A 72,089-nucleotide genomic window follows, 5' to 3' on the forward strand; every position below is an offset into this window, starting at 1 on the left:
TTTGATTTTTTAGATACATTCATGAAACCCAAAATGGTACCCATACAAGGGACGGATTCTGTTTTCCTTGTAAATGATTATTTCAAATCTAAATATATAAGTATCCATTTTATTAGTCTTACTAGTATTTTTTAATCCTAATAATAGGATAAAATATACTTTATGTTTCTAAATTTTAAAAATATTTTTAATGTTTAATTTGTTTAAATTTTATTATTAATATTTTTGATAAATTTTAATTTTATTTTTAACGTTAATTTTTCTATATGATTAATCATTAGTCAACTTTTTTTTTTTAATTTTACTCCTAAAATCAATTCTTTATCGTCATCGTCATTTTTCTCTTTCCTATTTCTCTTTCTCTTCCACATAACCTCCTCTTAAATTTCATATTGACACACAATACCGACACTACTACCAACATTTTTCAAATTGTAAAAACGTGTTACAACCAATTAGGTCTCCTGAATATTAAAATGACAATAATTCATCCCCAAAAGATTAACATGCTCACAATTAGTCCCAAAAGAACTAAACAAAATAACAAATACTGTATATTTAATTTGACAAATTACCCCAAACAAAATGCATCTTTCAATTTCGGAAACTAAATTCATACTTTACAATCCAATAATCTAGCCCCATTCGACTAGCCTCCCACGCCAATAAAAAATAAAATAAAATAAAAATATCTCTAAATAGATTGAATCTCTAAAAGGAGAAACATATTCAACTAAAACATCTCTAAATAGATTGAATCTAAACTTGATGGAAAAAAACTCTATTTAAATCATTTAATACTAGTATCATAAATTCGAACACAACAAAAAAAAAAGAAAAGCTAAACTTAAAATATCCACAAAAATTGAAAAATAGGGGGGAGAAACAAAAAATGAAAGAAAAAAAAGGTGAGACCAGAGGCAGGGCCACCAGACCAGATGTCTACTATTGCAGCGAAGTTCAATGATAAAAAAAAAAAACCCTTTTGCACTGAAATCTAATGCCTCTGTGTGTTTTTTTTTTTTTTTTTTGGGGGGTCATAAATGCCTATAAACTTGGAACAACCAGAAAAAACATCTAAGTTGGAAGAAAAAGGAGGAAAAGAAGCATGTATTGTGAGAGATACTGAAGACGAAAGTAGAGTGTTCATCTAAGTTTAGGAGATGACGGAGGTGATAGTGGTGTTGTGTGACAATGAAGGTTTGGGAAAAAGATATTTAAAAGAGAGAGAGGAATAGTTCAGAAAAGATCACAAGAATGATGATGATGAATGGATTGTGAGGATAAAATTGAAAAGAAAAGTTGACTAACTGTTAGATCATAGAAAAATTAATGGTAACAATCAAATTAAAACTTATGAAAAATATTATGAATAAAATTAAAATGAATTAAACATTAAGAATATTTTTGAATTTTTTCAAAAACGTTAGGAAAAAAAATATATTTTATTTGTAATAATATTACGAAATTATAACTTTTCCAAATAAACTGCATGTCCATATTTAATTTTTATTATAGAATACACAATTTAATGATATCCAATATCTTTTAAATAAACATTAAAATTTTTATTAATTTTTATTAATTTTAAAAAATATATAATATTGTTAATAGTATCAACCTTATGTGTGGGAGTGTTTAAATTTAAACTGGTTTAAATTGAATCGTTCGTCCAATCCAATCTATATAAAAAATCGATTAAAACCATATTAATTTAGATTTGATTGAATTTTATTTTTGACAAATCGCATGAATTGAATCGGATTTCGAATCTACTTATTTAAATCAATCCAATTCAAACTGTACAATGTGATATATTATTATTTTATTATTATATTTAAATTTTAATTATAATATGTTCAATTTGTTATACATTTTTATGTTATTCATATATTATTTTTATTTAGTAAACATTTTATAAATTCAAAATGAGATTTACTTATTTACTTATTTTAACTAACCTATAATTTTATTGCTATTGTTATGTTATTGTTAGTTTTTTAAGATATTATTGAGACTCGTTATATCATTATTGGTCATTTAAAATTTGATGTTGATATTTGTTATGTATATTTAATTTTTTTAATTTACAAAATCACAAATTCAATTCATCTTGAAATTGGATCGAATTCTCTAAAAAAAAATATCCAATGCAAACCGCACCACAAGTAAATTTAGTATTCGAATCAGATGAGTTTTTGACTCAAAACCGATCCAAACCCTAAACCCCTACTTACATGGACTTAGTCATAACTAGGGATAGCAAAACGGGCCAAACTCAATGCGCCGGCCCACACTATCAAAAGGTTGCTTGCCAAGCCCGCACTATCAAACTTGCAGGTTTTGAGGAGATAGGATGGGTTGGCCTACCAGGCCAAGATTTTTTTTTAATAAAAGAATGATTAATTCTACAAAAATTAATAAATATACTATTTTTAAATACACTTCTTTTATTTTTTACTTTTCTATTCTTTTTTTATTATTTATTTTATTTTATACTCTCATATATGTGTTTAAATTATGTGACTTATTTTTTAAAATAAAGATAATTCTATTTATGCATACTATTGTAAACAATTTCATTGAAGGTGAAAATTTAGAAAAAGATAATGAAAATTTGTATTGTAATTTTGGCTATTTTTTATTTTTATTTTATTTTTAATTATGTTTTTTTAGATTAATTTTAATTAATCTTATTAATTTTGTTTTACAGAAATTTTGGCAGGCTAACTTGTTGGTCTGCTAACTCACAAGGCCAAGGGATCACACAATAAGGTCGTGGAACCAAAATACTCAGTGAACAAAGGAAACCAGGGCAAAAATCTCTCATGGCTCAAGGGAGTCATCCATGATCGGATGACAGGGATGGACATTGACAATCAACTTTCATAGTTTGAGGTTGTCTAAGCAGTCAACCAGGGTTTTGGTGGGTTAGGTCACCAAGTGTTGTTCGATGATAAAAAAATTGTTACAATGACGAGGCCAGTGGTAGATCAATTGTCTATGTTGGTCGTTAGTTAGTAGTAGATCGACGTAGGCCAGTGGGGTTGTTCGACAAGCAGTCATCCAAGGTAGATTGTTGGTCAGAGCAAGTAAGTGGTCGGTAAGTTGAAATAGGTCACAAGGTAGTTTCTTTGTCTATCAATCTTTGGTCGATTGGCCAGTTGGTTGATTACTTGGGGTTGTTGGTGGTCGATTGGGATAAATTGCCGAAGTATCACTTGGTCAATAAGTTCGAGTCTTTTGGCGATTGACCAATCAGTTAGATAGCTAGCTCAAGTCACAGGGTGTCAATTGGTAGGTTGGCAAGTTGACAGTCAATTGGTAGGTCAAGGTGGGTCAGATCGGACGCTGGAGTATCCATCAGTCATTTAAAGTAGGTTGGTGCACTACAAGAAAAATGCTGAGTACCGTTAGAATTACTATCAGCTTTAGTGTCAAGATTTACCGGCAGATTTATTGCCAGATTTTCCGACAGAAAGGAAGAGAAATTTGTTGCCAGAAAAGGTTACCATCGGAATGTACTCGTAAAAACCGATGGTAATTGTTGGCACAAAAATAAGACTCAATGGCTCCAATGTTACCGTTGGATTTTCCAACAGTATAATCCGCTGGTATAACAGTTTAATGAAACGTATCGTTTTGGTGATTTACCGTCGGAAATATCCGATAGCAAGTATGGCTTAAAATTCAAACGCGGAACCCTTCCCCTTCACTTGTCTGAACCCTCTCTCTCTTCTGGTGTGCTCTCTCCGACGCCGTCAAGAAGTCATCATCGGCACTGCCAGGAGGCTAATGGAACCTCGTCATTGTCGTCGTCGTCTCCGCCACCTGGAGTACCCACTGAAGCTGCCACTGCACGTCGTTGTCGATTCTGCTACTGTATTTGTGACGTGGTTTCCATTCATGTCGCCGTCACTATCGCCTCTGTCACCACCATATTAAAGAAACCCTGTAGTCACTATTATCGAATTTAATTTTGGTATAGTTATTTCATTTTTACATATTAATTTGTGACTTTATCATTATGTTAGGGTCTAGTTTAAATCAGTGGTTAAATTTGTTTAAAAAAGTGTGTGATTAGACTTTGTTGTGTTAATTTAATGGATGTAAAAATCAAATAATGTTAGAGTATATTAAGTAAGGTGTAGAATACTTGAGTTGTTGAAAGATTTTAGTGGAGTTTAGTGAATGAGTTTTCTTTCAATTGCATTAAACGTATGTCACTTATTTTTGATATGTCTTTTGTTAGTTTGGTGAAATTAGAATTACGTTATAATTAATTGGACTAAATAATTTTACTTATTCTTTCAAATTAATTTCTGATTTAGTTTTAGCTTGTGAATTTAATACATTATCCTTTTTATCAGGACGGTGCTATTCTCTCTGAGATCAGTTAGTGTTTGCTTTTTTGTTGTTTCTGCAGTAATATTCCAGGTTGATTTTCTATCTCCGAATATAATAAATTGTTTTAAGTTTTAAGTCAAACTTATTTTTTCTAGGATAGAATTTTAGGACGAAAGTGGGAGAAGGTCGTGTAGTGGTGCCTTCTAGAAACCCATGTTTACTGGAAAATTATGTAGTTATAAGAGGTTGCGCACCAGAACGGTTAGGATTTGATGTTTTGTTGAAAGCGTGTATGTTATAATTTATGCCTGCAGCTATTTTCTATGTGAAAACTGTTATATTTATTTGATCGATATCTCTGAATCAAGTAAAAGTTCTGCCAAATTACTGTTTAAATTGTTGAAAACGTGTTTGGTTTGTTAGAAAATGATAATTGTATTCGGTGGGAGAGTCTAATTACGGGGTACACTCTGCTGAATTTTCTAAAAAATTGAATAATTTGTGTTATTCGTTGAATTCTAGAATGTGTGTCACTACAAGAAAAACGCTTATTATCGTCGAATTTACCGTCGCACATTAGCGTCGGCTTAACCCACGGATTTAAAGACGGTTTTGTTGTGGGATTCATCATGCCAAATAATTACTGGCAAAATTCCTCTTCCGATAGTAAAGTCGCCAATAATATTTGATAGGAAAACAAGCCAAACAGGTGCCAAACTTAGCATCAGAGTTATCGTCGAAAAAATCCGACGGTAGACACTTTTAATGGAAAGTTGTATTTTGCTGATCCAGACCGCGTTACCGTCGAAAATATCCGACGGTAACCGTGCGCTAAAAATGAACCATGAATTTCCTCCCCCTTCATTTTGAATTCGCTTTCTCTCTCTAACCCCTCACATTCCTCTTTCTCTCTCTAATCACTCACCCTCCCACTCTCTCTCTAACCTTCTAACCTCTCATCTCTGTCAACTTCCTCTGCCGCCGCTGTTGCAAACGCCCCAGCCGCTACTGCAATCCCCTGCTAGTTTTGCTTCTGCCGCCACTGCACCTCCACCCTGTTCTCTATTTTCACTTGTTTTGCATTCATGTTTTTTTTTGTTTAAACTCTGTTTCTTTCAAATTCTGTTGCTTCAAGTTAATTAATTACTTAGTGGAGTTTAGTTACTTTAGTTTTTTGATTTAGTGGATTTAGGTGGTTAGAATAGGTTAGAATAGGTTAGATTAGGCTCCGAGATTGCTGAAAACTATTAAATTATTGAGCTGTTTGCTTATTCACCATGCTTAACTATTTGGAAAATGCTTGACTATATTGATGAGTCAATGTTTTACGAATAATTTTGATGAATTTTGATACTGAAATTGTTTGGATAATTTTGATTGCATTCATTCACTGTGTTAAGGTCTTTTTTGCTGAAAATTTGCTGTTGGACTTGTTTGCATTATGCGTTATTGTTGCTTGTTGTGACTGGCCATAACTTGATTAATCCTTGTTTTGAAATTGTCGCTTGTTAATTCCTAATTGAGTGCATCAATTTTGCATTAATTTTGCATATAATTTTCCATCTTCATCACATTCGTGAATGATTTTTGCTTCTAATGTAAGTTGAAATGTGGAATCTGACTACAATATTGCTATTTTGAATGTGTATCTATTGTATTGCAGCATCAATTTTATACAGTAGCAGTAATTGTAGTGCAATGCCAATTTAAAAAAAAAAACTTAAAGTGCAAAGATTTCTTAGACATTTTGTGTCTATTCTTGATGCTATTGGTCATCTAGTGTATGCTTTATAATTCCATCAATGTAATTATCTTTAGATATATGGAAGCACACTCCTATTTATAGAAGAGTGTACACGTAAGATGCTCCAAAGTGTATCTTAGTTTGTTATTTTATTATTGTCAGTAAAGTTTTCATACCATTAATCTGCTACTATGCTTTCTTGTGGCTTGATACATATGTTGCCTACTCACCTGTTTTCTATTTATTTGGTGATAATAGACAATCATTTAGAACTTGAAAGTATTTACATGTGTAGGTCTCATCGCCTTACTAAAAGACTCTCATTCTTTTTTCTATGGATTATGTTGGGTATGGTTGAGAAGGTTTGATAGATGTTTAGTTGCGATGGAACCCTTGAAGGGTGGAGAAATCCAAATTTTAGGAGAGACTCTATCAAAATTTTTATAAGACTTTGAGTGAAATTTGAATCAATTATTTAATTGATTGTTGACTGATATTGTGGATTGAGATTGGTAGGTATTATGTTAATAATAATATATGCTGATTACTGTTAGTAATATATTTGCTGTGCATATATGACGACAGGTAGAAGAAGTAAGTCGAATGGGTCACGCGGTCGTGGTAGAGGACGGGCTTCCACTGAATCTCCAATGACTGCCCAGTCCTCTACCTCGTCGACTCCTGTAATGTCACAGGCGGGTCCAGCGGACCAAATTTTCATCATAGTCCCAAACCCGAACTACGTGCCTCCTTTTGCTATGCCACCCTGCAGATCTAGCGACGACAAAGTCCACAATGGGTGATACCTCTAATGCTCCCCAGCAGTATGCCCCTTTGCCACTGCCTATCATTCGGCTGAGAATTTGGCTTGATGGCATGCAGTCGTGAGTATATACAATTTTTTAAGTTTATTATGCGTTTCTATATGTCTATTATGCGTCTCTATGTCTTGGTTAATCTTAAGTTTAGTATGCCGGTGTGGAATTAGAATATTCGCAACTGAATCGGCAAGTGCACCAGGTCGTCTAAGTAATACCTCAGGTAAGTGAGGGTCGATCCCACGAGGACTGGGAAACTGCGCAACAATGATCAACTAATTGGCTAAGTCAGGCAAGTGGAAAAGTTGGTTTTGTGGGTTTTAAAAGCATTAAACCATAAAACAGGAGTAAAGAAAGCAAATAATGAGTTTGGTGTAGAAATTAATGAGAGAAACAGTTAAAGTATCGAAGATGTTTACTTTTCTGATTAAGGTTTCTTACCAACTACTTTAATCATGCAAAATTCATTTCATGACAAATTGTAATTGACTAAACCCTAATCCCTTGGTGATTTAGTCATCCTCCAACCTTCATCAACTGCCAATCCCTTGGTCACTTGATTCTGATCAGAGGGTTAAGTTCAAATCTAGTTTATGGCCACAAAAATTCTAATTACCCAAGACTAGCGGATTATATGTCACGTATCCAAATTAGTTCAAGTAATTAGCAATTTAGGAGGAATTTACTTTCAAGATATGTTCAGGTGAGAGACCTATCCTGATGGTCACAAGAATGTATCTAGAATAAGGGTCATACTCCCGTTCCACCCAGATTCATAAAATGAAGAACAAAAGTAATCATTGAAATTGAATTAATACATTAATTAGAATAGAAAACCAAAATTCTTAATCCATAGAAATGAACAGAGCTCCTAACCTTAACCAAGAAGGTTTAGTGGCTCATGACTTACAGAGAAAATAAGGGTTCTGAAAAGTGCGGAAGAGAGAAGATCCGAAGGTCCAAAGGGTGAATCTTTTCCTCTTTTATATCTAACCTAATTTGATTTGAAAATAAAATAAAATATTAAATCCTAAAACTAAAAGATATTGTTTGTAAATAAAAATTATAAAAATAAAAGATAAGATAACTAATAAAAGCTAAATCCAACTAAAGATGCTCCAAGAGTGGGCTTTCAACTCTGGCTGCTTGGCGCTAAACGCCAGCTGGGTATTTAGCGCTCAAAAAGGGGCAGAGACGTTGCTATTTGTGAAGCTTGCTAGCGCTAAATGCCAGCTTGGCGTTTAGCGCCCAGAGGGGGTATTTCAACTTTTTAGCTTTTTGCTCCAAACTCTGCCAAATTGCTCCGAATTTCGCTTGAAATAATATAAACACTAAATTAACTCAAAGTAGCATCCACAGGAGATTTTTGCCCTAAAACATAATAAAACTTAATAAATGCTAATTAAAAACTACTAGAAACTAAGTGGAAAAAGAGTACAAGATGCTTATGCATCACAACACCAAACTTAAACTGTTGTTTGTCCTCAAGCAACTAAAACAATATAGGACATAGAAAAGAAGAGAAAAACACCCAAAGCTTGAGTGTTCCTTTAAGCTCACGTCTAAGCACTGAGTGGGGCTAATGACACTCTAACTCTGAATAGGTTTGGCATCTCACTATCCTTTGAAGTTAAAAAATATTGGAGTTTCTCAGTACTAGAACTCGGATGATATTATGGATTCCCTTCTTTTGAAGTTCTGATTGATCCTTGAACACAGCTTTTTCTTATCTTTTCTTTCGATGCTTTGCACCTTGAGCCTAGCCGTGACTCTAAGTGTTTTGTCCTCAAGCTTACTTGATACAAGAATACTGCAAGCACTTAACTGAGGAACTCCTTGAGTCCTAATTTTTCTTTTAATTTCTCTCAGTCAATGGTGCTTAGAGCCTTTGGTATACTCTATAATTTTATTTGGTCACAGCTCTTAGTGTTTTGTCTCAACGGTTACTTGACACATTCCACCACTAGCATATGGTTGGGGAAAATCTCTCTTTTGAGCTTTAGATCACTTTTAAACCTCCTAACCATTGATGCACAGAGCCTTGGACCTTTTTCTCTTTTTATTTTTTATTTTTTTGCTGTTTATTTTGCTTCAAGAATCAATGTCTTACTCAGTTAAAGAATTCATAATACTTTTCTAAGTTCCTATGCCTCAAGAACCAACATTCTTACTTCAAAATCAAATATGTACTATTTATTCATATATTCAAAGATTAAAGATAATGCCACCACATCAAAGTAATTAGAATAGTCTCATAATATAGAACTCAAAGCTCATGCATTTTACTATTTGTTTTCTTTTTCTTTTGATTTTTCAAGCTTGGTAAGCAATACATGAGGCATCTTTTAAAATAAACGTAGAATATAAAAATAAATAACTAAACTAGAAAGTAATAAACTACCCATAATGATCATGTAGAAACTTCAAACCGAAAACAGGGAATAAGATAAAATACCGAAGAACAGAAAAAAGTAAGGAAAACAGTAAGTAAAGAAACTCAACCACCTCAATCATGGCGGCTGCTACTCCCTCCTAGGAATCCTCTCTGATGCTTCAACTCCTCTATGTCATGCCCTGCCTCAATTGCTCCTCTACGGCTCCACTAGCTGATGGAGGAGGGCTGAGTGGTCCTGATGCTCAATCTTCAGCTGATCAACAGATGCTGTTAGTTTCCCTATAGATGTGGTCAACTGGTCCCAATAGTCACAGTGAGGAAAATAAACTCCCTGAGGCATCTCTAAAAGCTCTTGCTAAGGGGTGGTGCTTGCCCATGCTCTCTAGCATACTCCATACCCCTCTTAGTAATAGGTCTATCGACCTCAATAAGAGTATCTCTATCAATGCGGACTCGGGCTGCCTCACACATGCAGAAGATGAGGTGAGGGAAGGCCAATCTAGCAGAGGTAGAGGCCTTTGCCGCTATGCGGTAGAGCTCCTGAGGAATCACCTGATGCACCTCCACCTCATTGCCAAGCATGATGCTATAGATCATCACTGCTCGGTCCACTGTAATCTCGGACCGATTGCTTGTGGGGATGATGAAGCACTGAATGAACTCCAACTATCCTCTAGCAATCGAACTTAGGTCATGCCTACCCAGTTGGTACGGCTGACCTCTGGCATCCCTGCTCCACTGTGCTCTGGGAAGGCAAATATCAGCAAGGACCTGGTCTAGTCTCTGGCCAGTGTTGACCCTCCGAGTGTATGAATGAGGGTCCTCTCTGGATAGTGGCAAGTGTAGTACTTCCCTCACACTCTCAGAACTGAACTCCATAATCAATCCTCAGACCATGGTGCGCTAGTTCTTCTGGTATGGGTTCACACCTTGTGCATGCTTATATGTCACCCAAGCATTGGCGTAGAAATCTCTGACCATAAGCACGCCCACGTCAGTCACGGGGTTGGTAAAAAATTTTCAATCCCTTCTCAAAATCTGTTACTGGATTTTCAGGTACTCATCCTGCTTCAGATCAAAGTGAACCTTAGGGATCACCTTCTTTTTGCTCACTATCTCATGGAAGTGATCCTTGTGGGTCTTAGAGAAGAATCGAGTAAATTTGTATAGACCAGAGGCGAGAGCCTCCTCTTTCCTCTTCCCTGAGGAGGATTCACCAGTTTTGGGTGCCATATAAATAGTAAAAATAGAGAAAAAGTGGAGCACCCAACACCAAAATTAAAGGTTTTGCTCATTCCCAAACAAAATAAAAGAGAAAAATAGAAGAGAAAGGATAAAAGAAAGCAATGTGGTAATAGAAAAGCAAAAAGAAAAAGATAGTGGAAGGAGGGGGCGCTCACAGTTATGTAGAAGAGGAAGATAGGAAGAAGATAGTGTATGAAAAAATGGATGATGAGCGGATAATTTATACGCTTTTTGGCATTGTTTTTAGTATGTTTTTAGTATGATTTAGTTAGTTTTTAATATATTTTTATTAGTTTTTAGTTAAAATTCACTTTTCTGGACTTTACTATGAGTTTGTGTGTTTTTCTGTGATTTCAGGTATTTTCTGGCTGAAATTGAGGGACCTGAGCAAAAATCTGATTCAGAGACTGAAAAGGACTGCAGATGCTGTTGGATTCTGACCTCCCTGCACTCGAAGTGGATTTTCTGGAGCTACAGAAACCCAATTGGCGCGCTCTCAACGGCGTTGGAAAGTCGACATCCTGGGCTTTCCAGCAATATATGATAGTCCATACTTTGCCCAAGATTTGATGGCCCAAACCGGTGTTCAAAGTCACCCTCAGAATTCCCAGCGTTAAACGCCGGAACTGGCACAAGAATGGGAGTTAAACGCCCAAACTGGCACCAAAGCTGGCGTTTAACTCCAAGAAGAGTCTCTACACGAAAATGCTTCAATGCTCAGCCCAAGCACACACCAAGTGGGCCCGGAAGTGGATTTTTATGTCATTTACTCATCGCTGTACACCCTAGGCTACTAGTTCTCTATATATAGGACCTTTTACTATTGTATTTTCATCTTCTGATCTTTGAAATCTTCTGATCTTTGGAATCTTTTGATCTTTAGATCTTTTGATCACTTTGGGAGGCTGGCCATTCGGCCATGCCTAGACCTTGTTCTTATGTATTTTCAATGGTGGAGTTTCTACACACCATAGATTAAGGTGTGGAGCTCTGCTGTACCTCGAGTATTAATGCAATTACTATTGTTCTTCTATTCAATTCCGCTTGTTCTTGTTCCAAGATATCACTTGTTCTTCAACTTGATGAATGTGATGATCCGTGACACTCATCATCATTCTCACCTATGAACGTGTGCCTGACAACCACCTCCGTTCTACCTTAGATTGGGTGGATATCTCTTGGATTCTTTAACCGGAATCTTCGTGGTATAAGCTAGAACTGATGGCGGCATTCAAGAGAATCCGGAAGGTCTAAACCTTGTCTGTGGTATTCTGAGTAGGATTCAATGATTGAATGACTGTGACGAGCTTCAAACTCCTGAGGGCGGGGCGTTAGTGACAGACGCAAAAGAATCACTGGATTCTATTCCGACCTGATTGAGAACCGACAGATGGATAGCCGTGCCGTGACAGGGTGCGTTGAACATTTCCACTGAGAGGATAGGAGGTAGCCACTGACAACGGTGAAACCCTTGCATACAGCTTGCCATGGAAAGGAGTAAGAAGGATTGGATGAAGACAGCAGGAAAGCAGAGAGACGGAAGGGACAAAGCATCTCCATTCGCTTATCTGAAATTCTCACCAATGGAATACATAAGTATCTCTATCTTTATCTTTATGTTTTATTCATATATCATCCATAACCATTTGAGTCTGCCTAACTGAGATTTACAAGGTGACCATAGCTTGCTTCATACCAACAATCTCCGTGGGATCGACCCTTACTCGCGTAAGGTTTATTACTTGGACGACCCAGTGCACTTGCTGGTTAGTTGTGCGAAGTTGTGTTTATGCCATGGTATTGAGCACCAAGTCCTTGGGGCCATTACTAGGGATTATTTGAGTTGTGAAAAGTAGTGATCACAATTTCGTGCACCAAGTTTTTGGCGCCGTTGCCGGGGATTGTTTCGAGTATGGACAACTGACGGTTCATCTTGTTGCTTAGATTAGGTATTTTTCAGAGTTCTTAAGAATGAATTCTAGTGTTTCAAGGTGATGTGCTTATCATCACCAAAGCTGATTGATTATCATCAATTTAGCTCTTGAATGCAATGTCCTGCTGAAGCTTGGCTATTCATGTCTAATTCCTTTAGACTGAAGCTTTAGACTAACATTGCATGATTCCTGGAATTCTCATTAAGAATTTTGATACCTTTATTTTCTTCTTCCACTTAACTTTCGAAAAATCCAAAAAAAAAATTACAAAATCATAAAAACCAAAAATATTTTATGTTTCTTGTTTGAGTCTAGTGTCTAATTTTAAGTTTGGTGTCTTGCATGCATTGTTTATTTGATCTTGGTTCTATTTTCAAGTCAATAGTACAGGGAACTGAAGATTCAGAACATGCAGCAGAGGAATTACACAGAAAAAGCTGGGCATTCAAAACGCCCAGTGAAGAAGGACAGACTGGCGTTTAAACGCCAGCCAGTGTGCCTGGCTGGGCGTTTAACGCCCAAAAAGGTAGAGCATTGGGCGTTAAACGCCAAAATGTGCACCATTCTGGGTGTTTAACGCCAAGATGGCACAAGAGGGAAGATTTTGTTTTCAAATTAAATTTTTTCCAAGTTTTCAAAATTTTTCAAAATCAAATCTTTTTTTTCAATCAAATCTTTTTCAAAATCAATTTCTTTCCCTTTTCAAAGATACTTGCTAACAATTAATGATTTGATTCAACATTTCAAGTATGTTGCCTTTTCTGTTGAGAAAGGTTTAATGTTTGAATTATATCTTTTCTTGTTAGCCAAATCATTAATTTTTAAAATCAAATCTTTTTAAAATTGTTTTCAAATCATATCTTTTCAATCATATCTTTTTAAAACCATAATTTTTCAAACATATCTTTCTAATCATATCTTTTTCAAAATAGTTTTCAATCATATCTTTTTAAATTCTAATTTCAAAATCTTTTTCAAAAATTACTTGATTTCTTTCCCACTCTTGGTTTTCGAAAATCAATTAAAGTTTTTCAAAATGTTTTTAAAATCTTTTTAATTTAATTTTCGAAATTTCTTCCCCTCTTCTTGCATCCTTCTATTTATGGAGTACCACTCCTCCTCAATGCACAATTCGAACTCTATCTTACTAAGTTCGAATTCTTCTACCTCTTCCTTCTATTTTTCTTTTCCTCTGACACCTCAAGGAATCTCTATACTGTGACATAGAGGATTCCACATTTTTTTGTTCTCTTCTCTTTCATATGAGCAGGAGCAAAGACAAAAGCATTCTTGTTGAGGCTGACCCTGAACCTGAAAGGACCTTGAAGCGAAATCTAAGGCACAACTCTCTGTAGAGGACCTAACAGAAATCTTCAAAGAAGAAGAACCCATGGCAGCCGAAAACAACAACAATGCCAACAATGCAAGGAAGGTGTTGGGTGACTTTACTGCACCTACTCCCGATTTCTATGGGAGAAGCATCTCTATCCCTGCCATTGGAGCAAACAACTTTGAGCTTAAGCCTCAATTAGTTTCTCTAATGCAACAGAATTGCAAGTTCCATGGACTTCTATTGGAAGATCCTCATCAGTTCTTAGCTGAATTCTTGCAAATCTGTGACACTATCAAGACTAATGGGGTTGACCCTGAGGTCTACAGACTAATGCTATTCCCTTTTGCTGTAAGAGACAGAGCTAGGACATGGTTGGACTCACAACCTAAAGAAAGCCTGAACTCTTGGGAAAAGCTAGTCAATGCCTTCTTGGCAAAGTTCTTTCCACCTCAAAAATTGAGTAAGCTTAGAGTGGAAGTTCAAACCTTCAGACAGAAGGAAGGAGAATCCCTCTATGAAGCTTGGGAAAGATACAAACAATTAATCAGAAAATGTCCTTCTGACATGCTTTCTGAATGGAGCATCATAGGTATTTTCTATGATGGTCTCTCTGAACTATCCAAGATGTCTTTGGATAGCTCTGCTGGAGGATCTCTTCATCTGAAGAAGACGCCTGCAGAAGCTCAAGAACTAATTGAAATGGTTGCAAACAACCAATTCATGTACACTTCTGAAAGGAATCCTGTGAACAATGGGACAAATCAGAAGAAAGGAGTTCTTGAGATTGATACTCTGAATGCCATATTGGCTCAGAACAAAATATTGACTCAGCAAGTCAATTTGATTTCTCAAAGTCTGTCTGGAATGCAAAATGCACCAAGCAGTACTAAGGAAGCTTCATCTGAAGAAGAAGCTTATGATCCTGAGAACCCTTCAATTGAAGAGGTGAATTACATGGGAGAACCCTATGGAAACACCTACAATCCTTCATGGAGAAATCATCCAAATCTTTCATGGAAGGATCAACAGAGACCTCAACAAGGTTTCAACAATAATAATGGTGGAAGAAACAGGTTTAGCAATGGCAAGCCTTTTCCATCATCTTCTCAGCAACAGACAGAGAGTTCTAAGCAGAACACCTCTGACTTAGCAACCATGGTCTCTGATATAATCAAAACCACTCAAAGTTTCATGACTGAAACAAGGTCCTCCATTAGAAATTTGGAGGCACAAGTGGGTCAGCTGAGCAAGAAAATTACTGAACTCCCTCCTAGTACTCTTCCAAGCAATACAGAAGAAAATCCAAAAGGAGAGTGCAAGGCCATCAACATGGCCGAATTTGGAAAGGAGGAAGAGGCAGTGAACGCCACTGAGGAAGACCTCAATGGACGTCCACTGGCCTCTAATGAGTTCCCCAATGAGGAACCATGGGAATCTGAGGCTCAAAATGAGACCATAGAGATTCCATGGGACTTACTTCTGCCATTCATGAGCTCTGATGAGTATCCTTCCTCTGAAGAGGATGAGTATGTCACTGAAGAGCAAGTTGCTAAATACCTTGGAGCAATCATGAAGCTAAATGACAAGTTATTTGGAAATGAGACTTGGGAGAACAAACCTCCTTTGCTCACCAAAGAACTGGATGACTTGTCTAGGCAGAAATTACCTCAAAAGAGACAAGATCCTGGGAAGTTTTCAATACCTTGTACCATAGGCACCATGACCTTCAAGAAGGCTCTGTGTGACTTAGGGTCAAGTGTAAACCTCATGCCTCTCTCTGTAATGAAGAAGCTAGGGATCTTTGAGGTGCAAGCTGCAAGAATCTCACTAGAGATGGCAGACAACTCAAGAAAACAAGCTCATGGACTTGTAGAAGATGTTCTGGTAAAAATTGAAGACCATTACATCCCTGCTGATTTCATAGTCCTAGAGACTGGGAAGTGCATGGACGAATCCATCATCCTTGGCAGACCCTTCCTAGCCATTGCAAAGGCTGTGATTGATGTGGACAGAGGAGAATTGATCATTCAAGTGAATGAAGAATCCTTTGTGTTTAAGGCTCAAGGATATCCCTCTGTCACCATGGAGAGGAAGCATGAAGAGCTTCTCTCAAAACAGAGTCAAACAGAGCCCCCACAGTCAAACTCTAAGTTTGGTGTTGGGAGGCCACAACCAAACTCTAAGTTTGGTGTTGAACCCCCACATTCAAACTCTAAGTTTGGTGTTGGGAGGTTCCAACATTGCTCTGAGTATCTGTGAGGCTCCATGAGAGCCCTCTGTCAAGCTACTGACATTAAAGAAGCGCTTGTTGGGAGGCAACCCAATGTTATATTTTATCTATTTTCCTTTGTTATTTTATGTTTTCTGTAGGTTGATGATCATGAGAAGTCACAAAATCAATTGAAAAAGCAAAAACAGAATGAAAAACAGGAAGAAAAATAGCACACCCTGGAGGAAGAACCTACTGGCGTTTAAACGCCAGTAAGGCTAGCAGATGGGCGTTTAACGCCCAGTCTGGCACCATTCTGGGCGTTTAACGCCAGAAAGGGGCACCAGACTGGCGTTAAACGCCAGATATGGGCAAGCACTTGGCGTAAACGCCAGAAATGGGCACCAGCCCGGCGTTTAACGCTAAAATTGGCTCAAAACGCATTTTTGCATGCCATTTGGTGCAGGGATAACTTTTCCTTGACACCTCAGGATCTGTGGACCCCACAGGATCCCCACCTACCCCACCACCCTCTCTCTTCTTCTTCACCCATTCACCAATCACCTCAACACCTCTTCTCCAAAAACCCTTCACCTATCAAATCCCACCTTTCTCTTCACCACTCACATCCATCCTTCATAAAACCCCACCTACCTCACCATTCAAATTCAAACCACTTTCCCTCCCAAACCCACCCATAATGGCCGAACCCTACCCCTCCCTTCTCCCCTATATAAACCCATCTTCACTCCTTCATTTTTACACACCCTAAACACTACTTCTTCCCCCTTTTGGCCGAACCACACAACCTCCTCCATCTCCTCTATTTTCTTCTTTTTCTCCTCTATTCTTTCTTCTTTTGCTCGAGGACGAGCAAACCTTTTAAGTTTGGTGTGGTAAAAGCATTGCTTTTTGTTTTTCCATAACCATTTATGGCATCCAAGGCCAGAGAAACCTCTAGAAAGAGGAAAGGGAAGGCAAAAGCTTCCACTTCCGAGTCATGGGAGATGGAGAGATTCATCTCAAGGGTGCATCAAGACCACTTCTATGAAGTTGTGGCCTTGAAGAAGGTGATCCCCGAGGTCCCTTTCAAACTCAAAAAGAGTGAATATCCGGAGATCCGACATGAGATTCAAAGAAGAGGTTGGGAAGTTCTTACCAACCCCATTCAACAAGTCGGAATCTTAATGGTTCAAGAGTTCTATGCCAATGCATGGATCACCAAGAGCCATGATCAAAGTGTGAACCCGAACCCAAAGAATTGGCTTACAATGGTTCGGGGGAAATACTTAGATTTTAGTCCGGAAAATGTGAGGTTGGCATTCAACTTGCCCATGAAGCAAGGAGATGAACATCCTTACACAAGAAGGGTCAACTTTGATCAAAGGTTGGACCAAGTCCTCACTGACATTTGTGAAGAGGGTGCCCAATGGAAGAGAGATTCAAGAGGGAAGCCGGTTCAATTAAGAAGGCATGACCTCAAGCACGTGGCTAGAGGATGGTTGGAGTTTATCCAACGCTCAATCATTCCCACTAGCAACCGGTCCGAAGTTACTCTAGACCGGGCCATCATGATTCATAGCATCATGATTGGAGAGGAAGTGGAAGTTCATGAGGTTATAGCCCAAGAACTCTATAAGGTGGCGGACAAGTCCTCTACCTTGGCAAGGTTAGCCTTTCCTCATCTCATTTGTCACCTCTGTTATTCAGTAGGAGTTGACATAGAAGGAGACATCCTCATTGATGAGGACAAGCCCATCACTAAGAAAAGGATGGAGCAAACAAGAGACCCCTCTCATCATGAAATTCCTGAGATACCTCAAGGGATGCACCTTCCTCCACAAAACTATTGGGAGCAACTGAACACCTCCCTAGGAGAATTGAGTTCCAACATGGGACAACTAAGGGTGGAGCACCAAGAACACTCCATTCTCCTCCATGAAATTAGAGAAGATCAAAGAATCATGAGGGAGGAGCAACAAAGACAAGGAAGAGACATAGAGGAGCTCAAGCACTCCATAAGACCTTCAAGAGAAAGAACAAGCCGCCATTACTAAGGTGGACCCGTTCTTTAATCTCCTTGTTCTTTATTTTCTGTTTTTGCGAAAATTATGCTTTATGTTTATCCATGTTTGTGTCTTATGATCATTAGTGTCTATGCCTTAAAGTTATGAATGTCCTATGAATCCATCACCTTTCTTGAATAAAAAAAATGTTCTTAATTGAAAAAAAAAAGAGAAGAATTGCATGAATTTCAGATTTTACAACAGATTAATTATTTTGATGTGGTGGCAATACTTTTGTTTCTGAATGTATGCTTAAACAGTGCATATGTCTTTTGAATTTGTGGTTCATGAATGTTAAAGTTGTTGGCTCTTGAAAGAATGATGAAAAAGGAGACATGTTACTGAGGATCTGAAAAATCACAAAAATGATTCTTGAAGCAAGAAAAAACAGTGAATACAAAAAAAAAGAGAAGGAAAAAAAACGAAAAAAATAGAAGAGAAAAAGAAAAAGTAAGCAGAAAAAGCCAATAGCCCTTTAAACCAAAAGGCAAGGGTAATAAAAAGGATCCAAGGCTTTGAGCATCAGTGGATAGGAGGGCCTACAGGAATAACATCCTGGCCTAAGCGGCTAAACCAAGCTGTCCCTAACCATGTGCTTGTGGCGTGAAGGTGTCAAGTGAAAACTTGAGACTGAGCGGTTAAAGTCGTGATCCAAGGTAAAAAGAGTGTGCTTAAGAACCCTGGACACCTCTAATTGGGGACTCTAGCAAAGCTGAGTCACAATCTGAAAAGTTTCATCCAATTATGTGTTTGTGGCATGTATATATCCGGTGGTAATACTGGAAGACAGAGTGCTTTGGGCCACGGCCAAGACTCATAAAGTAGCTGTGTTCAAGAATCATCATACTTAACTAGGAGAATCAATAACACTATCTGGATTCTGAGTTCCTAAAGAAGCCAATCATTCTGAATTTCAAAGGATAGAGTGAGATGCCAAAACTGTTCAGAGGCAAAAAGCTAAAAGCCCCGCTCATCTAATTAATACTGATCTTCATAGATGTTTTTGGAATTCATTGCATATTCTCTTCTTTTTATCTTATTTGATTTTCAGTTGCTTGGGGACAAGCAACAATTTAAGTTTGGTGTTGTGATGAGCGGATAATTTATACGCTTTTTGGCATTGTTTTTAGTATGTTTTTAGTATGATTTAGTTAGTTTTTAATATATTTTTATTAGTTTTTAGTTAAAATTCACTTTTCTGGACTTTACTATGAGTTTGTGTGTTTTTCTGTGATTTCAGGTATTTTCTGGCTGAAATTGAGGGACCTGAGCAAAAATCTGATTCAGAGACTGAAAAGGACTGCAGATGCTATTGGATTCTGACCTCCCTGCACTCAAAGTGGATTTTCTGGAGCTACAGAAGCCCAATTAGCGTGCTCTCAATGGTGTTGGAAAGTAGACATCCTGGGCTTTCCAGAAATATATGATAGTCCATACTTTGCTCAAGATTTGATGGCCCAAACCGGCGTTCAAAGTCACCCTCAGAATTCCCAGCGTTAAACGCCGGAACTGGCACAAGAATGGGAGTTAAACGCCCACACTGGCACCAAAGCTGGCGTTTAACTCCAAGAAGAGTCTCTACACGAAAATGCTTCAATGCTCAGCCCAAGCACACACCAAGTGAGCCCGGAAGTGGATTTTTATGTCATTTACTCATCGCTGTACACCCTAGGCTACTAGTTCTCTATATATAGGACCTTTTACTATTGTATTTTCATCTTCTGATCTTTGGAATCTTCTTATCTTTGGAATCTTTTGATCTTTAGATCTTTTGATCACTTTGGGAGGCTGGCCATTCGGCCATGCCTAGACCTTGTTCTTATGTATTTTCAACGGTGGAGTTTCTACACACCATAGATTAAGGTGTGGAGCTCTGCTGTACCTCGAGTATTAATGCAATTATTATTGTTCTTCTATTCAATTCCGCTTGTTCTTGTTCCAAGATATCACTTGTTCTTCAACTTGATGAATGTGATGATCCGTGACACTCATCATCATTCTCACCTATGAACGTGTGCCTGACAACCACCTCCGTTCTACCTTAGATTGGGTGGATATCTCTTGGATTCTTTAACCGGAATCTTCGTGGTATAAGCTAGAACTGATGGCGGCATTCAAGAGAATCCGGAAGGTCTAAACCTTGTCTGTGGTATTCTGAGTAGGATTCAATGATTGAATGACTGTGACGAGCTTCAAACTCCTGAGGGCGGGGCGTTAGTGACAGACGCAAAAGAATCACTTGATTCTATTCCGGCCTGATTGAGAACCGACAGATGGATAGCCGTGCCGTGACAGGGTGCGTTGAACATTTTCACTGAGAGGATGGGAGGTAGCCACTGACAACGGTGAAACCCTTGCATACAGCTTGCCATGGAAAGGAGTAAGAAGGATTGGATGAAGACAGCAGGAAAGCAGAGAGACGGAAGGGACAAAGCATCTCCATTTGCTTATCTGAAATTCTCACCAATGGAATACATAAGTATCTCTATCTTTATCTTTATGTTTTATTCATATATCATCCATAACCATTTGAGTCTGCCTAACTGAGATTTACAAGGTGACCATAGCTTGCTTCATACCAACAATCTCCGTGGGATCGACCCTTACTCGCGTAAGGTTTATTACTTGGACGACCCAGTGCACTTGCTGGTTAGTTGTGCGAAGTTGTGTTTATGCCATGGTATTGAGCACCAAGTCCTTGGGGCCATTACTAGGGATTATTTGAGTTGTGAAAAGTAGTGATCACAATTTCGTGCACCAAGTTTTTGGCGCCGTTGCCGGGGATTGTTTCGAGTATGGACAACTGACGGTTCATCTTGTTGCTTAGATTAGGTATTTTTCAGAGTTCTTAAGAATGAATTCTAGTGTTTCAAGGTGATGTGCTTATCATCACCAAAGCTGATTGATTATCATCAATTTAGCTCTTGAATGCAATGTCCTGCTGAAGCTTGGCTATTCATGTCTAATTCCTTTAGACTGAAGCTTTAGACTAACATTGCATGATTCCTGGAATTCTCATTAAGAATTTTGATACCTTTATTTTCTTCTTCCACTTAACTTTCGAAAAATCCAAAAAAAAAATTACAAAATCATAAAAACCAAAAATATTTTATGTTTCTTGTTTGAGTCTAGTGTCTAATTTTAAGTTTGGTGTCTTGCATGCATTGTTTATTTGATCTTGGTTCTATTTTCAATCAATAGTACAGGGAACTGAAGATTCAGAACATGCAGCAGAGGAATTACACAGAAAAAGCTGGGCGTTCAAAATGCCCAGTGAAGAAGGACAGACTGGCGTTTAAACGCCAGCCAGTGTGCCTGGCTGGGCGTTTAATGCCCAAAAAGGTAGAGCATTGGGCGTTAAACGCCAAAATGTGCACCATTCTGGGCGTTTAACGCCAGGATGGCACAAGAGGGAAGATTTTGTTTTCAAATCAATTTTTTTCCAAGTTTTCAAAATTTTTCAAAATCAAATCTTTTTTTTCAATCAAATCTTTTTCAAAATCAATTTCTTTCCCTTTTCAAAGATACTTGCTAACAATTAATGATTTGATTCAACATTTCAAGTATGTTGCCTTTTCTGTTGAGAAAGGTTTAATGTTTGAATCATATCTTTTCTTGTTAGCCAAATCCTTAATTTTTAAAATCAAATCTTTTTAAAATTGTTTTCAAATCATATCTTTTCAATCATATCTTTTTAAAACCATAATTTTTCAAACATATCTTTTTAATCATATCTTTTTCAAAATAGTTTTCAATCATATCTTTTTAAATTCTAATTTCAAAATCTTTTTCAAAAATTACTTGATTTCTTTCCCACTCTTGGTTTTCGAAAATCAATTAAAGTTTTTCAAAATGTTTTTAAAATCTTTTTAATTTAATTTTTGAAATTTCTTTCCCTCTTCTCGCATCCTTCTATTTATGGAGTACCACTCCTCCTCAATGCACAATTCGAACTCTATCTCACTAAGTTCGAATTCTTCTACCTCTTCCTTCTATTTTTCTTTTCCTCTGACACCTCAAGGAATCTCTATACTGTGACATAGAGGATTCCACATTTTCTTGTTCTCTTCTCTTTCATATGAGCAGGAGCAAAGATAAAAGCATTCTTGTTGAGGCTGACCCTGAACCTGAAAGGACCTTGAAGCGAAAGCTAAGAGAAGCTAAGGCACAACTCTCTGTAGAGGACCTAACAGAAATCTTCAAAGAAGAAGAACCCATGGCAGCCGAAAACAACAACAATGCCAACAATGCAAGGAAGGTGCTGGGTGACTTTACTGCACCTACTCCCGATTTCTATGGGAGAAGCATCTCTATCCCTGCCATTGGAGCAAACAACTTTGAGCTTAAGCCTCAATTAGTTTCTCTAATGCAACAGAATTGCAAGTTCCATGGACTTCCATTGGAAGATCCTCATCAGTTCTTAGCTGAATTCTTGCAAATCTGTGACACTGTCAAGACTAATGGGGTTGACCCTGAGGTCTACAGACTAATGCTATTCCCTTTTGCTGTAAGAGACAGAGCTAAGACATGGTTGGACTCACAACCTAAAGAAAGCCTGAACTCTTGGGAAAAGCTAGTCAATGCCTTCTTGGCAAAGTTCTTTCCACCTCAAAAATTGAGTAAGCTTAGAGTGGAAGTTCAAACCTTCAGACAGAAGGAAGGAGAATCCCTCTATGAAGCTTGGGAAAGATACAAACAATTAATCAGAAAATGTCCTTCTGACATGCTTTCTGAATGGAGCATCATAGGTATTTTCTATGATGGTCTCTCTGAACTATCCAAGATGTCTTTGGATAGCTCTGCTGGAGGATCTCTTCATCTGAAGAAGACGCCTGCAGAAGCTCAAGAACTAATTGAAATGGTTGCAAACAACCAATTCATGTACACTTCTGAAAGGAATCCTGTGAACAATGGGACAAATCAGAAGAAAGGAGTTCTTGAGATTGATACTCTGAATGCCATATTGGCTCAGAACAAAATATTGACTCAGCAAGTCAATTTGATTTCTCAAAGTCTGTCTGGAATGCAAAATGCACCAAGCAGTACTAAGGAAGCTTCATCTGAAGAAGAAGCTTATGATCCTGAGAACCCTTCAATTGAAGAGGTGAATTACATGGGAGAACCCTATGGAAACACCTACAATCCTTCATGGAGAAATCATCCAAATCTTTCATGGAAGGATCAACAGAGACCTCAACAAGGTTTCAACAATAATAATGGTGGAAGAAACAGGTTTAGCAATGGCAAGCCTTTTCCATCATCTTCTCAGCAACAGACAGAGAGTTCTAAGCAGAACACCTCTGACTTAGCAACCATGGTCTCTGATCTAATCAAAACCACTCAAAGTTTCATGACTGAAACAAGGTCCTCCATTAGAAATTTGGAGGCACAAGTGGGTCAACTGAGCAAGAAAATTACTGAACTCCCTCCTAGTACTCTTCCAAGCAATACAGAAGAAAATCCAAAAGGAGAGTGCAAGGCCATCAACATGGCCGAATTTGGAAAGGAGGAAGAGGCAGTGAACGCCACTGAGGAAGACCTCAATGGACGTCCACTGGCCTCTAATGAGTTCCCCAATGAGGAACCATGGAAATCTGAGGCTTAAAATGAGACCATAGAGATTCCATGGGACTTACTTCTATCAAACTTAGGTTTGATATTAGGGGAAACTGTATGGGTTTCCACCAAGAGGGAAGGCTTAAGCAATGAGCTCTGCATGCAAGTACCTCTTACTCCAGAGATTGGTGAAGGATTAAAAACCTTGAACACCAAGTAGCTCTCACATAGCCTTAAAACTGACGCTCCTCTTTCAACATCTATCAGCGCTCTTCCAGTGGCTAAGAATGGTCTTCCTAGGATGAGGGAGTCATTTGCATCCCCTCCCATGTCAAGTATCACAAAATCTACAGGGAGGAAGAGCTTTCCAATCTTGACTAAGACATTATCCACTAGCCCGTGCACCTACTTCAGAGATTTATCAGCCATCTCTAATGCTATTCCTGTAGGCTGTGCTTCTTGATACTTGAGCCAAGATTACAAATGGCTTTGTCAAAAGTGATGTTCCCAATAGTACAAGGAATCTGAAAGCTTCCTGAATCTAGCATCTTCTTAGGCAGCTTACTCTGAATGAGGGCACTACACTCCTTGGTCAGCACCACTATTTCATCTCCCTTTAAGGCCTTCTTTTTAAAGAGTAGGCCTTTCATAAATGCCACATAGGGAAGCATTTTTTTCAAAACCTCAGTATAAGGAATATTGATTTGTAGCTTTCTAAATATTTCCAAGAATTAAGAGAACTACTCGTCCTTAGTCTTCTCTTGGAGCTTCTGAGGTTATGGTGCTTCAGGCTTTTGACTAGGCGCCCTAGGTGGGGCGTGTGACAATGCAGCTTCAGCCTTTTCTGGAGCTTCTTTCTCCTCTAACCCATTAGCATATTGCGCCTCATTCTTTAGTATAGATTCATTATCCATCATGACGGCCTTACACTCTTCTCTTGAGTTTCCCTCCGTGTCAGCAGGAAGAGTGTTGGGGGCTCTCTCAGTTATTTTCTTGATCAGCTGACCCACTTATACCTCTAAGTTTCGAATGGAAGCTCCAGTCTCCTACATAAAGCTTTGAGTAGTTTTAGAAAGTTCTGCAACTAGAGAGGCCAAGTCAAGAGTATTCTGAGGTTGAGTGAATGCCTTCTATTGTTGAGAAGCTTGAAGCTGGCAGTTGTTGAAATAATTGAATTTGTTCTGATTGAAACCGCCTTGAGAGTTATTGTTGAAGTTATGCTGAGGCTTCTAGGGTTACTCTCTCCACCCAATGTTAGGGTGATTCCTCCATCCTTAATTGATTGTATTCGAATACGAATCATTATTGAGATTTCTAGAGAAATTTTCCATATAATGAACTTGCTCACGAGTGGGTTGAGCATAGCCATAATTCTCCCCTTGGTTGAAGCCACTATTCATGTCATAAGATGCATCTTGAGTACTGACAGTTGAGACTTGCATCCCACTCAAGTGCTGAGAAATCATATTGATCTACTGTGACATGATCTTGTTCTGAGCTAGAATGGCATCTAGGGTGTCCACCTCCATAACTTGTTTCTTTACCGGATTCACAGGATTCCTCTCAGAAGAGTACAAATATTGGTTGTTGGCAACCATCTTAATAAGCTCATTAGCCTCTTCAGGCTTCTTCTTCATGTGCAAGGAACCTCCTGCAGAGTTGTCCAAAGATATCTTAGCCATCTCAGAGAGGCCATCATAGAAAATCTGCAGCTTGGTCCAATCTAAAAACATATCTGGGGACACTTCTTGATCATCGGCTTGTATCTCTCCCAGACTTCATAGAGGGACTCACCATCTCTCTGCCTGAAAGTTTAAACATTCACCCTTAGCTTAGTCAGCTTCTGAGGTGGGAAGAACTTGGTCGGAAATTCATTGACCACCTTGTCCCAGGAGTCTAAGATCTCCTTAGGCTAAGTGTCCAGCCACAGCTTTGCTCTATCCCTCATAGCAAATGGGAAGAGCATGAGCTTGTAGACATCATAATTCACTCCATTAGTCTTTATAGTGTCACAGATCTGTAGGAAGTTGGAGATTAAAAGATTGGGATCTTCCTACAGGAGCTAATGAAACTGGCAGTTTTGCTGTACTAGAGTGATAAACTATGGCTTCAGCTCAAAACTATTTGCACCAATAGAAGGTACTGAGATACTGCGCCCATAAAAGTCAAGAGTGGGAGCAGTGTATGAGCTTAGTGTCCTCCTAGCTTGCTCATTACCATTTGGATTCCCTCTATTACCATTAACAACATTATTGGGGTTGTTGACATCCATGGCTTCCTTCTCAAAAGTATCCCTAAGATTCTCACTAGCTTTGTAAGTTCTAGCTTATTGCAAACGCTGCCTCAATGTCTTCTCAGACTCAAGAATGGGTTCTTTATCCCTGCTCCTGCTCATAAATAAATAGGAAACAAAAAAAATGGGAGTCTCTATGTCAGAGTATAGAGAATTCCTAGTGAGTTATCCAATATAAAAGAAGTTAAATAAAATAAAATAAAATAAGCAATTAAACTGAAAATTTTAAAAACTATTTGAAAAGAAATAAATCAACAAAATTTGAAAAAATAAGCAAAAGGAAATACTAGTATTTTCGAAAATTTTTAGCAAAAAGAAAAATCACTGACGGGACACCAAACTTAAAATAAAAAATTAAGGAAAAATGAAAAAGACCTAATTCGAACAATTAAATAAAAATAAACAAACAAAACTAAGAAAAATATCTAATATAAGCAATCAAACAAATGGTAGTTGTCAATTACCGTCAGTCTCCGGCAATGGCGCCAAAAACTTGGTGTGAAATTAGAATATCCACAACTGAACCGGCAAGTGCACCGGGTCGTCCAAGTAATATCTTAGGTAAGTGAGGGTTGATCCCACGAGGACTGAGGAACTGCGCAACAATGGTCAACTAATTGGCTTAGTTAGGCGAGTGGAAATGTTTGTTTTTGGGTTTTAAAATCATTAAACAATAAAATAAGAGTAAAGAAAGTAAATAATGAGTTTGGTATAGAAATCAATGAGAGAAACAGTTAAGGTATCGCGGATGTTTACTTTTCTGGATTAAGGTTTCTTACCAACTATTTTATTCATACAAGATTCATTTCATGGCAAACTGTAATTGACTAAACCTTAATCCTTTAGTGATTTAGCCATCCTCTAACCTTCATCAATCGCCAATCCCTTGGTCACTTGATTCGGATTAGAGGGTTAAGTTCAAATCTAGTTTATGGCCACAAAAACCCTAATTATCCAAGACTAACGGATTATATGTCAGGTATCTAGATTAGTTCAAGTAATTAGAAATTTAGGAGGAATTTACTTTCAAGCTATGTTCAGGTGAGAGACCTCTCCCGAGGTCACAAGAACACATCTAGAATAAGGGTCATACTCCCGTTCCACCCAGATTCATAAAATGAAGAACGAAAATAATCATTGTAACTGAATCAATACATTAATTAGAATAGAAAAGCAATAGTATTAATCCATAGAAATAAACAAAGCTCCTAACCTTAACCAAGAAGGTTTATTGGCTCATGACTTACAGAGAAAATAAGGGTTCTGAAAAGTGCGGAAGAGAGAAGATCCGAAGGTCCAAAGGGTGAATCTTTTCCCTTTTTACATCTAACCTAAGTTGATTTGAAAATAAAATAAAATATTAAATCCTAAAACTAAAAGATATTGTTTGTAAATAAAAATTACAAAAATAAAAGATAAGATAACTAATAAAAGTTAAATCCAACTAGAGATGCTCCAAGAGTGGGCTTTCAACTTGGGCTGCCTGACGCTAAACGCCAGTTGGGCGTTTAGCGCCCAGAATGGGGCAGAGACGTTGCTGTTTGTGAAGCTTGCTGGCGCTTTATGGGTAGAAAAATGCCGGTTAAGAATTTCTAATAAAAACAGCATTGTCAATACAGTCTTAACCGACGAAATTTTCACTATCAATTTAATTTGTTGCACAATTAAAATTAAATAACTAGGAGTAGAATTCCCAGGTCGTTTCCCAAAAAGTTCACACAATGTGCAATTTATTGTTTAGGAATTTTCTGAGAAATTTTAGAATTGGAAAATGGAAAAATAAATGGCTATCAATTAAAGCAATAAATAATGACAAGAGGTATTATATATTTGAAATAAAATGCCTTGGCTAGGAGAAGATTAATTGGAGTTTCTATCCTTGTTGACTTTTCCAAGTATAATAGTAAAATGTTGTTGCTTCTACTTAGTTATCCTCTAACTAATAAAGGAAAGTCAATTAGGTAACACTAACTCTGATTCAGAAGTCCTAATCACTTCACAGGGGAGGATTAAAGTTAGTGAAAATTGAGTTAGACAGCAATTCCCAATTACAAATTAATACTTGAGTATTCCAACTCAAGGGTTTTCAATTAATCAACTCCAAAGCCAAGTTGGGAGCTCTACTCTATTAACATGAATGCCATTTTCACAAACATATAAAGGGAGTAGATAATAGATATGGTAATTATAATAAATCAATAAAAATCAAAGTTGAAACGAACAATAATTAATACGAATTAAACACGTACTTAAATTAAATATAAAATGATTTAATATATATTAAAAAAATTCAAATTAACAAAATCCAAATATGAGTTCCAATAACTAAATGGAGAATAAAAGAGTAGAGTGATAGAAAGTCAAACTATAACGATGACGACTTCAATCGAAGGTAGTAGCAGCTCTCTCAATATCCAATCCAAAAGCAAAAACTATGAATGCTAAGAACCCTAGAAGAAGTAGTGTTTCTCTCTCTAGAATTCCAAAAAATAAAACAAAACTAAAGTGAAAGTAAAAGTGAAGTGTCTGCTCAGTCTTAGCTACACCCCTGCCTCTAGTCTACGTTTTTGGGATTAAAAATGGGTCTAAATCAGCCCAGAAATCACCCACAATGAGTTCTGATAAGTGCAGCATGTGACGTTCTGTCACGCGTACGCGTCGATCACGCATACGCATCGCTGGACTTTTGCGCTTGTCACGCATACGCGTCGGTCATATGTACGCGTCGCTGTGAGATGCGCCAATTGATGTGCACACGTAAGCCATGCGTGTGCGTCGATCCTCGCTTGTAATCTCTTTAGTTTCTTGTGTTCCTTACACTTTGACATGCCTCCTCTTATTCTTTAAGCCATTCATGTCCTGTAAACCTGAAAACACTTGACAAACACATCACGACATCGAATGGTAATTAAGGAGAATTAAAAATTACAATTTAAAGGCCTAGGAAGCAAGTTTTCAATCATATTACAAAATTAAGAAGGATTTGTAAAATTATGCAGTTTTTATGAATAAGTGTGCAAATAATTGATAAAATCCACTCAATTTAGCACAAGATAAAACATAAAATAGTGGTTTATCAACGCTAAATGCCAGCTTGGCATTTAGCACCCAGAGGAGCAGCTTCAACTTTTTTGCTTTTTGCTCCAAACTCTACCAAGTTGCTCCGAATTTCACCTGAAATTATGAAAATACTAAAATAACTCAAAGTTGCCTCCATAGAAGATTTTTTCACTAAAACATAATAAATGCTAACTAAAAACTACTAGAAACTAAGTGGAAAAAGGGTATAAGATGCTCACGCATCATATGCATTTCTATGTATGTGTGAATGTTATGTTTTTTCTCTGCTAGGTTTGCGCCAAACCCCAACGCTTTCACACAGGAGATTGTTGACGTCAAAGTCGATGTACGACTACCCGTAGGGTACCTACACGCAGATCCCGGCTGAGATTAGAGATCGATGGTTTCAGAAGTGGGCCGTAAGAAGCCAATAATGTTGAATTAATTAACCATATTTGAACTGTATCTTATTTCAACTAACTTTTGTAATGGTGAATCTCTTTGTGCAGTTGAAATTCATATGGGATATGGAGCAAAATCTCATGATCTGGAAGGTATATGACCACCGAACAACCAAACAACTACAATAGATAATGAGTGACGTCTTCAGGGGCGCGACCACCTAACATCGTGGATCTGTCCAGCCATCAAGAAGGAACTAGAGGCTTATTTTGCTAATGATGAGGGGTTCAAGAGTTGCCGTCGTCTGACAAACGTCGCTAACAGGACTTTGCCCAGGCCGTCGAAGTATACGGGTGGATCGGCGACCTTCATGAAGATGAAGAGCAGACTAGTAGGTTTCTTGTCATTTTTTAATATTTTAGTAGTTACTTGAATTAGTTGTTTAATTTATTCATTTATTTTATTGGTTGATATATTAATTTGTAGTCTAAGTCGTTGGATTGTGAGGTGATACTGGCGGAGACCTTCAAGTATACCCATACTTTGAAGTACAACAAGGAGAGATTTGCTGACGAGCGATCAGCAGTCCATTATGTGAATTTAAATTAATTTTAGGTTTCAAAATTATTTGGTTTTAAGTCATTTATTTGATTGTTATCCTAAGCACGATGTGTGTGACAAAGGAGGAGTACACGCAGAGGTTGGAACTCGCGACCTAGCGATCTCAGCCGCCAACTGGGAACGACAAAGCCGGCTCCGAGACCTTAGTGGTAGATCTTGATAGGGTTTGGCGCGAGACCACCTCTGAACTCCACAAGAATCACCACTTCGGGTTGGAGTCATTATTTGCCAATGGTCTCCGCTCCTCAGTGTTGGCAGGTTCTTTTGCCTCTGCCTCTACTACCAGCCCTGTTGATCCCAGGAAATTGTCAAGTTGAGGGAGAAGGTGTAGAAGTTGATGCAGGAGCTTCACCAACAAGTGGAGCAGTCTGAACAAAGGTACAACGACCTTCTTGCACACGTGAGAGGAGTTGTTGCTATCAGCTTAGACCTGACAGAGAAGCTGGACCAGCTCGATCGGTTGCAAGAGCAGATAGAGTAGTACGACTGGCAGATGCGCGCTGGAGGCAGCGGCACTGCTGGTTCCAGCAGTGACACTGCTGGTGGGGCTCCGACATCAGCACCTACACCGCCGCCTCAGTAGGGGACCACGACGATGATGACGACGATTATCGGGATCTATAGGAGTTAGGGTTTTATTTCGTTATTTGTCTACTTTGTTGCATTCTACTTTTGTGACGTTTTATTGTATTTAGACCATTTATTTTTAATAAAATAATTTATTGATTTTTGCTAATTTTATTTTTCTGTTCACAATTTTGTTAACAATAGTTCTAATTCGACTACTACTTGTGGCTTAACTATGACAAAAAATAAAAAATATAAAAATACTATCATCGGATTTACCGTTCGATTTATTCAGCTGTAACTTGGTGCCAAAACACGTGAAATGGCACCAAAGTTACCGTTGGATTAATCTGACGGTAATCATAAACTTAGTCTCGACAAATTTATTGAAAATATCGACAGAAAATTATCGGTAATTAGCGTCAGACAAAAAAATCTGCTGGTAAATAGTTTTTGGCGCTAATAATTCCGTCAACTCTAGGATGACGGTAAATTTGATGGTAAACTCATTACTGACGGATTTATTTAATTAATTCGACGATAAATCCGATGGTACTCAGTATTTTTCTTGTAGTGTGTTTCAATATGATTCCAAGTCATTGTCTTTGGATGTATGAGAGGGATAACGGTGGATGGGGGGTTTAAAACCTGAATTCTTTGAAGGGTTTGACGTTTTTTGCCGCATGTCTTCAGCATGGAACCGTTTGGATTTTAAGGGGTATCTAGGTGTCCATGTCAAAAGTGTCGACTGACTAAGTGGTTAGGACCTGCGGACATAATGCTTCACATCTACCATAACGGGTTCAAGGATGGGTATTGGATTTGGACGAAACACAGAGAAGTGAATGAGTAGGGAATTAATCCGGTCTGCCTCTAATTTGAATAGGTTCGGTTGATAATCAAAGAGGGTTTGGATGGTGAGAGACCTAAACATGGATCAAATAAGTTGGGAGGCTAACCAAGAGAGATATAACGAGATGGTGTATGATGCAAGAGGTGTTACGTAATTGGAAGAGGCTGAAGAAGAGCCTAATTTGGAAGTGAAGACATTTTATCATTTATTAGAATCTGCTGCGAACCTTTGTATGAGAGGTGCATTCATTTAGAGTTGCTGCATGTGTTAGGATGATGAGTATTAAGTCAGAGTCAAATCAAACCCAAGAGTCCTTTGATAAGTGGGTTACCCTTTGCAACGAACTGATAATATAGTTCTGTAATATGTATTTCTTTAAGAAAATTTGTGGAGAATGTAATATAGTTAGCTTTATTTCAGATATTTCAATTCCAAATCATTCCATATCTTTAATTTAAATTTTTGATATTTCACACCAGGTTTAAGGCACTATTTCAATTATTAATTATCAGGGGTACATTATAGATGGACGGAAAAAGATTATTTTAAAAAAATAAAAAACTACTGTTGAAACCACCGTCTGAATATTCTGACAGTAACAATCCAACTATTCTTTTAAAAAAATTTAAAAATCATTTCCATCGAAATTATCGTTGGATTCATCCGATGATAAGTTGGTGAGTGACGTATGACTTAGTGCCAACATTACCATAAGAAAAATTCCGCCGATAGCGTTAATCAGATTTTATTTTCGTACTAACTATATTCAGCCACAGAATCCAATGGTAATTATCGTCGGACGAAAAGAATCCGACGGTAACCATTTACCGGCGAGATTTATACCGTCTGATTCATTCCGATGATAAATCTAATTTAATTACCGTTAGATTTTAATTATTTTTCTGATAATACTCAGTATTTTTCTTATAGTGGTAGGTTGGCAGTTGGTTGATAGGTCAAGGAAGCTCAATAGGTATTTGGTCAAAGAGCAATCAATTAATTGGAGTAGGTAGCCGATCGACGGCCAGCTAGTCGAGTAGGTTAACAAATGGTCATTGGTCATAGTGCATGGTCGATGGGCAAGCGATAGCTAATTTGACATATGTAGGATGTTAGTAGATCGATTAGGGGTTAAGAGGTGGTTAGTAGATTGGTTAGTGGACATCGATCATGGGATGATCATTGGCTGGTTGGTCAGTCGAGGTTGCCCACCGTTGGATAGGGTAGGTCGTCGAGCTGTTATTTGGTCGATGACGCCAGTTGATTTGGATCTTTCAGTAGGCAGTCAGTCAGTCCATGACTAACATAAGTCATAGGTGGTTGGTTAGTAGATTGCTTATCAGTCAATTGGTGAGATTTTGTCAGCATGTGGTTAGCCAGTGCTATTAATATATTTTTCTATATATTGTTGCCTGTATTTTCTTTTCAAATCATTTTTTTATATTAATATATAAAGAACGAATTGGTCTTTTTAATTAATAATATAAAATAAGAAGAGAGATATAGTGAATGGAGAAGGATCTCTCTTGTTTTTAAAATACTTCTTTTCATATTAATATATACATATCAAATTATTTTTATTTGAAAATATAAAATAAGAAAGAAAATATTGGGGAAAAGAAGGAGAGAGAAAGTGAAAGAAAGAGAGAAAAGAAAAGAATTTTTTATTTTTGGAGGAAAATATTTTATTTCAATTGTAATAAGAAAATGTCATTTGATATATTTTAGTTATTAAATTAGTAGTTAGTAATATATGGTAGGTGGAGAAAGAAGAGAGATGGAGAAGAAGAGAAGAGCAAGGGAGAACTCCTTAATTATAGAGGAAAAAAAAATATTTCAATTGCAATGAAAGAGTGCAATGTGACCTATTATGGTTGTAAAATTAGTAATATATATGTTTCAATTTTTATTTAATTTCAATTGTAATTAGAGAATGTCATATTGTACATTTTAGTTAACAAATTAATAGGGTTAATAGCCAAATTAATTCGTGAAAGATGGGACATACTTCAAATTTGTCCCTAAAAGATTTCTTCAATCAAATTGGTCATTCAAAGATTACGAATTAATTATATTTGTCCTTTATTGACTCTATTAATAATTTTCACCAATAATTAATTATATGAAATGATGATTGACAACATACATAATACTTGACATGTCTACTTGAACGTTGACTAGATATATTTATGAAAATCTATTAATTTAGTTCATTTTTTCTAATTACATAAACTATATTCCCAATATGAACTAGCGACTAAAATTGATAAATTTCAAAAACAAATTTGGTTAGCGTCCAGTTGGACATGTTAGATATCATATATGCTATCAATTAACATTTTACGTATCAAGAGAAGGGCAGCATAGCATTAGCTTCAATTGAACAAGATCAACCTTGAAAAAGAAAGGTGGCATGCCAAAGAACCGTTGAACGCTTCAACTTAGCCACTGAAAAAGGCGAAGGCTGGGCAAGAGACTAGGCCAACTTACTGCTTACTGTCATGGTTTAAGCTTTAGGATCCATAAACGGAACAGCACGCAAAATCCTATCTTAATAGGTAGGGCTCGCCACTCGTTGTTCTCTTTCGTGCTATCGGTTGTAAAGTGCTGCTCAAGTTGAGTTAACTAAAGGTCCGAATGAATTGGGACACCAGACCATTCTTATCTTACGTGGAAGCAAGCCCTTTGTTTTTATATGAGTTTTCGAAGGTTCTCTTTTCTTAGAGATCTGGTAGTCGATGTCCTCTTTCAGAGTGACCCCCTTTCATCAATCGTTGATAAAAAATGTTAATGGAGTCACTGAAAGATAAATATGATTAATTTGTTCTTTTTGAATGACCGATTTGATTGAAAAAAAATTTTAAGGATGAATTTGAAGAATGTTTCATCTTTCAGAGACTAATTTGACTATTAATCCCAAATTAATGTTTAGTCATTGATAGTGATATATAAGAGAGATAGAGTTGGTGAATGAGGAAGAGAAATAAAAAAAATTAGGAGGAAAAAAATTTTTAATTTTAGAAAAAAATATCTCATTTCATATAATGAAAGAATGACATGTGGTATATTTTTGTTGTAAATATAATATAATAATATACAATAGATATATTTCAATTTCAATATTTCAAATTCAATTTTAATTTAATTTCAATTGCAATTAGAGAATGTCATTATGTAAATTTTAGTTATCAAATTAATAATTAGTCATTGATAATGATATGTAAGAGAAATAGAGTTAGTGAAGAATGAAGAGAGATAGAAAAAAGGAGATAAAGAAAGAGAACATTTTTTAATTTTTTAAAAAAAATATTTTAATTACAATGAAAAAATAACATGTGACACATTTTAATTACAAATTAATAATATATAATACGATAATGATGATAAATCTTTGAAAAGAATAATTCATGAATAATTAATTTTAGACATTTATTTGACACAAAACTACATAATAAGATAAGATGATTAGGTAATAATGCTACATTTGTAGAGGAATCTCTGTGGCTTGAGATTTGGTGTGTGTGTTGTTTGTAATGGGGGCAGGTTCTTGTGTGGCTTTGTGTTGATGAGTAGCATAATAACGATGTGGGTCTGGACTTTTAAAAAAGTTTGATTCTGTGTAACTAGATGGACTAATTGGAGGGCAATGTGTACTTGCTAATACTGACGTAGGACTACTAGTTACACTTGAATCACTTTTCTTGAAAGTGTGAGAGCTCAAGTCTCTCTCATTGAAGGTGTTTAGTAACACTCCAATACGTCTTTTAATGGAACTATCAGAACGATTATGATTTGACAAAATATGTCTATGCTGATATAGGAATGTGGCTAAAAAGATTATGAGTGCTAATAAGCAAGAAACACCTACAACCAAGAATAGACCCCAGAAGCTTTCGAGTCCTAGGCTTGTAGAAGAAGATACTTGTGCATTAGTATTAGAATCTCTACAACTGCTTCCATTCAACCATGCATTCTCAATTCTTCTCATGTTGGTTCCTTGTCTCATCACATTCAATATTGCCCTTGATATGTCTCCCACAAGAGGTGACCCTCTTGGAAACACCTGATCATATCATAAATTAGGATCAAATGATAATGTTTTTATATAACAAAAACATAGCTAATAAAATTGAAAGAGTACATAAAAAGTATGCAAAGATAAATAACATTTTGTTATGTATTTTTTGATTGATTAAAATTTATGAAAGTAAAAATAAATATATATAGAATATTTGCATATAAAAGATAAAAGATAAAATAAAGATAATAAAGACTAAAATAGGCTGAAATTGAAGTCATGAGACTTTTTTTTTTATTTTTATTCTTTTTTTTTATTTTTATTGTTTAAGATGAAAGAATAATTTAATAAAGGTCTTATCCTCCTAGGTAGAATCATCGATTACATAAATCCAATGAACTACTGAGTTCTATCGATGTAGCAGAACTTACAAAGCCAAAGCCACCAGTTTTAAATCTTGGCTCAACCATGGCATACTTGGAACAATAAGTCTCAAGGAGGCGCATCACGTAGGGGACTTCGTCGAACGCCGCGTCAATGCCGCCATTGGCGCTTCCTTTGGTGAAGAGGTCATTGCATTCTTCTAAGGAATTATAAACCTTGAGCTGCTCATCTTTGAATCCCATGTCCTTCAACATTCCACGAACAAAAGAACCTTCCAGATAACCAACATTCAACCGATTCTTTAGGAGTTGATGAACATCAGTATTCGCTGGGCGTAGTTGTTCAACTGTTAAGAGAGAGGTAAGGCTTGCAGTGTAGCTTTGAACCAAAATTTGAACCACAAAAACCCATACAATCACCACAAATCTTCCACAGTTGCTCTCCACTCTCTCCTCTGCATAATCACAAAGTTAATCACCATATATATGCAACGAATGAATTAAGAATATATGTATCAAATAATCAAAGGAGTAGACACTTACGATGAGAAAAAACCATGGTTGAAAAGGAAAACCACAAGCTAGTGCCAATTTGATAAGGCAGAGGCCCTCTGAAATGGTTGTTGATTCGGTGTTCAAGAACCCAAACAACAAATCCTATGAATACAAATGTACAAAATGTTGTTACCCAAAGGTCCCATGTCAATGGCTTCAAGAAGGCCCATGCATTCTTCTTTCTGTTGTCTCTTACTGGAACAACCATAGTCACACCAGATTCTGTGTACGGCAACGTGAAATCAACAAAATTGGACCTGTTTGCCGTAATCGTTGTATCCCCCACCACAGCATCAAACTTCTGTTCCATTCAGAAATTGTAGATGCATCATAACATATGATAGCCTAAGAACGAGATGTACCAATAATAAATAGAAATTAAGTAGCAAGAGGCCGAGAGCATATGAATAAAATAGTACGCCTTACCCCATAATAAACTTGGGTGATCAAATCATCATAAGTTCCTGCCATCTCACCGTTGGACTTTTCAAATGGAATGAATTCAAATGGAAGGGCATAAGGCAAGGCTTCTACCACAGCATTGAAGACATCAATGCAGAATCCAGTGACCTTTCTAGAATTCGTAATAGGGTCATGAATTATTTTCACAAATTCGGTGTAGCCACAATCTTTCACTGGAACCCCTATCTTTAACTTGTTACCATTTGTGGGAATCTGCCATCCCTTTGGAACACAGTAGGAGTCCCCTGGCCATATAATTGTTCCTAGATTCTCCTTAGAAGTTGAATATGCAGTTGTTGCATTTTTGGCATTCATATTTCTAATTAGTCCCTTTTCTGGCATCCAAAATCCAATGTTTCTTTCCCCGTTACCAATCGCATTAACTATCTCAAATGCTGATGCTTGTAACTCCCCACCACCAACTAATTTGAAGTCACCACCAACACCTTTGAATCTAACATTTGACAAAGCTTCTCTCAGCTTCTCACCATTTCGCGAAACGCTAAAGTTTTCAAGATCAGTCACATTGCTTGAGTTCTTGCTCACATTAGTGAAGCCAGAAAGGGTGCTGTCAAGTTTCTCAACGGCCATGGCCAATGCGGTGGTAGCATCATAGGCCCATATTCCAAAAGCATTCAGATTGATATCAACAAGTGTTGGATTGTCTCTTAGGAACTGTCGTTTCCATCGAGCTCTAAAATCAAGAAACTGTTTAGTTCTTGGAATGTAAGGCCTAACACCCAAGACACCTTCCATGGATTCCATAATTGAAGAGTCCAAGGAGTTGAAGAAATTAGCCATTCCATCGGTGACAATCCAAACATAGCCTTGATCCATCATGCCAATGGTTTTGGCAATGGCGAAGAGACGAGAGCCAAGAAGGGGTGTCATGTGAACGACAAATAATCTAGTTTGCATAGTCATGAGCTTGTAGAGCTCTCTTTCAATGGCATCATCTGTGGCTGAGAAATCAATGGCAGACAGATAAGGAACACGGATGTATGCTTTTTGAAGTGAATTAGTTAACCATGGAATGAGTCCTTCGCCATAAGTGTTGTCCACGTAAATTGGAACCACTTCTTTCCACCGAAAAGCTTGGATAATGGCGCTGATGGCTTCTACCTGAGTTGAATCTTTCTGAGCAATTTGGAAGAAATATGGGGTGTGGAGTGATGAGAGAGAAGGGCTCGTTGCTGAGAACGTGACAATGGGCACGTGCGCTTTGTCTCCGAGGTTGATCACAAACATGGCTTCCATTGTTGTAACTGGTCCTATCACAGCTTCCACTTGCTCATTCTTTATGAGATCTACAACTGCAAATAATATACATAAAAACATCAATGCAAGGACCATTAAAGAAATCATAACGACTTTCAATGCATGCAGTAGTTGAAAAAGTAGACCAACAATGGTCAAGCTAGTTTATTCAATAAAATGCTTGACGCCACTCTTAATTAATTGGTAATGATTTTGTCATATAGCTATGGTTGACAGCTATTATTACTTAAACCGATAACAACCACTGTTTTTATATTGAAAGAACTCTACTGTACATGTTAGGAATTTTGGAAGGAAGGAAGGACCGCTCTGATGTACAGTTGCAGTTATGTCTCTTTGATGCAGTGTAACTCAACCAAACTATTTCCTAGCAAACACTGATTCTTCAGATTTTGATATAATAATATTTCTTTATTAGGCTTCATTTTTTGATAGATAGAAATTGTACTGTAAGATATATAGTTTATATTTTTAAGATCATAATATTGAATTCCAAAAGAAAAAGAATAGGTAGACAATGAAAATACTAAATAATGTGAACAACGGATATATCGAATGTTTATTTTACTAGGTGTACAGATGGTTATTCTAATATTAAGATTTAGGTAAATAATTTAGAGGTATAGTATATTTTTATTTGATTAATAGTTATTTATATTGTTCAAAAAAATCATTAATTACCTATTATAACCCATTCCAAAATATTCATGCTAAGGTTTAGCTGCTACTTAAGCCTTTACTTTGTTCTAATTTGTTGCAAGGCAAGCTAGCATATCTAATAATAATTAGAGCAAAAAAAATATCCATAACCTGCATCTATACGTCTATTCATTACCTAATTAATATTAATTCCATAATTTTGCAGTAGAAAAGAAAAATATATTATAGAGTATCTTTATGTATATTTATATTGAATCTTACACTATTTATATAATAATGGAAAAACAGTAAGCTAAGACACTTTAAAGTGCGTTTATTTTTTGAAATTGGAATTAAAATTGAGATTAAAGACCAAAAATAAAGTTTTAGTTTTGTGACACAAAATTTTAATCTTTTCAGTATTTTTAAATGTGGAAACATAGAATACTAAAACTTCTAAGAAAAAAAATTAAAATTCTAATAATATTTTTTTAAAAAAATATTTTAATTTAATTTTTTAAATTTTAAATCTATCACTTAATTTTTATATTTATCTTAAACTAAATATAATACTATATAATTCACTTTATATATTTTATACTAAATATAATATAAAAATTTAATTTAGTTTTTATCTCGGTTTCATTTTTCCTTCTTAGTGTACAATAGTAATATTGAATCACACCTCTGATGATCTTCTATATATGCGAATAGAAATAAAACCATAATACTAAATAGAAATATGCATTTCATAATGCTATTATTTTTTTTAAAAAATGAAAAAAATAATGTGTAATCCAGTATTATAATTAATTTGTATATTTTTTTATATGAATTTAAAATTTTTTTATTTTATTTTAAATAACAAACTGAATTCTCAGATTTAAAAAATTGAAAGATTAGATTTCTATAATGTACAAATCGAAGAATCTGATTTGTAGTGAGATGATTTTTTTTCTGTTTTTAAACAAATTTAAAATTTTTTTTAATATTAAAATACAAATCTAACCTTTAAAATTGTATTTTAAAAAAAAAATTGAAAGCAAAATTTGTGGTATTCACTAAAAAAAAAAAACACACACACACACTAACTCTCCACATATTAAAAATCACCACCAAAATCTCAATAATAAAAATAAAAAGCGTGATAATGCATGGAGAAATTAAATTAAACATTGAAAAGCAAAGTTAATCACTAAGAGCGGATAAATAGATAGAGGGAACAAACCTTGAGCAGCAGCGGTAACAATGTCTCTTTGGGAGTCCCTAAGGATAAGTTGGAGCCTAGTTTTGTAATAAGGATGAGAATCATAGAAATCATTGACACACATTCTGATACTGTTTGAACCCATCTTTCCTACCATTCCCCCACCTAAATCAAGCACCACTCCCACTTTCACTACTCTTGTTTGGAGTAGTGTTGTTCCCTTGTTTCTTTGACCCATCACTGTTGCTACCACACCAAAGAACCACCAGAAGAGACTTAGAACCAAGGTTGTAGGAGCCTGATTCTTCACCATTTTTCTTGAAATTAATAATTACTTGCCAAAATTCATTATATATATGTTGATGAGGAACCCAGCTAGCTAGTAGCTACCTACCTAAACTATTATTAGGACTATAGCGTAATTTGTTAAGTCGTCGCCAGTCTTTGAAAAATACTTTTAAAATATATTTAATTAATATCTATTTTACAAAAATTCTTTTTAATATAAAAAATATTTATGTATTATGCACTTTTTTTTTTAAAGAGCTCAACACAATAAGTAGAGCAAGAACAACAACAAACAAATAGCTAGAAAAGTTAAAAAAGAAAACAAAAATTGTAAAAAAACTCATCAACTATTTTTTGTGCTCTTCCTTCTTATAGTGTACTCCTAATTTTGTACACAGGAAAATATCTTTAACCACTCCAATTTTATTAAAATTTTGTCAATCCAATTATAAGTTTGTTAAGCAAAAGTCCATCAGTTGCATATCTTCTTTTATCAATTCAGATCCGGCCGTTACAAATCCAACATCATAAATCGGCATAATCATTCATAACTCGGTATTATTCACGTTATTATTCAGAAAGCTGGCGTTATAATTCGACATTACAGTTATTGATCGGCAATAACGCCATTAATCGGTCACTTACGTTACAACTCGACTCAACAAACTGCTTTTCAAATGTGAAACGTCCAACCTAGTTATTGCTCTTCATACAGGTAATAAAGCAAGAGCATAACCGACTTGCACAGGCCACCAATAAAAAGGTATGATCTTCCATCCTAAAGGACACATTGAATTCTCAATACTAACTTAAGTTTCGGAGTGCCTTTGCAGGTACACTCCTCCCTGTTTCTTGCTCAAAGCTCTACGCGATTGGACATCCTCTTGGACTAAAAGCTCGGATTATCACAAAGCTCGAAGGTCGGCACCAAAGATAACAACTCGGCGTCGATTCCCAGAGAATGAGCTCTCCCTCCAGGTATCCATACAAGAACAATTGGCGCCCACCGTGGGGCCGAAAATATAATCCCCCCATATATCATCGGCCTCAAGGTCTTCACTTGTAGTCATGGCTGAACGACTTCCACCCACATCATCCAAACTATTTCAAATGGTAACCGAGTTGCGGCAAGCCATGGCCGAGGAGAACCAAAGAATGGCAAATCAAATTGCCAACTTGAATAATACCCGAACTGAAAACAACAACGACCGACAAGAAGAAACCGAGCATCAGTCAGGACCGACACATGTCTCTGACACTGCTCAGCACGAAAAGGAGCAACCAAAGCATAATGAAAAAGCTCGGCCAGACGATGAGGACGACAATCAAGAAAGCTCCCCTGGACCATTCACGGCAGAGGTGATGAACTTCGTGCTACCCCGAAGGTTCACACTGCCGACTATCCTAACTCTCTATGATGGGTTAGGTGATCTGAAGAAATACATCAAGAAATTCACCTCCATAATGATAGTAAACGGTGCATCTGATAAAGTTTTATGTCGTTGCTTTCCATCTTACTTAGACGGTCCTATACTTGATTAGTTTTGTTCTTTGTCTGCAGGTTCTATTTCTCGATTTCGAGACATATCAAAGCCCTTTGAGGAACACTTTGCTGGATCGGCCATCTACCTGCATGACTCTGATTACCTGAACACAATCAAGCAAGGCCAACACGAAAGCCTCAAGAACTACATGACGCGCTTCACAAAGATAGCCATAAGTATACCCGACCTCCACCCCGAGGTTGAACTGCACGCCATAAAAAGCGGATTGTGACCAGGAAAATTCCAAGAAATTATTGCTGTGGCCAAACCTAAAACTATGGCCGAATTCTGCGAAAAGGCAAAAGGTCAGATCGACATCGAGGAACTCCGACAAGCTAAAAAAACAGAAAAACCTCATTACAGAGACAACGATAGAGCTCGAGACAAAAAGAAGAACTACAAACCGACTTCGTGGTATGAGTCCTACACGTAGTTCAACACCAAACGCGATGATATCATCAAGGAAATCTTGAATTCAAAGCTGATCAAACCGCCAAGAAAAGCCGACAATTACCCGGATTCAAGAAACGCGGATAGATCAAAATACTGTTCCTTCCACCAAAAGCACGGACACACTACTGACGAGTGTATCATCGCCAAAGACCTTCTAGAGCGATTAGCTCAGCAAGGCCACCTGGACAAATACATCGCCGGCCGCATGCAGCGACAAACAACCACTCATGGCGAACAACACCCAGCAACACAGCATGGCCGAGATAAAGATCGGCCAGACACCAGCCATCCCGACCAACCAAGGCGTATTATTAACTGTATTTCCGAAGGTTTTGCAGGTGGAGAAACAACAAATTCGGCAAGAAAGCGATCTTACCGAGCTATGCTCTCCATCAACGCTGATCAAACTCAACAGCAGGCAATACCACAATCCCCACAGATAACATTCCAGACAGTCGATCATTACAAAGGTATACTAAAGTTAGATGACCCGGTCGTCATCTCCCTACAGCTCAGAGACCTCCTGGTAAAAAAGGTGCTGCTGGATCCTGGAGCAGTGCCGATGTCCTATTTTTTTTCACATTCCAGAAAATGAAATTGAGCAGCTACATCCTCCAATCCTCTACTGGAGACTTGGTAGGTTTCTCAGGTGAGAGAGTCCCGGTTATGGGCTCCGTGTGGTTACAAACCACACTTGGTGAGTTTCCCTCGTCAAAAACTTCAGATATTCAATACTTGGTAGTTGACTGTTTTAGTCTTTACAATTTAATACTTGGCCGGCCTTTCTTAAATAAATTTGGCACTATAGTATCTATAATTCATCCTTGTGTTAAGTTCCCTTTGTAGGATAACACAATTGCAACCATTCACAGTGATGCCCGAGAAGCCAGAGAATGCTACAATAATAGTCTCAAAAGACCTAGCCGAAACACAAAAGCCCATGTTCACAGCATCGGCAACATGAACGACCAACAAATGCTGGCCGACCTTGACCCCAGAGCGGGAACATTGGAGAGGCCAACCCCAACAGAAGACCTGCATAAAATCTATTTCACAGAGAGCACGGACAAATTCACATACGTCGGTTCAACATTATCCTCGGAAGAAACATCCTCATTCCGAGCATTTTTACAACAAAATACCGACCTGTTTGCTTGGACCCCAGCTGACATGCCAGGCATCGATCCATCCATCATATCACACAAGTTGGCATTAGACCCATCTGCCCGACTAGTAACACAGAAAAAGAGGAATCTGGGCCATGACCGAAAACAAGCCTCCTTGGAAGAAACCAAGAAGCTCATCAACGCGGGCTTCATCCGAGAAATTAGATTCACAACATGGCTGGCGAATGTCGTCATGGTTAAAAAACATAACGGTAAATGGAGCATGTGTGTTGATTTCATCGATCTCAATAAAGCATGCCCCAAAGATTCCTACCATTTGCCTTCTATTGATTGCTTAGTTGATAATGCATCTGGTTTTGAAAAACTCATCTTTATGGATGCATATTCTGGTTATAACCAGATCCAAATGCATCCATCCGACTAAAATAAGACAGCCTTTATTACTGAATATGGAAACTATTGTTATAAAGTCATGCCATTTGGCCTTAAGAATGCAGGTGCGACATATCAACGTCTCATGGACAAAGTCTTCGCGAATCAAATCGGCAGAAACATTGAGGTCTACGTTGACGATATGGTCGCAAAGACAAAAACCGGCAACAATCACCTTGATGACCTCGCCAAAATCTTCGGACAACTAAGAACATACAACATGCGGCTAAACCCCGAGAAGTACGCATTTGGGGTCCAGAGTGGCAAATTTCTCGGCTTCCTGCTCACTAGCCGAGGTATCAAGGCAAATCCGGAAAAAATGCCGAGCTATTTTGGGCATGGCAAGTCCTCATACCATCAAGGAAGTCCAACGGTTAACAGGGAGACTTGCTGCACTCTCTAGATTATTACCTTACTTAGCTTCTAAAACTTTATGTTTTTTCCAAACTTTAAAAAAGAAAAAAGCTTTCCAATGGACTGATGAATGTGAACAAGCATTCACAACTATCAAAGAAACTCTTTCAAAACCACTAATTTTACAAACCCCCTTACAAGGGGAACCATTATTCTTATATTTATCTATAACTAATTGGGCTGTAAGCTCCGCTCTTGTTGCAGAAAGGAAAAAGCAGCAATTCCCTATCTATTTTACCAGTAAAACATTACAGAATGCCGAGCTTCGATATCCGACCATTGAGAAGCTGGCCCTAGCCCTTGTCTTCTCGGCCAGAAGACTCCGACCATATTTTCAGAGCCATGAAATCCACGTTCGAACAGATCATCCTCTACACCAAGTCCTTCAGAAACCAGAGCTGGCTGGCCGACTAGTAAAATGGTCGGTGGAACTTTCAGAATTTGATATCAAATACGAAGGGCGAACATCTATCAAATCCCAATTCTTAGCCGGCTTTATCACTGAATTCTCAGTATCAGACACAGCCGAGGGCTACATCGAATGGTCCTTATACGTCGACGGCTCCTCCAACCCACAAGGATGTGGAGCAGGTATCATACTTGATGATGCCCACGGCAACGTCATCGAGCATTCCCTCCATTTCCCATTCAAAGCGAGCAACAATCAAAGTGAATATGAAGCCTTAATTGCCGGCCTTAGACTCGCTGCCGACCTAAACATTACCGAACTTAAGGTATACTGAGACTCTTTACTCATCGTCCAGCAGGTAAACAACTTATACCAAGTAAAGGACCATTTGCTTTCTAGATACCTTGACATTGTACAAAATTTACTTTCAAAATTTTCTAAATACGAAATACAGCACATACCCAAGGAGAGTAATGGCCGAGCTGACATTCTGTCTAAACTAGCCAGTACTAAACCAAACAGGTCATCCCTTTACCAATCTATATTGCTTAAGCCAAGCATTGAGCTCACAGAAATCTTAAGTGTTACACAGGAAGCAGACTGGAGATCTCCATACATGGACTATCTTCAGACAGGAAACTTGCCAGGCAATGTCGAAAATATCCGCCACTTCCGCCGACAAGCCTCCTATTTCACAATTTATAATAACTGCCTATATAGACGAGGATTCTCTCGTCCATTACTAAAATGTCTTTGCAGAACAAAAGCCGAGCTTGCACTTGCCAAGGCACATGAAGGGATCTGTGGTACACACCTCGGAGCCCGAAGTCTATCTTCAAAAATACTCAGAGCTGGACTATACTGGCCGACGATGCGATAGGACTGCCATGAAAAAGTAAAGAGGTGTAACAATTGCCAGAAACATAGTCCGATCACACATCTCCCAGCCGAACTCTTACACTGTTTTGAGGTAAGTTGGCTGTTCAACCAATGGGGCATAGATATCCTCGGCCCTTTCCCCACGGTAGCAAGATAGGTAAAATTCCTCGTTGTAGCAATTGATTATTTTTCCAAATGGATAGAGGCACAGCCTCTAGCCAAGATTACATCACAACAAATGCTTTCTTCTATCTGGAAATATATTATCTGTCGATTCAGCATTCCTCGGCACATTATCACAGATAATGGTCGCCAGTTTGCCGACTAAAAATTCACATCCTTCTTGCAGGACTTGAAAATCAAACAACACTTTTCCTTAGTAGAGCACCCGCAAACAAACGGGTTAGCTGAAGCTGCAAATAAAGTAATACTACATGCTCTAAGAAAGAAACTAGATGAGGCAAAAGGCCTCTGGGCGGAACTTATCCCAGAGATCATTGACAAACCCCGTTTTGACGGTTTATCTTGTATTGATTTTAGGGGATTTTATAACCTTTTACCCACATTTATCCATTGAAATAGCATGGTTTCATAACTTCTCCTTTAATTGTGCTTAAGAGTGAAAACATGCTTTTTAGGTCTTAAAATAGCTAAATCTAATTCTCCTTGATTCCATTAGATGCCTTGATATGTTTGTTAAGTGATTTAAGGTTTAGGAGGCAAAGATTGGATCAAGGGAATGAAGAAAGAAGCATGAAAAGTTGGAGAACTCATGAAGAAATGAAAGAACCGGAAAGCTGTCAAGCCGACCTCTTCGCACTTAAACGACCATAACTTGAGCTACAGATGTCCAAATGATGCGGTTCCAGTTGGGTTAGAAAGCTAACATCCGGGGCTTCGAAGCGATATAAAATTTGCCATAGTTGCATCGCGCATAGGGGCGCGCACGCGCACGGTACGCGGACGCGCCGATGGTGGCACATGACCCACTTAATGCAACACGTGGCCAGCGATTTTAGAAGCCTTGTGGGCCCAATCCAACTCATTTCTGATGCTATTTAACCCAAGGAGTGAAGAGGGAAACACATGTTAGTTACCATTAGTTTAGTTTAGTAGTTAGAGTTAGTTTCTAGAGAGAGAAGCTCTCACTTCTCTCTAGAATTAGGATTAGGATTAGGTTTAGTTCTTAGATTTAGATTTAGATTCATCTTCTTCTACTTCTATCTTCTCAATTCCTTGTTGTTACATTCATTCTTCTTCCATTCTTTTATTGCAATTTCCTTTATGTTGTTCTTATATTTTGTTGTAGATCTAGTATTATTCCTTCTACTTTCTTCCAATTCAATAAAAGGTAATTCATGATAAATGTGTTTCTTTTGATTGTTGTTGTTAATTCCTTTCAATAAATGTTGTTAGATTCTATTCTTGTTATCAATTTGCTTTGCTTTTCTTTTGTGCCTTCCAAGTGTTTGATGAAATGCTTGGTTGGATTTTAGTGTAGGTTTTGTTCCTCTTGGCCTAGGTAGAGTAATTAGTGACTCTTGAGTTATCTAATTCCTTTGTTGATTGATAATTAGAAGTTGCTAATTGATTTGAATGCCTCTAAAGCTAGTCTTTCCTTTAGGAGTTGATTAGGACTTGAGGAATCAAATTGATTCATCCACTTGACTTTCCTCCATGGTTAGAGGTTAACTAAGTGGGAGCAATACACAATTCTCATCACAATTGAGAAGGATAACTAGGATAGGACTTCTAGTTCTCATATCTTGCCAAGAGCTTTGTTAGTTGTTAGTTTATTTCCTTTGCCATTTATAATTCTTGTCTATAATCTCAAAAAAAAACCCCAAAATAACTCACAACCAATAACAAGACACTTTATTGTAAATCCTAGGGAGAACGACCCGAGGTTTAAATACTTCGGTTTATAGATTTTAGGGGTTTGTACTTGTGACAAAAAAATTTTTGTATGAGAGGATTATTGTTGGTTTAGAGACTATACTTTACAACGAGATTTCATTAGTGAAATTCTAAACCGTCAAAAATCCATTCGTCAATCATATGGGGATATAACACCGCTGTCCACTCAACAACAAAGGAGACACCCTTCCGGCTAGTCTACGGATCTGACGCCATGATACCCGTGGAGATCTCCCAATCCTCACTGCGCATTGAACTTGCCGACCAGACTACAAAAGACATGGCTCGGCGAACTGAACTCGACCTCGCAGAAGAAGTAAGATCATTAACAGCAGTCAAACATTTGGCTATGCAATAACACATAGCTCGAAGATATAATAAGAGACTTCAACCAAGGTCTTTCCAAGTCCACGACCTTGTCCTCAGAAAAACAGAACAAGCTAGGAAACCATCAGCACACAGCAAATTATCAGCTAACTGGGAGGGTCCTTACCGAGTCACAGAAGTCATCGGAAATGGAGCCTACCGACTACAAACCTTAGAGGGTAAAGATCTCCCTAATACTTGGAATGTATCTTCCTTAAAGTTATATAACAGTTAATACCAGGGACAGGCAAGTACTCTTTTTCCTACTACCAAGATTTTTTCCACAAGGGTTTTGCTTGGAGAGGTTTTAACGAGGCTAGCCTACCTGGGCCTTTGAAATCAAGGGTTCTTCAATAAACAAAGTTCTCATTTCATCAAATCTTTATTTCCTCCATTTTATACTTCTGTTTCATTAATAAACATATAACGCCGACCTATAATGTCACCCCGACCATTCGGACATTATCGACACCGATCATATGCCAAAATAGGTCATTCGGAGTCAATCAGTCAATCCGACTGCCGACCTTAAAACGGAATCCGATCTCTCGGATACAATCAGTAAATACAATTGCCGACCTTAAAACGGAATCAGGTTACTTGGATACAATCACTCAATCCAAGAACCGACCTTAAAATGAAATTCGATCACTCGGAGTCAATCAGTCAATTCGACTGCCGACCTTAAAACAGAATCCGATCACTCGGATACAATCAGTAAATACAATAGCCGACCTTAAAACGGAATTAGGTTACTTGGATACAATCACTCAATCCAAGAACCGACCTTAAAATGGAATCCAATAACTCGGATACAATCAGTCAACCCGACTGCCGACCTTAAAACAGAACCCGATTATTCAAATCTCATCACTTAATCCCTCAAATTACTGATCTCAAAATACCAACTACAATTCGAATCCGATCATTCGGTACATTTCCGATCTTCTCTCAATTCATACCACTCAAAATAAATCACTCAAACAGATGTCAGAGCAATACTCAGGAAATAACTTTTCAAAATCTCCCGCAAATTACTGCCGACCATTCAGACTCCAGATATTATCAAACACAACCTATATGCTCGGTCTACTCAAACCTTTTTATGCTTCTCCATCATACAAATGCATTATACTATTAGCCCCATTAACACGTTTACCTTCAGTACCACAATCACAAAACAGAAATATACCCACATATTACACAGACAAACAAATATCATATTCAAAACATGCAGAAACCGCATGTAAACAGAAACATCCAAGTTTGTTTTTCAAAGGACAGTAGCAAAATATAAGTTACAAATCACAAAAGCCCAACACAGGAGCAGCATAGTTTTCAAACAAAAACAAAACAGAATTACACCAAAATCCTATCAACCATTTTCAACCTCCCCCTCAACATTACCATCATCTTCCACCATGGCCCCATCTTGAATGATTTTTCCCGGATCCATCTGAGACAAGTCAACATCAGGAGCGAGGAACTTAGCTTGCTGGCAAGCTCGCTCAAAACCCTCCACGAATGAGTCAAGAATCTCAGTTCCCCTCTATTTCTCAACATCTTTCAACTTCGCTGTAACTTCAATTACTTTATCACTCATGCTAGAAAGATCAGCCTCTTTCTTCTTAACATCTTCCACCTCTTTCGAATAATTTTCCCTAATTTCCTTCAGCTCCTTCTCCATTTCTGATAACTTAGACTCTAACTCAGCAACTCTCTTACCCTTCAATTCCAGCTCCTCCTTCAAAGTCGGATCTTGTTTAAGCTTAGCAACCTTCCGATGCTTCTTCTCTCGGCTACGCCCCAAACTGGCAAGCCTAAAACCAATTACCTACAAACAAAGATAAAGAACACTATCTTCAGCCTACCACGAATATATCAAAAACCAGGAACAAACTCAAAAATACAAATACCTGCATATACTGATCTATGGTGACATCACCAACTTCCTCTGCCAACGTTACATCAGACAAATTTTGACAAACATTATCGGCAACAGCCATATAGGGAAAGTCTTTCCCCTACAAAGAAGATCCATCACTTTGATCGGTAACATCATGCAATCTCTGCTGACTTTTGAAAAAACTTTGGATTTCCTCAATAGGAACCTCACCCACATCATCTTCAGAACATTCAGATAAATCAACAACACTTGCCTTCCTTTTCCTCAAAATAACTTTCCTCCTCCCCGGCTTCGGTTGATTAACTTCACCAACACCCACAGTCTTTTCTACTTTGGAAGTAGAACCCTCTTTATCAACATTTTTGCTCTTAACCCGAGCTCTCAGAGTAGAAGCCGACACCCCTGGATACTTTCCACCTGAAACCATCAAAACCAAAAACATTAAAGCTACACTTCAAGTTCTATTAATACAAAAATATCAATCAAACTCACCTAAATAATCTACCACAGTCTGCCTATCCTCCTCCCATTTTAGCAAATCAAACACCGACAACAACTCTTTCCGATCAATAACTTCCACCAAATACTCAATGATACATTCGTTCCTGGCGCTAATAATTTCTGGCCCCAAAATGTTCTGAGGCTCCGAATACCACGAAAGTGGAAATCTCTCCTCTAAATGCTCATCAACGTAAAATGGAAATTGCCCTTCAGCACAGGTAACCTTCAGATACATCTCCTTAAAATCCTTAAAGGACGACTTATACAACTTAAAAATAGCAAACCTTGGGGAACTATTCAAATTCACCCACCCCCTTTCCAAACACCTTTTGCTTGAAATAAAGAAAAGAACAACTCCACAAAAGGAACCTCCTCCAAATAATCCATCAAAACTTCAAAATCTCGCAAAAATGCCCATCCATTAGGATGAAGTTGCGAGGGAGCACAGTTAAGTTGCCTCAAGACCTGACACACATACAAACTTTGAACCAAACAACAAAAACCCTTGGACTCTAAAAAACTATTAACTTCCCACTAAAAATGGTTCTCGAAACCAACACAATCAATCATATCAAAAGCCATCACAAACATTGGGAACACGCACCACCTGCACCGCGCATTCAATTTTTCTCTCTCCTAATTATAACACTGCTTAGCATTAAAAATTGTTTAACAAAGCATCTTGAACTGGGGCTCCTAGACCACGTCAAAATGCTGAGTTATGCACCAACTCAAATAACCGACCTGTTCATTAAAAAGCTCAACCTACTTCATTAAACACAATTCCCCAAGCCAAGTGGTGCACGAAATTGTGATCATCAATGGCGCCATCAACATGGTATGCTCAATTGTAATCTCAACTCTTTATCACAACTTCGCACAACTAACCAGCAAGTGCACTGGGTCGTCCAAGTAATAAACCTTACGCGAGTAAGGGTCGATCCCACGGAGATTGTTGGTATGAAGCAAGCTATGGTCACCTTGTAAATCTTAGTCAGGCAGATTCAAATGGTTATGGATGATATATGAATAAAGCATAAAGATAGAGATAGAGATACTTATGTAATTCATTGGTGAGAACTTCAGATAAGCGAATGGAGATGCTTTGTCCCTTCCGTCTCTCTGCTTTCCTACTGTCTTCATCCAATCCTTCTTACTCCTTTCCATGGCAAGCTGTATGTTGGGCATCACCATTGTCAGTGGCTACAGTCCCGTCCTCTCAGTGAAAATGTTCAACGCACCCTGTCACGGCACGGCTAATCATCTGTCGGCTCTTAATCAGGTTGGAATAGAATCCAGTGATTCTTTTGCGTCTGTCACTAACGCCCAGCCTTCAGGAGTTTGAAGCTCGTCACATTCATTCAATCATTGAATCCTACTCAGAATACCACAGACAAGTTTTAGACCTTCCGGATTCTCTTGAATGCCGCCATCAATTCTAGCTTATACCACGAAGATTCCGATTAAAGAATCCAAGAGATAAACATTCAAGCCTTGTTTGCTTGTAGAACGGGAGTGGTTGTCAGGCACACGTTCATAAGTGAGAATGATGATGAGCGTCACATAATCATCACATTCATCAAGTTCTTGAGTGCGAATGAATATCTTGGAATAAGAACAAGCTGAATTGAATAGAAGAACAATAGTAATTGCATTAATACTCGAGGTACAGCAGAGCTCCACACCTTAATCTATGGTGTGTAGAAACTCCACCGTTGAAAATACATAAGAACAAGGTCTAGGCATGGCCGAATGGCCAGCCTCCCAATACATGATCAAAAGACTCAAAATGATCAAGGATCCAAAGATTCAAAGATCTAAAGATGATCTAAGATCCCAAGATGAAAATACAATAGCAAAAGGTCTTATTTATAAAGAACTAGTAGCCTAAGGTTTACAGAAATGAGTAAATGACAGAAAAATCCACTTCCGGGCCCACTTGGTGTGTGCTTGGGCTGAGCATTGAAGCATTTTCGTGTAGAGACTCTTCTTGGAGTTAAACGTAAGCTTTTGTGCCAGTTTGAGCGTTTAACTCCCATTCTTGTGCCAGTTCCGGCGTTTAACGCCGGGCAGTTTTGAGCTGATTTGGAAAGCCGGTTTGGGCCATCAAATCTCGGGCAAAGTATGGACTATTATACATTGCTAGAAAGCCCAGGATGTCTACTTTCCAACACCGTTGAGAGCGCGCCAATTGGGCTTCTGTAGCTCCAGAAAATCCACTTCGAGTGCAGGGAGGTCAGAATCCAACAGCATCTGCAGTCCTTTTCAGTCTCTGAATCAGATTTTTGCTCAAGTCGCTCAATTTCAGCCAGAAAATACCTGAAATCACAGAAAAATACACAAACTCATAGTAAAGTCCAGAAAAGTGAATTTTAACTAAAAACTAATAAAAATATAATAAAAACTAACTAAAACATACTAAAAATATACTAAAAACAATGCCAAAAAGCGTATAAATTATCCGCTCATCACCAAGCTTGGGGGCTATGATCCAGCCGTTACAAATCCAACATCATAAATTGGCATTATCATTCATAACTCGGCATTATTCACGTTATTATTCAGAAAAACTGGCGTAATAATTCGACATTACAGTTATTGATCAACAATAACGCCATTAATCGGCCACTTACGTTACAACTTGGCTCAACGAACTACTTTCCAAATGTGAAACGTCCAACCTAGTTATTGCTCTTCAATACAGGCAATAAAGCAAGAGCATAACCGACTTGCACAGGCCACCCATAAAAAGGTATGATCTTCCATCCTAAAGGACACATTGAATTCTCAATACTAACTTAAGTTTCGGGGTGCCTTTGCAGGTACACTCCCCTCTGTTTCTTGCTCAAAACTCTACGCGATTGGACATCCTCTTGGAGTAAAAGCTCAGATTATCACAAAGCTCGAAGGTCGGCACCGAAGATAACAACTCGGCGCCGATTCCCAGAGACCGAGCTCTCCCTCTAGGTATCTATACAAGAACAAATTCTTACTACAACTCTGTTAATTTGACAGCATCCTTTCTCCCCTCCATCTGCACAATCTCGTTGAAGTCTCCCATAAAAGCTGACATAACTCTACAATATAACTCAATTTCTCCCGCAACAAATTTTTCTTCTCTTGTATGAACTCCATACACCACAGAAAGCATAATTGAAATTATTTTTATTAAGACCCCTTCAACACACAACTAAAACTCCCCTTTATGACAACCACTCATTTTAAACATTATTTCATCCCAAATTAATAGTAAACCACTTGAGGCACCCTCCAACTCAACATATTCTCATCTCGCAGCATCACTCTCCTGAATTCTTATTACATCAAATTTCGTCACTACCCGTCACTTAATCTTAAACAAGCCCAACGTATTCAACTTAAATTTTTTCTTGAGGTTTTTGACCATGCTCAATTTTCCATCACCCATTAACCCCCTACCATTCCAAGAAAAAAATATTTTAATAAATTATTACACACTTTTTTTTATTTTTGGGCCTACAGCATTTTGCTTTCTCTTTCTGTTTTGCCAATCTTTTTTTTGAGCAATTTCTTCATTCTGTGCTTGGAGAATATCCATAATATCATCTTTTTCATTGTATAAAATTGCACCTGATTCCAACGCTAGGTCCTAAGTTTTTCTATTTTCAAGCATCTGCTCCTCCAAAATATTATTTATGTTTCCCTCACTTCCTTCATTCTTGTCGGAACCACCATCATCAACCACCCTCTTTCCAACTACTTCTTCATCATGTTCCGATAGCTCTCCCTATCTCTTTGTCAATGTTGTTCCCTTTGTGCCGAAACCCATGCCACTATTATTCACAATGCCATCCCTATCACGCGTTTCTTCATCAACGTCTTCTGCACCATCATCATCAACATACACACCCAACCCACCAGTCCCTCCATTCAATGTCACCGCCAGAAAAGTAACGGCTTGGTTCTCCGCCACCAACTCTTCCTCGATCTCATGACCCAACATAGGTGGCATCAGGGTTGCGCATTTTCCTTGCCACGTTGAACCTCCTTTGCCGTGGCCAGTCTTTAGCTTTCCTCCTTCAACACCGATTCGGTCTCCCTCAATCTTCTCCGTGCCTGTTTCTAGCGCAAGTTTTGCAAATGCAGCTTCCTGCATACTTGTGGTAGACCCTTCTCTAGCGTGCCCATCCCTATCGTGAAAACCGTGCTCTATTTTCATCAAGCCTGACTCAGATTCTAGACCCAACCCAACATCACCGAACCGGTTGATTGAGGAAGCTGGGTCCAAAGATCATTCTCTATCTTTTTTGGACATCTTTGAATTGTTGAGCCTAGCACCAAGCCTACAACGAACCTTCTTTTTCTTATTCCTTTTTTCCCTCCTTTCTAATCCATTAAAGTTACCTTCATAAATCCATGTTACTATATCTTCAGAATCAGGTTCATAATTAATATGATTATATCCCACACAATCCGCTCTCCCTTCAATTCCTTCATAAATTGGTTGATATGTTACCATTTTTACCTAATTTTATTTTGAATGATCATTAATCCATTCATTCAAAATAATTTTAGGAATTACCAACCTGCTCTTATCTTTTCCGTCTTCCCTCAGCTCCCCCATCACATCGGCAGCCTGGTCGTTGAAAACTGTCGATTTTGTAGCCCGTGCACTCCTTAAGTTCGTACCCACACATTCTCTTTCTGCAACTGTTCTTCGTTGTTCACAACGTTAGTCACTTTTTTCATTAACTTCTTCATAACAATTCAATCCAAAAGCCTCCCGTCCCACTTTTTCACTAGCACATCAAATACACTGATACCTATTGTGATATGGACCCGTTCATTAATCATATCCATGATACAAGTATCAATTTGCACTCGTCCAACACTAAAAGACATGCACGATTCTGTCACTTTGTCACAACCGACTACTTTCCCCCATTGGCCTCCTAACATACTAAAGGTATCTGCTAACTACGTATGTAACGAAACTCTGTAACATTCTAACCACACTCTTCGAGTTTCACATCGCTCCGTCTCATCCCATCTCCATATACTATGGAAGAATTGCAAGAGACTATACATTTTAAACGTATATGCTTCTTTTGCATTCAATACAGAATCAAAGGTCAAAAGAACTTTATATGCTCCCAATTCCTGTACTTGGACAACTTGAGGCAGGTTTTTTCCAATCATATTTTTCAAGGAACTTAAATCAATTGCCTTCGTCGTACTGCCGACCATACTTCTCTGTAGCCACTCCAGATTCTCTTTTACCACCGATACTTTTACTTTCTTTGTCCACCCATTTCCAGGCGAGTATGGCTCTTTGTGGTGCCTTGTTAGTTTCTCTACTTGCCTTTGGTTATCTCCTTCCCGAGGTTGAGAATTTGTCTTGTTCTGACTATCACCTTCTTCCTGAGCTGTCTTTTGGACCTTTGTCTGAGTTGTTCATCTATACTTCGCTTCTCCGACGTACACAATCTTTCCTCTCAACTTCATACGACTCATTTCTGTTATAGCCTTCAAAGCTCCACCTGTCGTTGTGTATCGGATGAACGCAAAAACATACATATTACCACCCTTTTGTTTTTGTGATACATAATGCGTCCAGTCTAATTAAACAGATGGAATAATTCATTCTTCAAAATATTTTCAGGGAGATTATCAACAAAGATGGAGAAAGATTCATTTTTCAACCGTTGATACTCTTCTCGATTCCAAATCCTGTGATCTTTTACGCGTTCTCTAGTTCTAACCCACTCTATGTTTTCCACCCTCTGTCTCACTCCTTCTCTCATTTCTCACTCCTCACTCCTCCACCTTTATGCTAATATGAAGCTATCCTGCTAATCTCAAGTAAAATATAAATTGTGACACAATTGGTCAGTAGCTTGTACATCATATTGCACAACACCAATTCATCGGAACTGAGAAATCATCTTTGGATGGTCCAGTTTATGAAGCAAAGAGATGAAAGTGGAGTTAACAATTAAAATAGTTCATCTAAGTAGGATCCTGAAAAATTTTTTGTATCCACTGCATTATGCACTTATATTCCATCTTAGTGTATTATGTCACAATGTAGAGTTGTAATATTGTTTGAGCCAATACGCAGGTTACATGTTATTTTAACTCAAACCAACTTTTGAAAGGAAGAGAGACGTGCGATGAGCCCCATCAACATGCATGTGCTGCTTTCGTTGGAAGTAGATTTTTCAGTAAAGCAAAATGCGTGGCGAGCCACCATTAACATGGAGACTGCATATTGAAGCAGGTGACGCATAAATTCTTTCGTTTTTTTAAAAAATCTACACAGCTTTTTAGAAATTTTTTTCGATTTTTGAGCAACATGGTGCGTGCGTGTTGTCAGTAACACTACAACAATATAGACTATTTTTTAGGATTATTATGTGTAAAAAAAAATTAAAATTCGTCAAAAAAATTCTTTTTTGACACTATTTTAACTATGAAAATATGTTAATAAAAGTTTTGTCAAAAATAGTATTTTTGACATATAAGTAAATGTAAAAAAAATTAAATTTTATTTTGATAAATATTAGCCGTCAAAAATAATTTGTTAGAAAAATTTGAGAATATATTTTTTGTGATACTTATTAATCGTCAAAAATACTATTTATTTTGACACTTATTGACCATAAAAAATTCTCAACAAAAATTTTTAACAAAGAATGAGATGAGATCTTGAAACTGAAGAACAAACTGAGATTTTGAAGATGAAGAATGAGTAATATGATCCCAAATTGAGAGCAGTGTGATGCTAAAATTGACGAAACTCAACAAAAAAAAAGGAATAATGGAGTAAGTTGAAAATAAATAAGTGTCAAAATTGAGGAGTAATTTTCTACAATCAAATTATTCATAAAAAAAATAAAAAATTTAATATTTGTGATATTTGTCAAAAATATATATTAATTTTTACACTTAACTATGGCCGTTAAAAAAATCATATTAAAATAACTCTCTTTTCTTGTAGTGTAACAACGCATATAAAAAATATGGTTGCTCTAAAACATTCGACACAATAAAAATACACAATTTTTTATATAGAAAAAAATGAATCTATTTTAAAGTATATATTAAAGTTATTATTAATGAAACTTTTTAAATTTTATATTTTTAAATATTTTGTAAATTTTTTAATTAGTAATCTTCTACATCTATTTTTAATTAAATCATTAATATAACTTTGGCGAATAGACCCTCCAAAGTCCCACGGTCCCACCGATCTCACACCGGGGTCCTATACATCCCACATGTTGGGCAACGATAAGTTAATTTATAACTACTATATATTACACAGTTTTGACCGGGATAATAAACTTTCTTTATCCAATAATTAATTAAAATATTAGATAAGCAAAAGATTAATGGTGGTTGTGTAAAAAGAAACAAGATTAATGGTTGATAAATTTCTCATTCTTTCATAACAATTTTTAATAGAAGCGGAGGTTATAATAACAATCATAATAATACTACATAACTAATAAATATTATTATTTTTAATTAATAATAATTTGTACACATATTTATAAAAATTTTATATATAAAAATATATAATTTATATTTATATTTATTAAAATTTTATACATATAAATCAATATAATTTATATTCATATTTTTTAAAATTTATATACATAAATTAATAAAATTTATTTATTAATAAAATAATTTAATATTTGTATAGTCAAATAATAATAAAAATTATTAAAAACTATTTACCCAAAAATTGATCTAACAATAATAATTGTTATTGCTTAAAGGGTATCCTTAAATATATTTTTTTATTACATACTAGTTTTTATATTTCATTATAAGCATCTTTTAAAGTTAAACATGATTTGTGTTGTACAAAATTTAACTTCTATAACATTATATTTATCAAATATTTTAGATATGTCTTAATTCGCCGACCTTAAATAATCATCGAATTTATTTTTAAACTTTTTATTCGATCCTAAACTTAATAAAATCACATTAAATTAGTCTTTAAATATTTAAATTCAAATCGAATTTTTTGACCAAATCGAATCATGTACATCCCTACCAATTGTATTATCCTTAACTGTAGTCATTGTGCTCTCTAAAACTCTTTCTAAGCACCAACAATTAGGACAGAGCTTGCCAAATGCGGGACTCAGGACAACTTTTACTGGTCGCATCATCCAATACTCCAACTTGGAACACGCATTTCACCTCCACACAAGACATGTATCATCAGCGGATGCAGATGAATCTTGTATTCAGCAAATAGAATTTTCTTATAATAACACATGTTAAATTAGATTACTTTAATTAACAATACGAACATAAAAATATATGCTTCTATATTAAAATATGTGCATTCTAAGAGAATTAAAAAGGATATATATATATTTTAATTTTAATATTAGATTATATTAATTATAAATTTATTATTTTATTTTTAATCACACTTGTTGAATTAAAAAATAAATAAAAAAGCATAAAATTAGAATTTATGGACAAATTCAACTTTAAATATTGATATCAACTTTTCAATAACAAGTACGTTTTTTTTATAAATAACTGTATCATAATTTTTTGACATAAACTTGATCAAGACTCAATCGAATTTTACCGGTTTAAATCCAGTTTTAGTGTGATTCGAAAGTAGTAAGATTTTATTGGGTCTAGAGCCGGATAAGGATTTCAAAAATAGACTTGCTTATTATTTAGGGTTGGATCCGAATCAAGGCAAATCCAGCTTCGCCCGACCTATGTAAACTCCTAATAATTGGTGTAGTTAATAATATTTTATATTAAATGGGCGGGGGCTGTTAATTTTTTTCGTTTGGTTCCGTTGGTTGGTCCAAAATAATTGCCGGGATGGACCTTTGATAGCGGGCATGTAGATGTGGTGGTCCGGTCCAAATTATCATCTTCTAAAAAGAATGGGATCATATTTGGTTGGATCGTGGGTGAAAAAAAAAAGGATTGGACTATGCACAATGGGTGAGGCATTTGTACTTTTGTAGTAAAGTTGGGTGTGTTGGTGGTGTATCACAAGTTGGGTAAAAATGCACCACACGATACTAAGGCATTTAGGTAGTGTTTGTTTTGGGTACTAGGACAGAGATTGAGAGACTGAAATTTAGTATCATATTTATTGGCCCAGAGACCAATATTAAAATTTTAGTATCTCCAAAAAGTAGGGACACAAGAGATTGAAAGTTTTAGAGACGAACACTAAAAATATCACATTCTAATTAATTAATTCCAACTTTACCCTTTGTGCAAATCAAATTAAGGCCTCATTCTTAGCGGCCCCTCACTCCTTCATCTCCTCATTCCTTCTTTGAAGACCTCTAGTTGTAGCTTCGCCAGTGCCAGGACAACTGCCTCGTCGCCGCAGTCGTAGCCATCGCTAGGTAGGTGAGTCACCGTCGAAGTTCATCTTCCTAGCACGTATTCTCATCTCTTCATCTCCTTTTACACAGGACAACGATCGAGGAATCCAGTTGTAGTGTCTGCCTTGTTTTTGTCGAGGTCAACCACTGCATTGTCGTCGTCGTAGCTTCTGTGATCTAGGTTAGTTGTAACAAAAAAATTTTCTTGATTTCATTCATTTTTTTGTTGTTCTATTCTACCTTGCTTTCTATAGTTTGATATCGTATCCATACTGTGTCTTGATCTACTTATTTTTATTGTATAATTTAAATTTGTGTCTTCATGAAGTTAGACTTTTGTATTCTGGTTTATTCTGTTCCTTATTTTTTATTGCTCAATTTTTGTATTTTGATTCGTTGTTTTAAACTACTGTGATTTGTTGTTCTAAACAAATAGAGGTGCTACTTGATAACTTAAAATACACAGAACATTGGCTAATCCTTCATTTTACTAATTAATTTCCATAACAATGCAAAACACGGCACAAAAATATTAAGAATAACATTGATTAGTGTGTTAAGAATAACATTTTAGAGTAGTGATAAACCGCTATTTTACGGTTTATTTTGTATTGAATTGAGCGAATTTTATCAATTATTCTTACACTTACGCATAAAATTCGCATGTTTTACATTTTCCTTCCTAATTTTGTAATATGATTGAAAACATGCTTCTTTGCCCTTAAATTTGCTAATTTTAATTCTCTCTTATTACCATTCGATGCCGTGATATGTGTGTTAAGTGATTTCAGGTTTTCTAGGGTAGGAATGGCTTAGAAAATGGAAAGGAAGCATGCAAAAAAGTGGAAAGAACACAAGAAATTGAAGAAATTGCTAAGCTGTCAATCCTGACCTCTTCGTACTAAATCGACCATAACCTGAGCTACAGAGGTTCAAATGAGGCGATTCTAGTTGCGTTGGAAAGCTAACATCCGGGACTTCAAAATGATATGCAATTTGCCATAGTTGCCATGCAGCTAGGAGACGCGCATGCGTGGATCACGCGTACGTGTGACCTTGCGAAAGTTCAGCGACGCGTACACGTGATAGAGCCACGTGCTGCACGTATCAGAAAATGTTGGGGGCAATTTCTGGGCTGCTTTGAACCCAGTTTTAGGCCCGAAAACACAAATTAGAGGCTGTAGAGTGGGAGAATCATGGAGGGAACTTTTCATTCACATAATTTTAGATTTTAGATGTAGTTTTCTAGAGATAGGTTTTAGGTCTTAGGTATATTTCTTCTCTAATTCAGATTTCCATGTTGTTTTAATTTAGTTTATCTTTTACATTCTATTATTCTAGTACTTTTAGTTATCTATTTCCCTTTGTGATTTCCTTATTTTGCCAATTTAGTTTATGAATTCTTCATGTTAGATTCAATTTTTCTTTTAATGCAATTTGAGGTATTTTATGTTTATTGCTTCTCCTTTCATTTATTGTTATTGATTCCTTCCAATTAGTTGTTTAGATTTAATATTCTCTTATTACTTTTCTATGCTTTTATTTTATGCCTTCCAAGTGTTTGATAAAATGCTTAGGATGATTTTAATTTAGATTTTCATGTTCTTAACTTGGATTGATTATTTAGAGACTCTTGAGTTATCAAAAGTCTTTTATGGATTGGTAATTGAGACTTGCTAGTTAGCTTAGACTTCACTAAATCTAGTCTTTGATTAGGACTTGTGAACCTATGTTGATTTTGCTCACTTGACTTACCTTCATTGTTAGAGGTTAACTAAGTGAAAGTAAAAGGCAATTACCATCACAATTGATGAGGATTATGAGGATAGGACTTCTAATTATCAATCCTTGCTAAGAGCTTTTTTAGTTATTAATGTATTTTCTTGTTATTTTACTTTTTTGTTCCTTATTTCAAAACCCAAAAATATACTTTCCCATAACCAATTATAAGTACACTTCCCTGCAATTCCTTGAGAGATGACCCGAGGTTTAAATATTTCGGTTGATTTTTATTTGGTTTGTTAAGTGACAAACATATTAAATTTGATTGAGGTTGAATTGTCAGTTTAGAACTATACTTGCAACGCGATTATTTTTGTGAAATTCTTTATCGACGATTTTTCCCACATCAATTTTTGGCGCCGTTGCCGGGAAATTGCAAACGTGTTCCTTATTATTGGTTATTGTAAATATTTGTTTTTTGCTTGTTTGTTAGTTTTTGTTAGTTTTAGGATTTTGTTGCTTATTTTCATTAGTTTTTGTTTTTATTTGCTACCATGAATTCTCACCCCTTTGGCTATGATTTTGGTTACAATTATGTTGTAGGAAGTGGAGATTACAATGAAGGCTTGCATCAAGAATGGGACAATCAAAGATGGAAGGAGCCACAAGGATTTGATCAACCCTCTTGGAAACAATCACCTCTGATGTACTATGAGCAAGAACCACCCTATGATGCATGCCCATCCAATGGTTATGGTGGACCTCTTCGTGACAATCAATACCCACCACAATACACCTATGAACCTCCTCTTCAACATAGTTTTGAACCACCGCACTCACAAGTCCCATGTTACCAAACACCCCCATACGATCCTAATCCCTACCCACCATACCAAGAGCCTTATGAGCCTTACAAGCCATACATAGAACCACCCCAATTTCAACCCCATTACTCCTAAGTACCACCACCTCCAATGTATGCAAATTTTCAATCACAAGGGCCATATGATCCTAATCATGTTATCCAAGCGGAATAAGAGTCAAGGGACTGCCTCAAGAAAATACTGGATCAACTTCAAGCAATAATCCATCAAATGGAGCGAGAGGAAAGCCGAAAAGCACACGAAACTCTCATGACTAGCATATCTCAACTTGAGAACAAGGGATTGAAGTGTGTTGTGCAACAAGCGGAGAAGATGGAGAGTGTTAAACCGCCATATCCATATCATGAAGAACCACCCTCCTACCATGAACCTTTTCTCCCAAGCAATGAACCCTCATATCCACTCCAATCTCCAATGAATGACACCCTTGGTGTTCTTCTTCAAGAGCAAAGAGAGATGCAGCAGGCGACACAAGAGTTCATAGTTACCTTGACTGAGGTAGTAGGTAATTTAGCTTCACTGCACTTCAACACTCAAAGTGCTCCCATGGCCGCATGTGGAGAATCTAATGAAGACTGTAGCATGAAAGAAAAGTTAGAAACTCTGGTGGAAAATGAGGTATGTGACTTTGTATTGGAACAATTGGAGGAAGCCGTACTTGTGGACGAGGAAGAAGTGGTTGAAGACTTAGAAGATGCTGAACCTCCATGGGAATCTAAAGTTATAGAGTATTCCTCCAAGAAGCTTGAAGTTGATGTTGAGGAGGATAGTGCACAACCTCCAAGACATGTTCCCTATGAAGAATTGGACAGAATAGATCAAGAAGGAAGTTCCCTTGGTGATGATGATCACGAATCAAGTCTTTCTAGTAATGAATTTGCATCCACAAGTGAACCTCTTGTGAGTAAAGAACCTTCTCCCGATGAAATTGAAAGAAACATTGAGGTAGATCTCTCTCAACCTCTTATTTATGATTTGAGTGATGGAGAAGAGTTGGACGAATCTGGTGAGGAAGAGCTTAAAAGTGAAGAATATTTTCAAAAGGTGGAAGTCCTTCGACAAGGTTGGACGGGAGTTGAATATGCTTTGTCAAGATCGTTGGAGACTTCTCTAACTAGGTTGCCATCTACTCCTTCATTTCAAAAATTTTAAATAAATGATATGGCAGAAATCATAAAATTAAAGCAAATGAGGGCAAATCAGAAATCAGCAATCACAAATTCATAAGTTATAAACAAATGATCAAGAAAAAATAAGAAATTTTAAACAAATGAGGACAAATAAAAAATCAGAAAATGAGAGATTCAGAAACTTTCATCTATATGAGGCCAAATCTGTATGACAAAAAATAAATTATCTGAAAAATTCTAACTAATTACTTAAAATTAGATTAATTTTTAAACAAATGCTATATCAAATTATCAACCTTGAACTTCACAAAATTAACAAGCAAATAAGGTAAAATGACAACGTTTTGTACACGGTGTCCGTAAAAAGAGGATATTAAGTCCGTTGAGAGAGAAAGAGCGGAGACCAGAGAGACAGCTCCGAGACAGTGGCGATGGTGGCGACGCAGACCCAAAGGCATGCAAACGGCAGCAATGACACAACCCTTAGGAAGTGCCTGGTGGCGCAATTGTGAACCGCTGGAGATTTGCAGACGTACCGTTGTTGTTCAGGATCTTTGGTGGTGCTGCTGGTGGCGAGAAGACTAGAGGATTTCTTCTGTAAGACCCAAACTTTTTGAAGTTAGATTAAAAACTACTTTTGATATATTTTAATTGGTCAAAACTCGATTTTCAGAAATTATTTTATTAAGGGTTCGAACCAAGTTTTATAAGTTGAGTTTGAAATAAATTAAAGTTTTATCTAATTTTACAATTATTGAGTATTTTTCTTTTTACTATTTAAAGTTTTAAAAATTTGAAAATAATGGGTTTTGACTATTTAAATTTGAATAATTGAGATTTTAATTTGATATTATGAACTGAAGGTAAATTTATTTATTTATCTCAAATTTTAAATTAAAATACTCAATTAAAAATAATTTGCAAGTTGACAAATAAATAATATTTTAAAGATAAATAAATTGTATTATATTCATCTTTCAATTAATATCCTATCCCCTAATTACACAATTTTTTTCTTCATGCCCCCACCCCCTTCCCATACTCCCCTATTTGCACGCGTGCGCGCGCACACACACACATTTTAAAGATAAATAAACTGTATTATATTCAGCTTTCAATTAATATCATATTCCCTAATTTTATTAAAATTATCAATTAATATACTATCACCACTGTCTAGCTCGCCGCTGATGTTCAGAGAGAGGGAGCTCGTGCTGCTGTTTGTGCAGTCGCCAAGGAGCCCGTGTAAGAGAGAAGGAGACGCGAGGGCGGAGCTGCCGCCACTCCCTGTGGAGTTGTCTTTGCACGTCGTCGTTGCCGTTTGTGCAAGTCACTACCGTTGTCGCTGCCCAGTCACCACCATGCCTCCATTGCCATCGTTGAGCAATTCCTCCGTCACTGTCGGAGTTACATAACCACCTTTGGCACCAGACAAGGTCGCCGCAGTTATTGCCTCTGTTCTGGACGCTGAAAACTGCTACTGGAGCCCTTATCTTCTTGGGTCGAGCTACGATCACTGCATGTTGTGACTAAAGCTACCGTTGTTGCTGCGAAAGTAAGACAGAGCTATGGTTGTGGCTACCGCTATTACGGTCCAGGGAAAAAAAAGTGTTTTGCGCATTTTATAGCTTTTGATTTTCGACTATTCGAGGTAGAGGATTTTTCTTAAACTTATTTTACTTTCAAGAATTGTCACAAGTCGATATTAATGCAAAAAATATATTTTTATGATTTCGTAAGTCTTATGATTGAACTGAGTTGTTTTGGATAAATGATTGATAAATTGGTTTCTGAATTGTGATATAATGATTATTAAGCATTTGAATGCGTTTTAAAAATTGAGGTTGAATTATTGTGATTTACTAGTTTGGTTGCTCAAATTCTGGGTTTTTGTTGATTTTCTTGAGTTGAGTTGGAGTTGTTGAGATAATGATTTACTGGAAATGATTTGAATGATCGAGAGATGTTTGGTTTGGTTGTTGGGACCCTTGAAGGGTGGCAAAGTCCGAATTTTAGAGGAGATGCTGTCAAAATTTTTATAAAATTCTGAGACTTTGTTTGAAGGATTATTTTAAAGAAAATTTGATTTAAGAATCATATTATTCGATTTTGAATTATTATGAAAAGATAATTTTGGGTCTTTATTGAACTTGAAAATGAAGTTGATTTGAAACTTTTGTTTTGGTGAAAAGGAGTTTTATAAAAGAGAAATAGATTTGGAATGTTTTTAAAGAGAGATTTTGATATTTAAAACACCTGGACAATATGCAAGGGTTGTGGTTCGTTCCACTTGCTCCAGGTTAGTATTTGGGACAACTGGATATTATGCAAGGGTTGTGACTTAGTCTCACTTGCTTTGGATCAAGATTTTAAAAGATTGTGGTTTTGAATGTGGGTTTTGACTTGGTAAAGATTGTGGTGGTGTACTGCTTGTCCAGTGTCGCGATGAATGTGGGGATCGTGGTTGTTTACCGCCCACGTGTTGTGAAAGTGTTTGTAGGGATCGTGGTTATTTATCGCCCACGGGTTTTTCTAATTGAAAATCTTACGAGGATCGTGGTGGTGTACCGCTCGCAATAGTGGGGATCGTGCTGGTATGCCGCTCACTAGGTGGAGATCGTGCTGGTATGCCACTCACTAGGTGGGGATCACAGTGGTGTACAACCCACCGATTTTTAAAAGAACGATATTTTGGTTAGTTACTAGATGTGTTGTGTTCTGGCAATGTAATCGACACGTGAGCTCACGCCAGTAGGACATGTATGCATCATACTGGATTTGTTTGCTTTTGTATGGGTGTGCTTAAGTGTTTTAGTTGCCTATATGATGAATTCTGTCTAACTGTTAATTGTGGTACTTGCTATAACTGATTTCTAATTGTGTTTGCCTTGTATTATTTGTGCATGTGTTTGGTTCTGTCTTGAGGCTGAGTATTAGTGAATGAATAAATGCTTTTGATAATAGTGTGGTTGATTATGTTTGGGCCAGAGGCGAGATCTGTTTATGTGTTGGGCCAGAGGCCGAGATCTATATATATGTATATGATTGTTTGTTTTCAAGAAAAAGTATTTCATTTTTTTGAAGAAAACAGCGATACGGTTTTGAGTCAAAGGCTCCTATTTTATTATTAGATATATGAAGTCGCCGTAATACTTCTCGCTATCAGAGTGGCGCAGTCGGAAGCGTGATATTATGATAGTAAGGGTGTTACACCTTTCCTTCTTGGTTCAAATTTCAGGGGAGAGAAGAAAATGGATGGATTGGGTTAGGGTTGCATTTGATTGTTGAAAAAACCAAATTGGATTTGGGTTAGAGTTGCATTTTAAATTTAAGGGTATTTTTGTAATTTCAAATATTTTAGTCTCTAGTTTATTTTAAACCAAACAGGATATTGAGACATAATTCAGTCATATACACTTCTACACCAAACACAATACTGAGACTTATTTCAGTATTTCTCTTTCAATTTTTGTCTCTCAATCTCAATCTCTCTACAAAACATTACCTTATAGCATCGTAAAGATCTTAAAAAAGCACAAATTATCGAAGATGGTAGTATTTTAGACGGATGAACATAAGAAGGCTGGGGGCATATTCTCCCACTAAATTTTATAATTCCTTTACTCATATATGGGTATACATAATACATGCCCCTATTATTTTTATTATTTGACCCCATTGTTAAAAATATTTTGAGTTCAACTCTGTTAAATTTTAAAGTTTTTAAGTGTTTAAATAAGTTTAAGTAGTTTGTTTTTGTCTTTAAACTTTATTTTTAACAAAAGATATAATGATTTTATTATTATTTACTTATTTGTCTAAAAAAATTAAATTTTTTAATTAAAAACAGTAAGAAAAAAAGGTGAAAATTGAATACAATATACTCAAATTCAAATAATCAAATGAGATATAAAAAATTAATCGTATGAAAATTTGTTTCTAATATTATACAAAAAAAAATGCAAATACAATATATTATTGTTGGCCTTCTATAAACAATAATATTAAAATGATTATTTAATATTTTAATAATATAAAAAGGTGAAAAAAAGAATTATAAATAAAATTTTTAATCATATTATAGTAGTTATCAATTTCATATATTAAATTAACTATTGGAGATTTATTTGATATAATTTATATTAATATATGTAATTATACTAAATTTCATATATATTGCTCCCATAGATTAAAATTTTTAGATTTGTCACTGTTTGAGACACCATTGCATATAATATAATGTAAGGTTATAATGCAAGTCAATTATGTTTTGGGTGGGCTTGATGACAATGTTTACGTGAAACATTACAGTGTGAATATTATGATAGGTTAGAATTAAATTAATGTTAAATAGTGTAAATTATTTTGTAGTAGTTTCATTTGTATGTATGTTAGCATGGGGTTGTTAGAATCATATGGAAGTAGGTTAATTTTGAAGAATGATGGTATTAGGGTTAAGAGTTTAGGGTTAGGGTTGGGGTAATTAGTTTGTAGTGAAGGACTTAAACTCTAGGGTTTAAGATCAGGGTTGGACTAATTATATTGGTTTATGATTAAGGGTTTAGTGTCTAAAATTTATGATTTGAAACTTAGGATATAGAATTATAGAGTGATTATTTGTATTGATGGTTTATGGTTTAGGATAAATGATTTATGGTGTGTGATTTTAGAATTTAGCAAATAGGATATTGAATGGTAGTGTAAGGTTTAGGATAAGCTGGTATTAGGTTTAGGGTATAGGAGTTTAGGGTTTAATGTAGTGGTTTATGGATAAACAATTTAGGATATTGGAGTTTTAGGGTTTAGGGATTAGGGGTTTAAGGTTTTTATTTGTTTAGGATTTTGGTTCAGGGTATAATGATAAAGTTTGATTAGCAGGGTTATTGGTTGAGGGTAAAAATTTGAGGGTTTAGTGTTGGAGTGAAGGTATGGTTTAAGGTTTACGAAACTTGAGGTAAAAATTGATTAGGGTAAGGAGGGTTTAGGATTTGTGAAAACGAAAATTGTGAGAACCATTACCAATCGGTTACGTTTCTTTTAAAGGCCAAAAATTCCCACAATTTTAATAGGGGTGAATTTTACAAATTTGGTTAGTGATTTATAGTGGGATAATTATTTTGTAATTGTAAAATTATTTGTCAAAAAAAATTAGTTGGGAATAATGTGAGTTAATAGGTAAAATTTTTTTATTAAGTTTAGTAATTTGTTGTTCATTTGTATGTATAAAGTGCTGAGTTAATTTTTGAAGAATTTAGGGAACAATAGATTTGGTATGAATTTAATTTATTTAATATTTGGGTAAATGATAAATTTTATTCCTAATATTTGGGATAAGTTTTAAAGTTATCTCTAATGTTTAAATTATACTTTTTTGTCTTTAATGTACCAAACTCCTTTTCTTTAATATTGAATTTAAGCAAAATTAAATTTCAAATTGAAAAAAATATTTATTTTCAAAAGTAGATAAATTTAATTTTTAAAATTTAATTTTATCCTTCAATAATATCAAGTTTTATGGTAGATAATTATTCAATTATTTCTTTAATCACATCTAAAAAAATAATTGTTAATCAGGTTACTTTCATTTAAAGAAGACTTATTTTTTAAATTTATTCTTAATCATATTATTTTTATGATAAGTAAATTTATTTGTGATAAGAGTAATAACAAAAAAATTAACTGAATAAGTATTTATCATGATAAGAAATTGTCATAAATCTAAGGGGGTATGAAGGTATGTGATGTTTAGACGTGACGAATGCATGGTCAGTCAGCCTTCGTAAGTATAGTCCCTACTAGTAGGATCACATTTGAGGTTGGAAGATGTGGCTTGCGCAACCTAACAATCGGTTAGATATATCTACGTGTTTAGTCTAAATATTAAAGTTTAGTAAAAGTCAAGTGCAGTTGTTGATGGTTGCACATTTGAACAGTGAGGCAGTCTAGCTAACATGTATTCTCTGTTGTAGTTACAGAATACAAAATTTAGTGATTTGTAAGTGGAAATGTGAGTGCGATTATGAATGTAACAATGTACAGTATTTTATGTACATGTAATATTAATTATTCTATAGTTAGGAAACATATTAATGATAATGATTAAACTATTAATAATGTGAGCGTAGTTATTTTTTGGTTAACTTTTTTATTGTTTTTATCATAATGAAAAAATTGCAATTATAAGAAATACTAACAAATTTTTTGTTATTATTTGTCACTTTAAATATCATTATTCATTGGTCAAAGTGGTGCCTTTGAAATGTTTCCATGAGATTTTCTTATTTTTTTCCAATAAACTTTAATTGTTTAGGATTTTTTTTGCGAAGCATCTAAGTAAAATTCTATTTCTGTTTTTTTTTCTTTTGTTGTCCTTATATGGAAAGTGAGTTTTTTTTATAAGGGTTAGAGGGGCCCATCTATAAGTCTCATGCAGTAAGTGAAATCCTTCTCTTATATAAAAGGGTTTGCATGCAAGACAATTCAAGTCAGATTTTAGAATTACTTGCACCGTGGTTAGTAGCTATTCTGTTTTTATGCTGTTAAAAAGGGTAGACATCCAAACATATACACGACATGAGAAAGGGTAGAGCCTGAAAAAAATACAATAGGCCTTTTATACTTACTTTTTTTTAGGTCGAGTCGAAGGCCAAAACATCTCCAAAATATTGATAATTAACTCTATTGGCTCCATCAGCCCAAATTAAGTTCACCGGCCTTTTTTGTTCATTATACTATATCTAGCATCTAACAAAAATCAGAATTAATCAAAGATCTAATTATAGTTACCATATAACCTAACAAAAATTATACATTGCATAACATCTATTTATATTATATAAAAATATTAAAATCTACGTAAAATGATACAAAACTTTAATTATGCTAATTATTTAAATTTAATATTATTACTCAATTGAATTAAAAATTAACTATTATATATAATTAACATCTACATAAAAACTATAATAATAATAATAATTTTCAGTTACAACTATTCAAAGTATATATTATTTGCTCTACTCAAATATATTAATTATTAAGTAACACTTGTATTACCGTTATACCATCTCATATATTTTCTTAAATAAATAATTCAAAATATCTTTAACCACATTCAGCTTTAGCATAACATCAACTTAATGAAAATATTCTAATATATCATGATTAATAAAAGATATTTATAATTTTCATACTATATTTTTTCTCTATTTTTTGTTAAATTGTTTCAACATATAAACAACTAAAGAAAAGCTCAAAATTAAGCCATAAAATACTATCTTCTAAATCATATCAGCAAACAAATAAATAGTTTTATTCATAAATAATATAGCAGTTTTTAATTTTAACTCTCCGCGCGGATTTTAATCTAGTTTAATACAAATTAACATTCTCATTACACACTTTGTGCCAACAATTTAATTTAACACACGTATAATGGCATTTGTTCTCATAGCATTAACCCATCACTACATCAATTTTTCAAATTATCATATGTATCCACAATGTTAATTTAATACCATTATCCCCCCATAGTTACATTTGGAATTAAAACATACTATACAACTTTTACTACATCTTATTTGTAACATTATCCCATGTTAATCCTAATTAAGGTTTCAACATAACCTTCAAATATCGACTACTGGGCTAACTAGCTACCCACAACTTAATAGAGATCAACAAATCGCACTTACTATCAAGAACTCTAAACCAATCAACAAATTAGACGAAAAATCATACAACATAATAACAACACAAATAGTTTAACATTGAGGGTGGATCCTACCCAAAATTTTTTCTCCCAATTACAGACCAAAAGCTGAGATAAAAATCAAACTCGAGTAATATTTCATATTTGCCCTTTTATACAAAAAAAAAAAGAACAGAAACTAGAGAAGAGTTCTTCTGTATAATGTTGAAGCTGAGTATCAAATATAAGCGTTCAAGTTCTATTTCTACCACAAAATCAAATTGCATTTCTCCTTCAACCTTTGTGTTACTATCAACATTCTACTACAATCATTCTCAGTCTAACCTTACACAAACAAGTTAGGGTTCTACGGTTTCTAATCTAAAAAAGTTGTCATTTTCTTTTTTTCCTTCATATATGAAACCACCTTTGCAGTATAGATTATATGGTAGTTCTTGAAATTTATTTTCTGTCTTTAATTTGTAGTGATAGCATTATTGTATCTATCTTTTTGGTTTATTCTTTTTTTTTTGTATTGAGTTGCTAGCTTTATGATTTGAGTGTGTTATTTTGTTTTGCTCTGTCATAACTAAAAAAAATAAAAAACTGTGATAATAAAAAATCTATAACTTTTTAAATTGTGTTAGTTACAAATAAAATGTTAAGATTTTATCTATTTCAGATATAGATATTTAATCTTTTGTATATGTACATTGTTTATTCTATTGTTGTTAATGTTAAGTTTTGACTTTTGTTAAAAATAGTATTGCAGGATCTAAATTTAAAATTCATTAAATATAAAAAAATTACTTTTCATTCACTGTTTGCTTTAAATATGGTTTGATTATTTTTGTAGTTTGGATATGTAATATACGTTGGTGATGAAGATTGAAAGTTATTTGATTGTATAATTTTAATTGTCATCACGACATAGAAAACATTTTCTTTGATAATTTTTCGTTATCCCAAATATTCAATCTTATGGTTGAAAATAAAGAGCATATATTAGTTGTTCCTATAGGTAATCAGGGACTTATATGTATTGTTGAGAGTCAAGGACATTTATTAACT

General features: G+C 36.2%; 2 protein-coding genes and 2 non-coding genes across 4 annotated transcripts; 1 reads left to right on the forward strand and 3 right to left on the reverse strand.

Annotated features, from left to right (window-relative positions):
• Window positions 1–14,278: 14,278 nt before the first annotated feature.
• Window positions 14,279–14,386, reverse strand: LOC130958334 (small nucleolar RNA R71). Its single transcript, XR_009077462.1, has one exon. It is a non-coding gene; the product is annotated as a small nucleolar RNA R71 (small nucleolar RNA).
• An 8,326-nt stretch (window positions 14,387–22,712) lies between these two features.
• On the reverse strand, window positions 22,713–22,820 carry LOC130958336 (small nucleolar RNA R71). Its single transcript, XR_009077464.1, has one exon. It is a non-coding gene; the product is annotated as a small nucleolar RNA R71 (small nucleolar RNA).
• Window positions 22,821–34,862: 12,042 nt separating this feature from the next.
• Window positions 34,863–40,287, reverse strand: LOC130956286 (glutamate receptor 2.8-like). The gene is made up of 5 exons (XM_057883326.1): window positions 40,007–40,287; window positions 36,826–38,174; window positions 36,388–36,700; window positions 35,893–36,299; window positions 34,863–35,506 (listed from the first exon to the last, which is right to left on the reverse strand). Exons 1-5 carry the CDS (start codon window positions 40,221–40,223, stop codon window positions 34,922–34,924), a joined length of 2,871 nt encoding a protein of 956 aa, XP_057739309.1. The 5' UTR covers window positions 40,224–40,287; the 3' UTR covers window positions 34,863–34,921.
• A 3,582-nt stretch (window positions 40,288–43,869) lies between these two features.
• LOC130957483 (uncharacterized) lies at window positions 43,870–45,532 on the forward strand. Its single transcript, XM_057884339.1, has 3 exons — window positions 43,870–44,125; window positions 44,448–44,977; window positions 45,107–45,532. The coding sequence occupies exons 1-3, from the start codon at window positions 43,870–43,872 to the stop codon at window positions 45,530–45,532; spliced, it is 1,212 nt and encodes a 403-aa protein (XP_057740322.1).
• The last annotated feature ends 26,557 nt before the right edge of the window (window positions 45,533–72,089 follow it).

Source organism: Arachis stenosperma, chromosome 10 (assembly GCF_014773155.1).
Source record: "Arachis stenosperma cultivar V10309 chromosome 10, arast.V10309.gnm1.PFL2, whole genome shotgun sequence".
Classification (NCBI taxonomy): Eukaryota; Viridiplantae; Streptophyta; class Magnoliopsida; order Fabales; family Fabaceae; genus Arachis; species Arachis stenosperma.

Bases quoted from the DNA above. Each gene is read 5' to 3' on its own strand.
- LOC130957483 (XM_057884339.1), top strand. From the start codon at position 43,870: ATGCCATTTGGCCTTAAGAATGCAGGTGCGACATATCAACGTCTCATG. The intron at 44,126-44,447 runs GTATCAAGGCAA...CTCTTGTTGCAG, and splicing joins CTTCCTGCTCACTAGCCGAG to AAAGGAAAAAGCAGCAATTC. The intron at 44,978-45,106 runs GTATACTGAGAC...TACGAAATACAG, and splicing joins TAAACATTACCGAACTTAAG to CACATACCCAAGGAGAGTAA.
- LOC130956286 (XM_057883326.1), bottom strand. From the start codon at position 40,223: ATGGGTCAAAGAAACAAGGGAACAACACTACTCCAAACAAGAGTAGTG. The intron at 36,701-36,825 runs GTAAGGCGTACT...TGAATGGAACAG, and splicing joins TCACCCAAGTTTATTATGGG to AAGTTTGATGCTGTGGTGGG. The intron at 36,300-36,387 runs GTAAGTGTCTAC...GTGATTATGCAG, and splicing joins AACCATGGTTTTTTCTCATC to AGGAGAGAGTGGAGAGCAAC.